General features: G+C 50.1%; 1 protein-coding gene and 1 pseudogene across 1 annotated transcript; both read left to right on the top strand.

Moving 5' to 3' along the window:
• The first annotated feature begins 9,255 nt into the window (after nt 1-9,255).
• Nucleotides 9,256-9,383, top strand: LOC116914200 (annotated as a pseudogene).
• A 15,303-nt stretch (nt 9,384-24,686) lies between these two features.
• Kcnk5 (potassium two pore domain channel subfamily K member 5) lies at nt 24,687-66,703 on the top strand. Its single transcript, XM_032917918.1, has 5 exons — nt 24,687-25,216; nt 59,973-60,084; nt 60,997-61,163; nt 61,310-61,478; nt 64,229-66,703. Exons 1-5 carry the CDS (start codon nt 25,031-25,033, stop codon nt 65,104-65,106), a joined length of 1,512 nt encoding a protein of 503 aa, XP_032773809.1. The 5' UTR covers nt 24,687-25,030; the 3' UTR covers nt 65,107-66,703.
• The last annotated feature ends 4,705 nt before the right edge of the window (nt 66,704-71,408 follow it).

The raw sequence follows: 71,408 nt of genomic DNA, 5'->3' as shown, positions 1-71,408 counted from the left end.
ATTGTGGAACAAGCTCACAGACACACACAGACACACAGACACACACAGACAGACACACAGGTACATACAAACACACAGACACACACACAGAGACCTATGGCCTCTATACACCTGTTGTAGAAACAAGCATACACACATGCACACACATATGCGCACACACACACACACACACACACAGGGTGGGGGGAGAGAGAGAGAGGGGGAGAGAGAGAGAGAGAGAGAGAGAGAGAGAGAGAGGGAGAAGAAGAAGAGGAGGAGGAGCAGGAGCAGGAGCAGGAGGAGGAGCAGGAGAAGAAGAAGAAGGAGGGGGAGGAGGAGGAAGAAAGAAAGAAAGAAAGAAAGAAAGAAAGAAAGAAAGAAAGAAAATGTAAAAATATAAAATAAAGATGTAAAAGCTGGGTGTGGCGATACGCACCTGTCATAGGCCAGGCTGGACTACATAGTGAGACCCTGTCTCAAAAAATAAAGAGGGGGGTTAGGGATTTAGCTCAGTGGTAGAGCGCTTGCCTAGCAAGCACAAGGCCCTGGGTTCGGTCCCCAGCTCCGGAAAAAAAAAATTAAAAAAATAAATAAATAAAGAGGGAGTGAACGAGTGGATGGATGAAGGGATGCATGAGATGTACTCAAGTGCTTTGTAGAATGTCTTGAGGTCTCACGGTAGTGAAGCAGTGACTGCTCCAGCCTGGGCACTTGCACAGGGGTGGCTCTGTTGCCATGGCGCACACACGTGCTTATTCACGGTCCAACTCCCACGTTTAACCCCTTCTTCCCCAGGGCAACCACTGCTGCAATCTGTGCTGCAGCCAGGGAGGGGCCGCACCTGAGCAAACATCAGACACAGGCTCGGCTGGAATGAAGGCCGGCCAGGAGGCTTTATGGCTTGTGCCTTATCTTCTGTGGCAGTTACCAGAGCCCTACCCTGCTGTCTGTTTATACAGAGACTATCAAACAGCAGGGCCTCGTGCCCTGCTGCTCAGACCCTGGGAACCCCGCACAGGGCTTCTGACTGCAGTGATTTACTTCCTGCTTCCTGGATGAGTGTTCCCGGCGTCGCCTGGTGGGTTTCTGTTTTCCGTTTGGAAATGGGGACCCAGGGTTAGAAGACATGATCCTCAACTTACAGAGTCACAGCAAGTGTGGGGTCTCGACCGACCGCAATTCCATAATCCAGGTGCTTGTTCTGGGCCTAAATTGAGCAAGGCCTGACGATGAGAACGAACAGGCGACTTTGTCTGGAGAATGAGATAAAGACTGAAGGAAGGGGAGGGTGGGGTCCTATCCTCTCACAAGCTTAGCGTCTTTCGTTTGTTTTGGTTTCGGTTGGCTGAGATTGCAACAGACCCCCAGACCTTCATAGGCCCCTAGACCTTAGCACTACCAACTCCGTGATGGAGATACCATTCAGGCTGTGAAACTCAGCACAGCATAGACAGTACCACCTGCCGAAATGAACACAAAGACCTAACCCATCGAGGTCCACAGCTGTGGGAAGGTCTCCAAATGCACTGATCTCGCACCTTGGCTCCTGTAGTTCTGCTTCTGGCTGACTGTTCTTGTTAACTGAAGTGTGTCAAGCCAGGACGTTGTGTGTGTGTGAATGTGTGTGTATGAGTGTGAGAGAGAGAGAGAGAGAGTGTGTGTGTATGTGTGTGTGCGTGCTTAATAACTCATCCTGAGTAAGTTTGAGACTCACTGGGATCCTGAACACCCATTGTAGTCGGCAGTCAGATAATAAAGACTTTTTTTTTGGCTTAAACTCATGTCCAAGAGTGATATCCCACAACAGAGTCAGGAGCTCACGGAGTCCAGGCTAGCCTTGAACTTTATTTATAAGCAAGGCTGACCTGGGACTCTGATCCTCCTAGCTCTGCCTCTCAAGTGTTAGGATTACAGGCATCTCTCCTCCCCCTCCTCCCCCCCTCATCTATCCCCCTCCCCTCTCCCTTCTATCCTTCCTCCCCTCCCTCCTCCCTCCTCCCTCCTTCACCTCCCCACCCCCCCCCCCCCTCCCCCCTCCCTCCCTCTCCCTCTGTGTCCCTTCCACTTTTCCCTTCTGTGTGTGTGTAATGTAATGAATATTTGGCCTCAACTGTATGCCAGATGCAGTGCTAATGGCTGGGTATACTTTAGAGAGCAAAGCAAACAAGACGCTAAAACCAGGCAAGGTGGTGCCTGTCTGTGATCCTTGTTTGGGAAGACTGGGAAAGGAGAATCATTATTTTTGGGCCAGCCTGGATTACATAGAGAGATTTTATCAGAAAATAACAACAACCAGGAGCTGGAGACATGGCTATTCAAGCAAAAAGATCGTGTTGATCCCCAGAATACACACACACACACACACACACACACACACACACACACACACACACACACACACACACACACACACACACACACACACACACCACACCCACACCCACCCACCACCACACACACCCCCCCACACACACCCCCCACACACACACACCACACACACACACACACACAACACACACACACACACACACACACACACACACCACCCACACAACACACACACACACACCCACACACACACACACACACCACACACCACACACACACACACACACCCCACACACACACACACACACACACACACACACACACACACACACATACCACCCATACACCACACACACACACACACACACACACATACCACACACACCACACACACCACACACACACACACACACACACACACACACACACACACACACACACACACACACACACACACACACACACACACACCACACACACCACACACACCACACACACACACACACACACACACAACATACACACACACCACACACACACACACACACACACCACACACACACCACACACACCACACATACACACCATATACCATACACACCACACACACATCATACACACTCCACACACCACACACACACCACACACCACACACACCACACACACACACCACACCACCACACACACACACACCACACACACACCACACACACCACATATGAACATATGCATGTCAAAAATAATAAGTTAAACAATAAAATAAACTTTAATAAGCAACCGAAGAGAAAGGAGGCATGATCTTTGTTCTCATGGGAGAACACAGTCATGGATCCTGTAACCAGCAACCTCATGTGATAGAGGGAGGGAGCTGCCACAGACAGGGGACAGGGACTCACTTATGAATGCAACACTGAAGCAGTCTGGAGGAGGAGGAGAAGTAACAAAGTCAGAAAAAGGGAGCGGAGGTCAGAGCATTCCAGTAAGAGTGTTCCTGAGGTCCCTACTTGCCTCGGAAGTTGAAGATTGACTTAAAGTGAGACCTAGACTTCTGACTTGAAGGATATTCTTCTTTACATCTCAATCATATCTTCATCAGCTTCTTTGACCAAATCACAGCACCGCTAATGCCCTCCATCACCACGATCACCACAGGATTACCACCCATCACCACCAGTATATCACCAATACTACCCCATCACCACAGTCACACCCCATAACTACCATCACCATCACCATTCCTACCACTGCCATCACCACACCACTCTACCACCACTACCACCATTACTGTCACCACCATCACCATCATCACCGTCATCACAATCAAAACCATCGTCTTCACCACTATGATCATCAGTACCATTATCACCACACCGTCATTATTACCACTATCACTGTCATCATCACCACCGTCACCATCACCACTGTCACCTTAAACACCGTCACTATCACTACCATCACCACCACCACCATCACCATCACCACTGTCACTACCACCACCATCACCACCATCATCATTACCACCGTCACCATCACCACCATCATCATTACCACCGTCACCATCACCACCATTGTCACCACCACCACACTGTCACCATTACCACTATCACTATCATCATTGCCACCATCACCACTACTATTACTGTCACCATCTCTGTTACAGGCTGAGTCACGTCTCCTCAGATGATGTTAAAACCCTAACTCCTAGTACCTCAGAATATGACGTTGGAAACAAAGTCCTGTGTATAATCAAGTTGAGATGGGGTTACATGTATGAGCCTCAGTCCAACAAGGCCAGTGTCTTTATTTAAAAGGGGGAAGTTTACATATTGAGAAAGACATGTAAACACAAAAGCAGAGGTCTGTGATGAGTGTACAAGGCAAAGAATGCCAAAGGCTGTCAGGAGCAAGAGAGGACATGCCACAGAGTCCCTCTTATGGCTCTCAGAAGGAACGAGCCAACCCTGCTGACACCTTGGCCTTGGCCTTCAACACTGAGAGATGCTGAGTTTCTACCCAGTTTTCTGTGCTGTGTCCTGACATCTTTGACAAGGGAATTCAACCTTCATTATCACCATGGCCATCACCATATTCTCCACCATCATTGTAATTCTCACCAGTGACACTGTTATCATCTATCATCTCTCTGTCGTCTGTCTGTCTAGCTCTCTAGCTATCATCTAGCTATTATCTATCTAACATCTCTCTGTCAATCTATCATATATCAATCATCTATCTCTATCATCTCTTGATTACCTAACATTTATCTATCATCTTTTACCTAACATCTTTTATCTATCTACCTACCTATCTATCATCTATTGTCTATCTCTTTCTATTATATATATATATATATATATATATATATATCCTCTACTAACATCTATCCTCTGTCTGTCTGTCTATCTATCTATCTATCTATCTATCTATCTATCTATCTATCATCTATCATCTATCTATCATATATATATATATATATATATATATATATATATATATCCTCTACCTAACATCTATCTTCTGTCTGTCTGTCTGTCTATCATCTAACTGATGATTTGCTGTTCTTGTTTTTCTGCTGTGCTGGAGCAATGGCCTCAGTCACCCTCCCATTCTCAAGGACGCTCAGGAACCTGCAGGGATCGTGGGCCGGGTCCCTACATGTGTACAGTCCCATCCAGAATCTGAATCCACACATAATGTGCTTCTGTCCGTACAGAGAAGGCGTTCCCTGGCCCGGTGCCAGCCATCTTCAGCAGAAGTGTCAGTCACCTTTAGATGCGTTACTCGGGTAACTTATAAAGGATTTTATTGCTTAGAGCTAACTGAGGACATTAGTCAGGGACATAGTAATCATGACTCAGAGAATAAATCCGAGTTGTGTGCAGGTATTCAGAACGGCTGGCTGAAGAGGCTCAGGGCTGTTTGAATTTGTACAAACAATAAGGGGACATGGTTTTTACCTTTCCCATGGTGCCTGGCACCATGCTAACATGAAAACAGCCCCCTCCGTGTTTGCTCATCTAGATGAACTCTCTCCCACATAAGCAGAGTCCCTAACTCGTCTGTCAATGTGCAGACACAACCTTGTTCACGTTAGGGAAGTGCAGCTGCCACTGAGTTACACCCTTCGCGAATGCTTGTCCGATTGCCTCCCACCTCTTCCCGCCTTTACCCCAAGAGACCTATCTTTTGGAAAGAGTAAATAAATGGTAAACAGCTTCAAAACCCCTAACAATCGGGACCGGAACCTTCAACTGTATTCTTATTCTGATTATTGGTGTGTGGTACGTGTGTGTGTGTGTACATGTATGTTGTATGTACATGTTCGTGTGGGTGTGTGCACATGTGCACTCAGGTGTATACACACATGTGTGTACATGTGCATGTGGGTGTGTGCACATGTGCACTCAGGTGTATACACACATGTGTGTACATGTTCGTGTGGGTGTGTGCACATGTGCACTCAGGTATATACACACATGTGTGTACATGTGCATGTGGGTGTGTGCACATGTGCACTCAGGTGTATATACACATGTATGTACATGTGCACGTGGTGGTCACTGATCAACGTCCGGTGTCCTCTTCACTAAATCCCCACCTTATGCGTTGAGACAGGGTCTCTCATTGACCCAGTAGTGTGTTGAGCTTGTGAGCGTCCAGTCCTGAGGTGATGGATCCTGGCAGCTGCACCCAACTTTTCTGTTACCCAGCGCTGGAGAATCTGAACTCAGGCCTTCATGAGTGAAGAGCACCTCACCACCTGAGCCTTCCCCCTAGCCCCCCACAGTATTACAGTTTTACGGTTGAACTCTCTCAGCACACACAGCTGGCACACTAGAGAGGACTTTTGGAGTCTGCCGGGTTTGGGGTTTTTTTGTTTGTTTGTATTTTTTTTTTTTTGGTAAAAGCCCACAACCGTTCGAACTCCGTCGTCACGAGCAGAAGCTATTCAGTGTGCAGAACTTGGCGTTTATAATTCCGTCAAGATTTTGCGCTTACCTTTTGAAATAAAGATTGTTTAAAGCGTGCAGCGGCGGCGTGCAGAGCCTGTAGGTACCTGCAGAGACCACAGCTGTCGGCAGAGCTCTTTGAGGTTTGCGGATGCTGTTGTTGCTTGGAAAGGCTGTCGAAGCTGGCTGCTGTGCCTGTTAAATGATGGGCACTGGGTTCCAATGTGGTTTGTTGCCCAAACGTTCATACGTTAGAAGCTCAGTTGTCAGCATGAGGATCTGACAGGCAATGGGACCTTTAAAAGTCAGGGCCTGGTGGGAGGTGTTAGGTCTCTGTAGGTTCTGCTGCTGGATTAAAATATCCTGACGGTAAAGCAGAGTAGGGAAGACATGGTTTGTGAAAGCCAGTACTGTGGGGATGCCAGGGCAGGAACTTAAAACATGACATAAAATGATATCAAGAGCGGAAAGAGAATTCGTAGGTGGATCCTTGATTGCCTCCTTCCTCGATTTCTCTTAGATTTCTTTCCTCTTATAATGTTCAAGACAGCCCTGCCAAGGGAATGGTGCTACCCACCGTGGGCTGAGTCTTCTCACATCAATTAACCCATCAAGACAATCTCCCCTCAGGAGAGGCCAACCTACTGTAGATAATTTCTCAGTAAGACGCTCTTCCCAGATGACCGGTTCTAGGTTGTGTCAAACTGATGGTTAAAGCTGCCACCATTTGAAAGGGTTTAGTACTGTCTTACAGAATGAGTTAGTGTTCACGAGAAAGGGTTTCTATAGAAAAGCTAGCCTGACCCTCCCCCTCCTCAACACATGATATCCCTCTCCCCTTCCTTCCTCTTCCCCTCTCTTGCCCATCCTCCACTACCACAAACTCCACCATGCTGGGACCTAGCAGGGATGCTATGTGGTCTTAGACTTTGGCCCTTCAAAAGAGTGAGCTAAGCAAAACTGTTTCCAAACACCCTAGCTTTGCTTAGGGTGTTTCCTACCCTAAGAAATCACACTTGGCTTCTAGCTGGGTTTTTTTCCTCCCTGAGCTGACAATAGGTGTGTCTTTATGTCAGTGAAGTATATGTGGGAGTTGTACCCAAAGATCTGAAAGACACAGGAGTATAAAGAAAGGCTCTGAGCTGAGTGTGGCGGAACATGAGACCCTTTAATTCCAGCACTCGGGAGGCAGAGGCAGGCGGATCTCTCGGAGTTGAAGGCCAGCCTGTTTTACAGAGTGGCTCTTACACAGAGAAATCCTGTCTCAAACGAAACAAGGCATACCAAAGCAGAACGGAAAGACTCTGGCTGAGAAAAGTCTGGGACTCGGGCTGGGAAGTTGGTGCTCGAATACCTGGGCCACCCTGGGAACAGTCCTGGAGGGCATTTATGATGAGGGAGATGTTTAGCTTCTCAAAGAATCTGCTTGACAGGGTCCTCTCGCTAACACTGCACACATTTGAGTTAGGACAGCTCCCCTCTGTTCGACATATCTTGTCCCTGATCTCTGGCCACAGCTTTCAAGATAAACCCCAAATCAATCAATGAAGCAATCAATGGAGGGGTGCAACTTAGAACGAAATGTAATGACACACATATATGAAAGTCACAATGAAGCCCATTATTTTGTACGCTAAGAAAAAAATTTTATGTGTATGGGCATTTTTGGAAAGTGGAAGCAGGAGGATCAGACGTTCAAAGGTCATCCTCAGCTTCACGGTGAGTTTGAGGCCAACCTGGGCTACATTCATGAAACTCTGTAGGAAAAAGGAGGAAGGGAGGGAGGGAAGGATGGAGGGAGGAAAGGAGAGAGGGAGGAAAAGAAAAAGTTGGTACAACCCTGCCCCCTTCCCTAATCATCAGGTCTCAAATTAATTACAGCCCTGTGTGCTCTTCTCCCAGTGACTCTACTTTATCTCAGGAATCCCTTCCTAACCCTCAAGACGGAAAGGGATTTGAAGAGCTGGCTGCAAGTTTTAGCCAGCGAACAGCCTACAATGGAAGGGACATTTTGGGGAAATAGGACCCTCAAAACGTGACTGTGCGATCACCCAAAAGCACATCCCTGAATACGGAGATGCCGGCTGCAGTGTCCTGCTGCAGGGATGAACCCCAGCTGCTCTGCCTGGAAGGTCTGACTTTAGTCACACCCTGCTCTTTGGTCACAGCTGCAGTCCAACCCAGTCCCTGTAAATCAAATCCTCTTTTCCAGTAAATTGCATGCCCACGGTGGAGCAAAGACATGCCCAGAATGAGAAGTGGGTCTAACCTCCGCTTGGGTTGAAAGACAACTCAGTTAGTTCAAGCCAGTGACTCTTGCCTCACCAAAACGCCCTATTGCAAGCCGCCCGGCCTCTCTACGTGTTCCTGTTTGTTTTCTTAAACTTCGGCTTGGGCTGTGACTCAGTGCATGTAATTGACGGCTGCTGCCAGTCCACCGTCCAGAGAGCTCAGTCCTGCCCTCCCCAGTTCCTGTCTCACTCCTGGATCCATTTGCATCCTTCTCTGGGGGGGAAACTGTTTTATCCTCTCCGGGAGCCGTAAAGGAAAAGACCCCAGCATCCTGGTTTTTCTAGACCAAGAACAAGGCAAGGTGGTTCTCTTGAGAGAAAACACTTCCCACCTAGAGTGCCTGACCCTTCATCACCCGCCCACCCTGAATCCGTCGTTTTAGATTCCTGAGTTCTTGTTCTTTCTGTGCTTGTTCCTCCCAGGTGAGCTAAGAGTTAGTCACACTTAAAAAACAACCCAAAAAACCCTTTAATAGGGGAGATTGCTCAGCAGTTAAGAATCCTTACTGCTTCTGCACAGTACCCGAGATACTCCCAACACCCCGCATGGTGGTAGTGACACACAGCCATCTTTGACTCCCGTTCCAGGGGATCTGATTCCCTCTTCTGACCCCCGTGAGCACACACAGGCGCGTGCACACGCAGGCAAAGCACTCGCACACCTAAACTAAGCAAAACAACAGCCAATTGTTAGGCCTCTCCATCATCCACAGCCAATTAAACCACCAGATCCCTTCCTTCAGGGGCCTGGTAATGACTGTGGAGAGCGGACTCAGTGGTAGTGGATGTAGCCTGTTGCCTGTATGCGTTTCCCACAAAAGTCTTGGGTACGGTTTCCTGGTGAATTTTCATTTCCCAATGCCTGAACTCCAGACAGTGGCCAGGGTTCACAATGACAAGGTCATCCTGCCCATTTGCACCAAGTTGCAGAATAAGAAATGGGTGATTGAGACCCTGCCCTGAGTAAAGCCATGTCCAAGTTCCCTGGCCACCAGAACGTCCATATCTCAAAGAAGTGCAGCTTCCAAAACCCAAAGTTAATGCAGATGAATCTGAAGGGGTGGTAGTTGAGAGGTGGCTTGTCCCTGATGGCTGTTGAGTCAAATATGGCCCCGTTCAGTTCCCCTAGACAAGTGGAGGGCCTCGCCGAGGACACACTATGTTGGAGAGTTCCCACATTCTACCCAACATGTTCAGCAATAGCTCTCACATCAAGTCTGCAAGGATTAAACCCAACATTAAATCCAGGTGTGGCACACTCTGGCGGTCCCAGAACTTGAGAGGTAAGCTCGGAGAACCAGGAGTTCAAGACCATCCTCAGCTACACAGCAAGTTCTTTGAGGTCAAAGAAACCGTGTCTTCGAAGGGCAACACAGGAAGATCAAAGGTGCCTTAAGCCTCCAGGTTCCAGACTTGTCTTCTCAGCACTCAAGAGGCTAAGGCAGGAGGGTCGGGAGTTTGAAACCAGCCTGGATCTGTCTCCAGAAAAACAAAAGGCCGGACTGCAGCTCAGAGGTAGAGTGCTTGCCACAACCGTCTCGCCCACTCCCATTTCCCAGGTGAATCCCTTATCGCTGGCCTCCCATGGTAAACTTTCTTACACACCAAGTGCTGGGATCATATGCCATTTGTCTGGTGCTAGGGACCGAGCCCAAGGTTTCATGTATCCTAAGCAAGCTCTGTACTCCAGTCTTGCTTTAAACCTTTAAAAGATTATAAACATGTACACACACACAGCACAGCATGTGTTGAAAGACCAGGGGAATCTTTCAGGGGTGGGTCTGCTCACTGTGTCCACCATGTTGGTTCCAAGAATCATGCCTTCCAGCTTGGCGTCCGGTGCCTTGACTCCCTGATCCTCTCTCTGGCCCTTTAAGTCTCTTTTGACATGTAAGCCATAGCTACTCATTGAAAGATCACTAGTACTTAAGTACTGTATACCGGTAGCATGTTATTTCCTAATTTGTAACCTGCATACTTATCCAGCTGAGACAAATTCTGTCTCTTTCTTGGCTTCAAGACTGTCCTGACTCCAAAAGGATCCCAACTCTCACCTTCTGCTGACAGTGAAGCCCTATGATGGTTAGTTTTTTGTTTGTTTGTTTGTTTTGTTTTCAACTTAAAACAAGCTGGAATCATGTGGGAAGAAGGAACCTCAATTGTAAAAATGTTCCTATGAAGTTGGCCTGTAGGTAAGCTATGGGGAACTTTCTTGATCAATGATTGATGGGGAAGATCCATTGAGTGTGCACTGAGCCCAGCCCACTGTGGGCGGTGCCATCCCTGTCAGGGCGTCCTGAGGTGTGTAAGAAAGCAAACTGAGTGAGCCAAGAGTGCTACATACATAATCTATGTTGCTAAGCAGAGGCATATACTAGGCATATGGCTAGGTGTGAGGGATACAAGGAGCATAGTCGGAAAATGGGTGTGACAGTGCACACCTGTGAGCACTCGGCAGGCAGAGGCGGGCAGATCTCTGGGAGTTCAGGCCAGCGTGATCGACAGCATGAGTTCCAAGACAGCCAGGGCTACACAGAGAAACCCTGTCTCAAGAAAACAAACAAACAAAACAAAGAGCACAGTCTGATCCAGTCTGATGGTGAAGACAGAGCACAGTCTGATGGTGAAGACAGAGCACAGTCTGATGGTGAAGACAGAGCACAGTCTGATGGTGAAGACAGAACACAGTCTGATGGTGAAGACAGGGAAGACAGAGCTGTGATAGTTCACTGGGGTAAATGATGGGACTATAAGACTCGGGGGAAGCCTGGGAAAGGTTTCTCTGGGGACATGGATGATATACCATAGGAAGGAACTGGGGGACATTGTAAGATAGAGGTTGGTCTTGGGCGGGGAGGGGAAGCTGTGGGATTGTAACCACTCATTAACTTCAGCAGCTGTGTCCCGAGTCCGCCATACTTAAAAGAGCCTGTGAAAAGATTCGCTATTTTCAAGGGGAGAAGAACCTTTAGGTAGAAGAAAAATGTTTCAGTGTATAAGTTTCCAGTGCAGATCTTTTTTTTTTTTAAAAAAGATTTATTTATTTATTATTTATATGAGTACACTGTAGCTTTCTTCAGACACACCAGAAGAGGGCATCAGATCTCATTACAGATGGTTGTGAGCCACCATGTGGTTGTTGGGATTTGAACTCAGGACCTCTGGGAAGAGCAGTCAGTCCTCTTAACCACTGAGCCATCTCTCCAGCCCCCTCCAGTGCAGATCTTGTTACTGAACCAGACTCCTTTTTATCTACCCACCCTACAGCAAGCTGACCCCTAAAACCAGCAGTGCAGGAAAAGAGAGTTTGCAAACTATTTATAGAGGACCAAGCATAAGGAGGGGAGCCCCAGACTAAATTCTATCGCCCCAGGATAGGGGTCCAGGATGCCTAGGTACCTAGGGGATGAAAAACAAGGGTCAGAAGCATGCTCAGAAACAAGGGAGGGGAGGGTGCCCTCTGCCTGCACTTGTATCAAAAGACTTCCTGGTTTCCCACTAAACCTGTCTTAGCCAAAGGCAGCTTTAGTGAGACCTGTGAGTATAGTTGGGCCCCATGACATCAAAAGCTTATCTGTTGGATTCTTACGGAAGTGTTGGTTCACTTGAAGGCATTGGTGGCTTCCAGAAGTTTGAGCCATAGATTTCCAATCCATTCCGACCCCACTCCCACCCCAACTCCCCACCCCACAAAGGAAAAACTACTTAGAACACCTAGATGGTTGGACCTCAGAGATACTGTCTGTAGTACAACAGGCCTGGCTCTACTCAGCCTTCTTCCACTTCAGCCATGTGGTCATTGGTCTTGACACTCTGTGTGGAGGCCAGACATCAACTTCAGGGGCCATTCACTCCTCAGGTGCCTTGTTTTTTAGAGAGGTCGTTCACTGGTCTGCCGCATGCCAGTTGAGCTAAGCTGACTGGTCACTGAGCCTCAGAGGATTCACCTCTCTCTGCCTCCTTAGTGCTGGGATTACAAGCCCACGTCACCAAGTCTGCCTGGCTTTTTTATGTGGGTTTTGGGGATTAACCTCACATCTTGATGCTTGCATGGTACTCTACTGGTGGAGTTCAGACCTTTGCATTGTAATAACTAGGAAGGCAGAATAGCTGAAGTGTCTGAAGAGGGCGAAGTTGATTTCCTTATGGGGACATGCTATCATATTTTAAAAAGCATCCTTACTGTAGAAGGGACTAATTTAGGTAAAGGTATATGGGGCCTATCAAAATCTGTGGGGGGTGGGAGGCACGCCAGGCAGTAGAGATGGCTTAGGGAGTAAAGGCACTTGCCACACAAGACTGATGTCCTGAGTTCGACCTCTAGAACCTACATAAGGGAGGAAGGAGAGAACAAAGTCTGTGAGGCTATCTTCTGACCTCTGCATATCACACACAGGCACACACAGGCACACACACGCACACACACGCACACACACACACACACACACACACACACATACACACACACACAAAAACACAAAGTAAAATAAAATCAAGACACTGGTCTTCTGTTCATCCATGGAGAACTTGCTGACCTCCCAAGTGGTCCTCTGTTGTGATCTCAAGGCTGATCTTTTTCTCCTGTAGTAGGGGACTCCTTGTAAGTTCTGGCAATGGAAGTCACCTCCACTCAAAGGCTTTCACGTGTCCTGGGACTCCAGGGACAAAGTCCTGTGCATGCCAAGTTCTGTTTATTGCCTGGCTTCTTCATGGATGTTGGCGGAGGAGGCAGAAATTCCAGGAATATCAATTCCTCCTTCCTCTTGGCACCCCTTCCTCCTCCTCCTCTCCCACCCTCTCCTCAAACAGTCCTCAGGCCTTCGCCTATGGGGAAACAAGAGGCCAATTGTCTCTGGGATCATCATATCTCTAGGGAAAGGCTGCACTAGGGCCAGATGAAGCTGCCGTAGGTTTTGAATGTGGGATTCCACGAAGCTTGCTGGGTAAAGCCAGGGGACCAGCAGGGTAGGGGAAGGCAGGCTGAGGGAGAAGACAAAGATATGAGCAGAGGGTTCCCTAGAGAGGGAGAGGCTCGTGGCCATTGTCACTGAACTCCAGAAGGCAATAGGTTCTGCACCACTGCACAAAGGAATGGGGCATAGAAAACAAGAAGGTCCCAAATCACAAAACTGTAGTCTTCCTAGGAGCCGCCTCTCATTCCTCTGGTCTCCTTCCTCTTGCTAATGAACTGTTATCACCCATTCCAAAGGACTGTCACTCCCTGAGTGAATACCCAAAAAGCTACACCGAACCTCTCCGGGCAGAATATTTAAACTTGGTTTTCCTACGTGCTCCCCATCTGGTGAATCCTAAAGGTTTCCGCCTGGTATCATGGCTTTAAAGATGCAAAATAAAACACCAGTGTTATAAAGACAACCAATTACATTAAGACACTGCTGTCACAGATCTCCAGGCTGGACCTAGGACTGTGGCAGAGTGCTTGCCTAGTACACAGGAGACACTGGACTGGTTCCTCAGCACTGCATAAACCAGGAGCGCCTGCCTGTTGGTGCATCCCTGTGATGTCGGCACTCACGCGGAGGCTGCAACATTGGAAGCTCAAAGTTATCCTCAGCAACTCGGTGAGCCGAGGCCAGCCTGGGATACATGAAACCCTGTCTCAGAACGTGTTTTATGTATGTCGCTGAGTTGGTGAAGCACCTGTCTAGCACACGAGAGGCTCGGGGGTAAATCGTTAGTCCTAACAAACGAAAACATTATTCTACATACTTTAATCCTTTTAAATAGATGTGTTTGTTTTTATATTATGTGTATGAACGTTTGCCTAAATGTATTTATGCGTGCACCACATGTCTGATGCCCTGGAGCTGGAGTAACAACAGGCTGTGGTAAGCTGCCTTATGTGTGTGCACCAGAAATCCGACTCAGGGCATCTGTCTACCAGAGCAGCCAGTTCTTAACCACTGAGCTATCTCTCCAGACCCATCATTTCATGGTTTCCGAGACAGGGCGTTGGTCACAAGTGGGCTGGCTTAGAGGACGCAGTGCAGCAACAGAGACAAGGGAAAACGGGCCTCAGACAAGGTGCAATGTGAAAACCGGTTCTCAAAAGTTGTCTGTTCCTCGGTGTGGCGGTGAACGCCTTTCATCCCGGCATCAGAAAGGTAGGGGAAGTGGATCTCTGTGAGTTCGAGGCCAGCCTGGTCTACATGTGAGACCCAATTTCAATAAAAATTAAAAAAAAAATTTCTGACTTCCACACCTGCTCCGTGGTTTGTGTGCATCACACATATACAAAACAAATAGAAAATTTGAAATATAGGAGGCATCGTGTTGTAAACAGTTGCTCCCAGAGCAGTTGTCCCTACCTACAGTCACGTTCTTGTTCTCAGCACACTTATTCTCACTGATGGCTGCCAGGAAAGAGACTGAGGTGACAGGGGCTCACAAGGACACGCCGTCTTCAAAAGACATGGTTCGAGTTACATGCTCACCACAGGGCTGAAAGCCAAGAGACATGTTCCCAAGAGTTGCCATCTCACCTGGCATTGAGTTGGGGAGGGGCCAGGCCGGTGGGTTGAGGAGGGAAACAGGAAGCTTCGGGGAGTAGAGAGACCACAGTGGAAGGCAGTAGGGGCTGTGGTCAGATAACCTTGAGAAAACTATTTCCTCCCTCTAAACTTCAGTTTCCTTATCTGGAAAAAGAGGCTAACACTCCCTCCTGGTGTCACCGTTGTCATTAAGTGAGTTAATATTAGTGATGAGTAAATGTTTTATCTGTCTGATCTTGTGTCCTGTTTATTAAATATCTAACTAGAGTGAACCTTTTAGAAACATCTTATTGGAGCCGGAGGGGTTGTTCCATGGTTAAGAATTCTCCTGAAGAGGACTGGAGTTTGGTTTCTGGCACTCGTAAAAAAAAAATAAACAAATAAAACAAATCTAAATAAATAAAATACCTTACGATTGGAACAGACAAGTTTGTGCTCGTTTAAATTTAACCCAGCATTCACCCTTGTCTCGGTTTTCCTTTTCTCCCATCCTGGAGACAGCACCCTCCTCCCTGTCCAAGGTCTCTATAGAATCTCCCGATCAGAACCAATCTTTCAAGGGTTCAAAGGGGGGGGGGAGAGCATAGGAACCTTGTGGACTTCAGAATGGTGTAAAATCCGAATGTGTGCTCTCACAGGTACACTCCCCAACCCCAGAAGTGGCCATAGAGTCATAAAGTACTCACGGAGACAAATGACGCTCAGGCACAAAACTTAACTGCCTTACTTGTTACTGTAACCTCTTTTAGTGTTGAAAAGAGGACTTAGGTGGAAAGCAATGTTTAATGCAGAGAACTGACTCTTAAACCGGGGGATTCCGGAATTGGTGATCTCTGGGGAGTAAAGGTTGCCTTTGAGACGCTGCAGGGACGTCTCCAGGTGGCTTCTGAATTAGTCAGTTTGGGGTGGGGGTGGGTGGGCTTATGACTGAGCTGCCTCTTCTTGTCAGTGGAGATCGTAGGTGAAATTCTGATACTTTTTCTTTAAGGGAAAGACTTTAAAGGACTGAGAGATGGCTTAGTGCATAAAGCTAATGCTGTGCAGGGTTTGAGGATCAGGGGTCAAATCCCTAGACCTCCCATAAAAGCTAGTGACTTACAGGGAGGCAGAGATGGGATCCTCCCAGCAAGCTGGTTAGGAGGAGTAGCCACACTGCCAAGCTCTGGGCTCAGGGACAGGCCTTGCCTCAGTAATCCAAACGAAGAGCGGTTTTCAAAGACAACCAATGACAATCTCTGACCTCCACACCCACCTGCACACACATAGACCAACACATATGTGAATGTACTTGTACATGGGCATGCAGACCATACACACACACACACACACACACACACACACACACACACAAGTTTAAAAGGAGGGTGGTTGGACCCTTTGAAATGACAGTAAAGACCTATCATAAATCTTCGAACACAAATCTCCTGGATAGGAGCTTGGCTCTTGCTTAGCCTGTAATAGCTTGACTGGCCCTCAGAGCAAAGGGCACATAGTTTTACTGCTAAGGGTAGCGGAAACCCTGCCAAGGCAACGTTTACTTCATGTAATCATTGCCCCTTAGCTCCATTGTTCTTCTCAGGGCACTGCCGATCCTTGCAGCTCCCAGTGTCTTACATTGAACTTTTAACGTCTATTCTTCCTGGCACTTGAAAAGCTGTGGTCATTGGACAGGAATGTAGAAAGTGGACATCCTTGTCTTGCTCCCCATTTTATTGGAAATGCTTGGAGGTTTTCTCCTTATAGCAGGATGCTGGCTGTGGACTTGTTGCATATTGTCTTTTTTATGTTGATAAATATCTCCCTCCGCTTTCCTTAGATTCTTTAGGACTTTATCACAAAGGGATGCTGGATTTTGTCAAAGGCTTTTTCTGTGTGAGGCATGAGAGGCATAACAAGAGGATCATGTAGTTCCTGTCTTTGAGTCTATTTATGCGGTGGGTCACATTTATTACCTACATTAAGAAGCCATCTCTGGGTCTCTCGGAGGAAGCCAGCTTCATCGTAGTAGAAATCTTGATGTGTTCTTGAATTCATGCTGTAGGTACTTTATTGAGATATTTTGCGGGCTGAAGAGATGGCTCAGCAGTTAAGAGCACTGACTGCTCTTGCAGAAGTCCTGAGTTCAATTCCCAGCAACCACATGACTCACAACCATCTGCAATGGAATCTGATGCCCTCTTCTGGTGTGTCTGAAGACAGCAATCGTGTACTCAAATAAATAAAATAAATCTTTTTAAAAAAGGGTTTAAAGAGAGAGAGAGAGAGAGAGAGAGAGAGAGATTGATTTTGCTTCTATGTTCATTGAAGAGATTGGCCAATAATTTTCTTTCCACTTTTTTATTTTTGGTTGAATCTTTGTCTGGTTTTTGGTGTCAGAGTAATAGTGGTTTCATAAAAAGAGTTTGAAGTATTCCTTTCTTTCCTGTTTTATGAAATAGTTTGAGGAGGATTAGTGTTAGTTCTTCAAACATATTTTTTTAAAATTTACGTGCACATGGGTGTTCTGTATGGATTTGGGTGTGTGTCTGTGCAGCATGTGCACACGTGTCCTCAGGAGTCAGAAGAGGTCATTGGATCCCTTGGAATTGGAATTAGAGAGGGTTGTGAGTCATATGGGTGCTGGGATTCAAACCTGGGTCCTTTGGAAGAGTGGTCAGTGTTCTTAACCACTGAGCCAGCTCTCTAGCTCCCACATCTTTGAAGGTTTTCAGATTATGACACATATAACATGGGACTGGGAGACGGCTCCGTGGGTAAAAGCACTTTGCAGCTCAAACATGAAGACCTTCATTCGGATCACCAGCATCTACGTAAAACCCTGGGCATGGGGGCACGTGGCTGTAAGCACGGGACAGGGTGGGAAGAGGGTGCATGAAGGTCCTCAGGAGCTTGCTGATCCATCTGGTCTAGTTGAAATGGGGGGGACACACACACACACACACACACGCACACACACACACACACACACACACACACACACACACACACACACACACACACACACCACCACCACCACCACCATCACCACTAACAGAACAGCTTGTCTATGCTTTGTGCTGCACAAGATCTTTAGAATTTTGTCATCTTGGAAAAGAAACCTTAACCTCACTTATAATGATCTTGTGTCAGTTTCTGCCTTCTTTCTTCCCAGCCCCAGGCAACTACTGTTCATTTCACTTTCAAAGAGCTTGGCTACTTTGAAAACAAACAACAAAACAAAACAAAAAAACCTGAATGGGATCCTGCAGTGTTTCCTTTTGGGTTTGCTTATTTCACTTGATACAGAGTTATCAAAGTTCAAATACATTGTAGTACATGCCAGGATCTCCTTGGTTTTGTTTTTTAAAGAATTATTTATCGTATGTACACTGTAGCTTTCTTCAGACACCAGAAGAGCACATCGGATGCCACTGTAGATGGTTAGGAGCCACTATGTGGTTGCTGGAAATTGAACTCAGGACCTCTGGAAAAACAGTCAGTGCTCTTAACCACTGAGTCATCTCTCCAGCCCCAATCTCCTTGTTTTCAAAGCTGAGTAATATTTCATTATGTGTGCATACATAGCATTTTTGCTACTATGTTGTTTGGTGTTGTTACTGTTGGAGACAAGATTTCCCTTCAGAGCCAAGCTGGCCTCAAACTTGCCGCCCTCCTGCCTCAACCTTCCCAGGAGTGAGATTATAGGAGTGCATCCCATATGTGGTGGCTATTTTTTTGTTTGTTTGTTTGTGTTTGATGCAGGATCCCTATACCTCAGTTAAGCTGGGAACTCCTAGAGACAAGGGTGACCTCATCCTTGTGGTCATTTTCCTGCTCTGCTGGAAAGTGCCAGGTTGCAAGTATGTGCCTATGTAACCTTTTCTTTGTTTCTTCCCTTCCCTCATCCCCCAAGGTTTTCTAGTCATCTATGAGAAATAGAGAAAGTTCATAAAATAACTGATAATTTCACACTGTAAGTGATTTTATAAGACATTAAATATTGTCCCACTACAACAAGAGTGAAAATGGAATAAACATATTGAGTATTGGCCTTCTGAGGTGAGAGCAATAGGACCGCTGTTTTCCTGTCTGACACATTGTCTTTTGCTAGCCAGACTGGCCTGGAACTCACTATATAGACCAGGCTAGCTTCAACTCTTCAACTCTCCTGCCTCAGTTGAGCACTTGTCCTAGTTTGTTTTCTCGTTCTATGATAACACACTGATCAAAACCAACTTGGGAAGGAAAGTGTTTATTTCATCTGAACGCTTATGATGCGCTGTGAAAGGTGGTCAGAAGAGGATTTGGAGGCAAAAATTGAAGCAGAGGCCATGGAAAGACACTGCTTACTACTGTGCTACTCATGGCATACTCAGCCTGCTTTCCACTACAGCCCTGGATCACCTACCCCCGGGATGGCATCACCCATAGTCAGGGTCCTCCCACATCGATTAGTAATCAAGAATGCGCTTCACAGACTTGCCTGCAGGCCAATCGGATGGAGGCATTTTCTCCTTAACCTTCCTTTCCCCAGATCCATCTAGCTTGTATCAAATTGACCAAAAGCAAGCAAACAAAAATAAAACAAAAGCACCTTTCCACCAAGGTATGGGCTTTTTTTTCTTTTCGAAGGAGGAACTTACTACATTTTATTTGTGAGGGTGTGTGTTTGTGTGTTCTGGTCCTCTCTTCTCACCACATGGGACTGGGGGGTTGAATTTAGGTAATCAGGCTTGGCAGCAACTTCATTCATCCACTAGGCCGTCTTTCTGGGTTTGTTTACTTTTTTTTTTTTAAGGAAATAAGTTTTTGGTGATTTTCTTCTCTTTTAAAAAGTGAATGTGTTACCCAACCATTTTGTGTTTTTTGTGACTTTTTTTTTTTAATCTCTTTTGACTAGACTTGACCTTCAGAGGGAAATTCATAGACTCGGCAGCGATATTCTTAAACAGAAATAGGTGATCAACTTGCTGGGTCTTTCACGTGACCACCGTGTAGAAGCGGCCAGTGTAATGTAAAATCTACATTTCCAGTTTAGATCCACAGTCCCTTTCCCAGTACTCACTTGCAGCTAGGCACAGCTCCCGGGAGACACTGAGTCCCCACAGGAAGCTGCAGATCCACCCCACTGTCCAGGACTGCAGTTCTCCGTCCTGGTGCTCCGCACAACAGCTAGGGGCTGTAAATACACTTTCAGACGTCTTCAGGCCATAGTGGGTTCACCCCAGTGGGTTGTGTAAGTATGTGTGTGGGGATCGGAAGGGCAGTAATGAAAGGATTATCTAGTGTTTGTTTTACCAAGAGGATAATCCAGTCGCCTATTTGCAACGAGGAAGAAACAAAACTGGGTGTGGATCCTTTGGTGGCCAGAGCCTGCCATGACCTTGGGCTGTACAACTGTTCACTCTGCCAAGCCCTCCAAGAGGGACTCAGGCACATCCCGGGGTAGAATTGCTGTCAACTCAACTCTAGTCTCAAAACCCCCAAACTGCCTTTTAGGAGACAGCGTTCCAAGATGACCATAGTATAGTAAGGGCCAGCAAGATGGCTCAGTGGATAAAAGTTCTTTTTATGAAGCCTGAAGACCTGAGTTCAACCTCTGGAAACCTCATGATGGAAAGAGAGAACCAAGTCATGAGAAAACTAACATGTGATGGCTAAAGGAACTCCATTTTGCGTTAGTCGTCCATCTTGGTACCTAACAGCCATTATCTCTGACTCAAGTTCCCTGAAGCTTTGATTCCTTGACGCTCTCCCAGAAATGTACAGTCTGCGACCATCTGCATGTTATGATGTGACTGACTCCTGATTTCGGCTTCTTCTCACCACACCCCCTCCCCAGGGTGTGTGTGTGTGTGTGTGTGTGTGTATGTATATGTGTGTGTGTGTGTGTGTATATATATATATATATATATATATATATATATATTTTTTTTTTATAGGAGTACACTGCAGCTGTCTTCAGACACACCAGAGGAGGGCATCAGATTCCATTATAGATGGTTGTGAGCCACCATGTGGTTGCTGGGAATTGAACTCAGGACCTCTGGAAGAGCAGCCAGTGCTCTTAACCCCTAAGCCATCTCTCCAGCCCTTGATTTTGGCTTCTGTACCTGCCTTTGTAGGTACTCGAGGTCTTCCTGAGGTTGTTGCCTTTAAAGACCTATCCCTTACCCCTTCTCATGGCACATCTCTGATTTGGCTTAGAGTCTGTGGCCCTGCAGGCAGTTTTAATAAGTTTGGCCAATTATAATCTAAATCGAATCTGGGGGACTTTTCCCGGTGGTCTTAAACTCTGTAACAAGCATCTCTGCATGCACATACGTACATGTATACCTATATACATACATAAACAAGTAAATAAAAGTAATAAAATTTACACAAAAACTTAAAATACATACTTTGTCATCCCCCCCTTCCCAGTACAGACTTTTCTTTTTTTTTTCTGTTTTCTGTTTTTAAGACATTTTATTTAGACATGTTGATACTGACAAAAGCCCCTACTGGGTGCCCTACCATTTAGAGGATAGACACAGTTCATGTAAGCAGTGTTCATGCAGCTGTGTCTGCTTCTGATCTCCTGGGGAAAGCTTGATCCAAATATGAGACTAGGGAGAGGAGAAATAGAGAAGGGACTCATTCCAGTTGGAAGGGGACAAATAAGAGAGGAGAGTCAGGGGGAGAGGGAGAGCTAAGAAAAGGAGTGCGGGGAGATACAGAAAGGTCAGGGTTGAAGCTACAGAAGAAGATGGACAGACAGCATGCTGGACACAGCACGGGGAACGCCAGAAAGAAGAAAGCAACAAGAGACAGAGGCACAGAAGGGAAGGACGGAGAGACTAAAAATAAAGACATTTTGAATAACGGAGCTGGGGAAATAGATTTCAGTTAGAGAAATGCTTGTGCACAAGTGTCAGGCCCTGAGCTCGACGCCCGGGTCCCAGGTCTAGACGAGGAGCAGGAGGTGGGAGGATATTGAATTCCAGTGCTGAGGAGTCCAGAGAGAATGATCTCTGGGGCCTGTTGGCCAGCCGGTCTAACCTAATCCTCCAGCTTCAGGTCAGTGAGAGTCTGTCTCAAAAAGTGAAGCTGGGGCCTAGGAAGATGCTTCAGAGGTGGACAGTGCTGGCTGCTCATACGGAGGAACTGAATTCACATGGAGGAGGCTTACAACTGCCTGTTCCAGGGGACCCAGTGCCCTTTCCGGCCTCTGTGGGCTCCAGCATGTACATGCTGCGCATAAATTCACAAAGGCCCTCACTGACGTGTAAATACAAATAAACAAATAAGATGTAGTACCTAAGGAATGACTCCTGAGGCTGACCTCTTACCTCCATGCATGTGTATGCTGAGAGAGAGAGAGAGAGAGAGAGAGAGAGAGAGAGAGCGCACACTTTGAATAAAGATCAATCCATCTGAGTGTATGCTGCAGTGTTTTTGTGAGGCAGTGAAGTGGAAATAAGAGGAGAGAGGCCCCCTTTCCTTCCCAGGAAGAGAGTTCAGCTGCTGCCAGGGAAGGGAAATGGTAGAGAAATTTGTTCAGGAGAATCAGGTGACCTCCCAACCGTGCTTTTTTTTTTTTTTTTTTTTTTTTTTTGATTGAGGTGTTCACACCCCATGCAGTCCCTGACTTTAGAACAAGGAAGGTGAGCCCCAGCCATGAAAAGATAGATGTCTGGACATACTTGGGACAGAAGTCTGGTCTCCACAGTCAGTGGGAGGCTGTGAGATTGGGGTCCACACCACATCGGGAATATTGGAGATAGGGTGCGTGAGAAAAGAAGAGAAAAGAAATCTGTTTAGGCAGGCAACACACGGTCCTGCTGGGGGGGAGTGGGGCCTCTGGGGAAGCAGCATCCCGAGGCGCTGCCCAAGGCAAGCCATGTCTGGAAGCACCAGGAGGAAGCTGGCACTGACGGTCATTGGGATGCAAAATTATGAAGCCTCAGTTATCTTCCTAAAAAATATTTGTTTATTCAGTGTGTGTGTGTGTGTGTGTGTGTGTGTGTGTGTGTGTGTGTGTACGCCTGCCTGCGTGCGCACGTGTGTCCATAGAGGTCATAAGACAGCATTGGATACCTGAGAGCGGGAGTTACAGGCTGTTGTGAACTGCCATGTAGGTGCTAGAAACTGAGACTCTGTCCTCCGAGTTATCGAGTTATCGTTCAGTCTCTTAACTCTCAAGTCACCTCTCCTGCCCTGGAAACCTGGGCTTTCTTGGTTTCCTGCTCAGACTTCTCCCTTGGAGCACGTTCACATCGTCAAACAAGATCTACCAACAACACTTGAGGGCCAGAGGTGGTAGCCTTGTCTTTAATTTCAACACTTGGGAAGCAGAGGTAAGTGGATCTCTGTGGGTTCAAGGCCAGCTTGGTCTGCATAGTGAGTTCCAGGGCAGCCAGGGCTACCTAGTGAGACCCTGTCTGAGTGACTGATTGGTCAGCAGTATAGATTCATCCTTAGCTCAGCAGCTGCAGCAAGATCTGGAGATCCACAGATAACCTTCTCGCAACTCTTGGCCTGCGAAGATTAATTACCACGAAAGGAAAAGGCCCCGGGGAGGGGGTAGTGCTGGTGACTCTGGCCTCAGCTGCACCTGTCTCCACAGAGGCCTGAGGTCAGAGGCAGTCTGGTTCCGGCACACAAGTCAGCACCCTTAACTCGAGCTAGTGGAGGCTGCCCAAATGACTTTGCCAGGGCTTCCATTTCTTTCCTGGGAACCGGATCTAACGACAAACCCTGATTATGATACAAAAAATGTAGTCTGCCCAGGGTTGATAAATGCTCAGAAAAGCAAGCAAAGTGAGAAATGGCCCAGACGTGTTTTGACAGATGGACTTACATCTACTTGTTATCAAGAATTTGTTTATTCATTTTTGAGAGAAGGTTTTACTACCGTAGCCTGGCCGGCCTCGAACTCTCTATGTAGACAAGGTTGACCTCCTATGTACAGAGAGATTCACCTGCCTCTCTGGCTGAGACTAAATGTGCACACTACCACCACACCTGGCCTGTTTATTGCTATTAACGGGCCTGTGGGTAGATGCATCACTGAGCAGAAAGCATTTCTAGTCTCTCCAGTTGATATTCCAGCTGGGGTGGGTAGCGGGGAAGTGGTGTTGTAATTTTAAGTAGGCTTGGGAGTAAGGAAGAGGTCGCTGCGTTGTAGGTGTGGCTGCCTGCCGCCTCTCTCAGATGTGGCTGAGAACACAGATGACTTGGGATGGGTTCTTCACCCATTTGTGGCTGGGATTAGTTTCCAGTAATCCTAACTCAGATCGAATCCCTTTACTCGGGGTAGATAGGCAAGTGCGTGAGCCCAGGAATGGTTGGGGAAACATCTGGATGGGCTAGTAACACTGGCAATGTATGTATGACCTCAGCAGTAAGGTGCAGGGCCGTTTTAGCTAATTATATCAATCTCTAATACGCAACCGGAGTCCCGCAGGCCTCAACAGTGCGGGTCGTGGAAGTCTGATCCGGCCACGACGCCTTGGTCTGGAGCGTGGAGAGCCCGGTGCTTGGTGTAATGACTTCAGGCGCTGTGGGCGGGGTCAGGGGCGGGGCTGGGGCGGGTTCTGAGCTGGACTCCACCCACTTCAGGGTCTGCGCGGGCGGGCTGAGCCCTGCTTAAAGAGCGGTGCGGAGGCGCGCTGGGCGTACTGTCGCGCGCAGAGAGGCGGCACACGTGTCTCCCGGTGTGGGTTCTGAGTTTCACCCTACCCTTCAGGATCGAGAGATTGGCGTGGCCCCCAGACCCCTTTTGGTGTACGCTCACCCTGGCCTGTGTGAACGTGATCCACGCAGTTCCCTGCGCTCAGGGAGCCAACTTGGTCAAGCAACTGTCCCGGGAGCGGCGCGCGGGGGGTACCGGGCACTGCGCATGCGGAGCTCCAAATTCAAACAGCTGTGTCCAGGGCTGCAGGACGGGTGAACCCGGAGCTGCTGGAATTAGGGGACTCTTTCTCCTGGAGGTGGCCATTCCAGAGCCATGGTGGACCGGGGTCCCTTACTCACCTCGGCCATCATATTCTACCTGGCCATCGGGGCGGCGATCTTCGAAGTGCTGGAGGAGCCACACTGGAAGGAGGCCAAGAAAAACTACTATACACAGAAACTGCATCTACTCAAGGAGTTTCCGTGCCTGAGTCAGGAGGGCCTGGACAAGATCCTACAGGTGAGCCGTCGGTCGCTGAACCCCCCACATGCACCTGAAGCTGTTGAGGCTATAGCGGTTTTGAAGGGGAGACTCCCTCTTACAGCTTCAGACAACCTCCTCACCCCAGCCCCAACCAGCGGTCCCGGGGTGGCGGGAGAAAACGTCCAATTAGGTGTCAGGTTGCAAAGATCTGTGTCTTTCGTCTAGGGGCAGGGAGATTCCCCCACGCGCTCAGACTTGGTCAGAACCTAGTAAGTTCTAAGAATTCGGGGTTGACTCCACCATGAACTGGGCCCCGCGGTGGCTCAGTGTGGGTGTGCGGGTGCCCCCCTCTTTGGAGGGAGGCTGTGGGGCGGATAAAGGAGTTTATCTTTCCTTGGAGACGCTCCCGGAGTCCGGGAGCAGAGCCGGGTGCCACCCCTAGCGTCTCCACCTCCCGCTCCAGGGCCGTTGCCGCGCCCGCTCGACCTTTCTTAACTTGAATACAGCAGAGGGCCCCCAGACCTGCTGTGAGCAAAACCATATCCGCCGGTCGCTGTACTTTGAGTGGGGCAGGGGGCTCGGACATGTCCTATGAACCACGGAGGAAGGCCTGTGGCTGGAATGCCCGGGACGCTCCCAGGCTTCCGTGAAGTCTTACCAAACTGATACATCCCTCAAGGAATCGGAATTGAGCTTTGTCAAAGCAGCAGGTTGCACAAATGAACACCCAAATCCAGGTAGTGCCCTTTTAGGGCGCGAGGATAGCGTGGGTGAGGGGAAGTTTCCCTGATGTTGGCTTATCTGAGAGTGCACACACCCAGTAGACCATTGACCTCACCATGGTAAACTTGGCTGACCATCTCAGCCGGAACCTTGAGCCAACTTGGGGTCAGAGGTTCCTCTCTGTTTCTTGAAGGCTCAGCCCCAACCATCCATCCATCCCTGTGTTCATGGTCTTCTATCAATAACAGGATTAAACTGGAAGCACGGAGTAGATTGTTCAAGTCATTACAGATCTGATCGGGTACACTTAGTGGACATCACCTCCCCATTTCTTTCTCGGTCCAGCCTCAGTTAACCTGTTTTGTAAAATGGGAACAAACCCATCTTTATCTTTGTCCGGCCCTGGACTACTGTAACGTTGAAAACCGAGAAAGCCTGAACACATCTTACTGGTACTACCTACCTCCTAATCGCAGATGGACACTCACAGAGACATTTTAGGTGCCTGGGGGATCCTGGGCTCTGCAGAGAATTGCCCTCGGGAGGCCTGTGGGACAGGTTTACACCGCCAGGTGTGTGGTTGCACCTGAGAAGATCTGTCCCCAATGTTTAGGATTTGGGGCCGGGGCAGGAGGTTTGCATGGTAATGAGGTGAGTTTCAAAAGATTCCTAGTTGGTCTAGCTGCTCTTCCAGGGGGTTCTGGAGAGATCCACACCCTCTGATGGATGTCTGCTGCAATCTGGGCTTGCTGAGGAGGAAGAAGGTACTCAGGGTGTGATTACCTTGACAATATCTCTGGAGGGGAGTTTTTGTGTGGTTTGCCCTGGGGGGCTTTGTTTTGGGGAGGGGAGGACGGTAAGGCTCCAGCTACCCTCGAAGTCTCCCCTCCCTGCTGCTCCTCCCGCCAGGGCAGGGGAAGGAAGGAAAGTATTCAAGGCTAAATGTGGGAAAATAAACTTCAAAACACAGGGAGAAGGGAAGGGGGGCGGTGTTCAGGGGGTTACGCAGCCTGGTGCCTCTGGTGGGGTGGCTTTACTGGCCAGGCGGTTTCCGTAGGGTGTTTGAAACGACAAAATGCCCATTATTTTAAGGTCTCGTCTGTCAGGAGTCCCTCCACCCCCAAAGTGGATAGGTAACTTAGAAAAAAAGTTGGAGCAACATCAGGTCAATGTGATTTGGAGAAGATTCTAAGATGCTTGCTTGAATGGACAAGGACAGTCTGTCACACACACACACACACACACACACACACACACACACACACACCCTCCCCAGTAAAAAATGAACAACCTTGTCAACTGGGCAAATTCCCTCTTTTCAAAGGAAAAAACCCAAGAAATGAAAATGGACCAATGAAAGCATTTGCCAGCCTCAGCTTAATCTGCAAAAATCTGCCTCTCTCGGCTTTCTGATCTGTGTCTTGGGGCGCTGCCTCAGGCCTCAGGAAATTGGTTTAAGGAAAAAATGAAAACTCCAAAATCTTCCTTCTCGTTTGGCTGCCTGGGTATTTTCCACCTGAGGTTCTGGGTTTTAGCCCTGGTCATCCAAAGCCCCTTAGTTGAAAATTCCTGGGGTGGGAGTGGGAGGTAGCTATGCCTGGGCGGGGGTTGGGTTTACTGCTGCAAACCGTGGGCTGTATAGTCAAAAGCACAGGAAAAAAGGACATAGTCTAGTCCTCCCTCCCCTGCTTATGCTGTGGTTGAGCCGTGCCACACACAGGCTGCCCTGGATCCACCAACCCGGGACCCCACAGCTGCCCTCCTTGCCTCCAAAACGATCCAAACGCCCACCCAAGTAATAGACTGCACTGAATTATTACAGTTGTTGTTTTAAGTCAGGGTCTCAGGTAGCTCGGGCTGGCCTGGAACTCTCTTTGTAGCAGAGGGTGACCTTGAGTCCTTCAACCTTCACCTCTTACTGTGAATGCAGTGCTGACCTAGAACCCTGGGCATTTGTATGTGCTAGGCAAACGCTCGACCCCACCGAGACATCCCCAGCTCTTATTTTAGTTGTTTTAAACGAATCTTTATTTGTTGTGTTTATTTATTGATGGAAGCAGAGTCTCATTCTGTAGCTCTGTCTGTCCCGGATTTGGACCAGACTGGCTTTGAACTCACACAGATCCATCTGCTTCTGCCTCCCAAGTCCTGCGGTTAAAGATGCATATGCTTAGCTGATTTTGGTGATCTAGACAGGGTTCCGGTACGGAGTGCAGCATGCCTTTGAACTCATAACATGCTGCCTTGGCCCCCTGAGATTATAGGCATGTGCCTCCGTGTTTGGGATCACCGGATTTTTGGTGGCTGGTTATCCTAACTGTTTAAGTATTTTCCTTTAAAAAAAAAACAAAACTCGGCAAGTCAAGTTAGCATTTGTAGTGCATCTACTGTATTGGGCACTGTGGTTAAAATTATCCTTATTCTGTGGGGAGACATAAGCTGTTATTGCTCTCTGGCGAGGGCATTTCCTCATCAAACCAGTTAACTTACTTTAGCCTCAATGTCCTCATCTGCAAAATGAGCAGTTTGGTAGGGCTCCAGGAAGGGGCACAAACAGAAGAAGCAGGAAGGTTCTTGCTGCTAGCATTTACTGAGTTTTATGGCGTGCTCTCTGAGGAAGGCATCTGGCCAAGAACCTTACCTGCTTGCTTCAGGTGCTTTGGGGTGACCTCATGCATTAAGATAAGGTAACTGACACCTGGGGAAGTTAAAGTGGCCACAAGGACAACAGCTTCAGGCTTGGGGGTGTCCCCCACGCTGTATCCACCTTTGCCAGCCCACTGCAGGAGGACTGCTGTCTCTAAGTGAGCTGAGTTAATTGGTTCAGCTTGCCTTGACTGCTGGGAAATTCTATTTCTTTGTTTGCCCTGGAACAGGCACAGAGTCTTCTCCGGTGTGGCTGCCTGGCTGACTTGGCGCTGTCTCGGTCACTGACACCCTTCAGCCCTGCATGGCTGTTTTTGGAAGTCCCTCTTTCTTCTCCTTCCCCCAAAGCTGAGGACTGAGTTGAATGGACGGGCTGACAGCTCATCTAAGTCTTTTAGGGAGAGAAGGTTAAACAAACGGTGTTAAGGCATTCATACAGAGGCGTCTTAATATGGGATCAAGTCTAGCTAGGTAGGAAGAGCTCTCAGGAGGTCAAGTCAGTGGAGAATGGACTCGGGGGGCGGCGGCGGGGGCGGGGGAGCCAACAGGCTTCTAGACAGGATCCCATGTCCCACTGTCTTCTGGGTCTGGGACAGGGTGGCAAATCTTGTTTTCTGCTCTGGTACCCAGAGTGAGCCCTGGGTTTCCCTGGACAGCTGGTATGGCTGACCCATTCTGAAAAACCCCTTGGATCCTGATGACCACTTTCCCACCCAAACTCTAAAATCCGATTCTTGTTTTTTGTTTGTTCTGGCACGTGAACTGGAATGGAGGCCTCCCGTGAGTTAGACCAGTGCTCTCCCACCGAGCTACAGGGCCCATTCTCTCCACACTTCCTACCACATCCTAGGGGTGTTCAGGTATACCTCCTTTCATGGCTTAACCCTTAAATACACCCCAGTTTTGAAATTCTAACACCTGTTCTAACACCAATCCTCCCCCAAAGTTATGAAAAACAAAACTGTGGAGTGTTTAATGACTTCAGACCAAAATGTTTAAAACGAGGAATATTGAAAGGTTTAGAGAAAAACTGGTCTGAGCCCTGTTTAGGGGAACAGAGGGGTTAATTCCAGTACTCACTTTGTTTCAAGCCACAGTAGACACTGTAAGGCCCACTGATCTCCTTGCCTACCTTTGATATAGGAGTCAGTAAGTCTTTGAAGCATTGATCTAACCTGGCTTGAATTCTCACGGTCTAGAACTGCAGAGCTGGAAAGTGGGTAAATTTGTTTTCTAAGAAGAAATAGAAAGACAACCCCTCCCTTTTCCTCCCTCCCCCTCCCTCCTCCCCTCCCCTCCCTCCTCCCTCCTCCCTCCCTCCCTCCTCCTTCTCCTCCCTCCCTCCTTCCTTCCTTCCTTCCTTCCTTCCTTCCTTCCTTCCTTCCTTCCTTGTTCTTTGAAACAGGGTTTCTCCGTGTAGCTCTGGCGCTGGAACTCACTCTGTAGACCAGGCTGACCTGAAGTGAGATATCTCTGCCTGCCTCGTCCCCTAAGTGCTGAGACCACCACACCCCTGGGCCAAGCCATTAGAAAGGACAACCATTTCTAATGGCTCAGCTTTTCTTAAGTTGAAGGGAAAAAAAAAAAAGCAAACAAACAAACAAACAAACAAAAAAACCGAAGCAAACAAGAAAATCCCCACAACACTACTTCAAAAAGTCTGCCTTAGTTAACTTGTACCAGTTAGAGTTTCACCAGCTAAAGTGAATTTTTATTAAGCTCTCTTGGGAGTTTTAATGGAGCCATTAGCAGGGTTAGATGACACAGTCATGGAGAACCATCCCGAGGGAGAAATTTGCATGCACTGGAAAGTTGAAAGTTTCCTGGAGGTGGCCTGCAGGAGGTGGTGATTGTCACCTCTAAGTATTTTCCTGGGGTTTTGCCCCATTTATAGGCTGGTGTTTAAAAGAAACTCAGCTCCTTGGGTTTTGAGCATTGTGTTTGGCTGGCCCTGACCTGCAGCCAAAGGCTTTCATCTTGAACTTGGCAGTTTGCTGTCAAATTGGTCTCAGCCTCTTTACTCTGTGTGAGTTTGTGTTTGGGGGGGCAGAAGAGCTAGGCTTCTGAGAAAGAACCCCTGGGAGAGTCTTGATATGGGGTGATGTAAAGCCAGAACTGGGGATGCTCCAGAGAGAAGTGAGGTGGATAAACCATCAGGAAGCATGGGAAGAGATCCCATGTCTTCCGTTGTTTGCTGAGCCCCTGGGACTTGTCTGTGTCCATTGCTCTCCCTGCTCAGCCCTGCGTGGGGTCTGAAGTGACTTGGGTTTTTACACATTTGGGAGTGTCTGCAGCCACGTGACCAGCGGGAGGACGGGGCCCTAGTCACACCATGGAACTCTTGTTTCGTGTACACCGTGTACACACAGCCTGTGAGTGGTTTTACGGATTGTAGTACGCCCACGCCGTGGTTCAACGCGTGAGGTCAAGTATAGAATTTTCCACTTGGGGTATCTCTTTAGTACTTATTCAGAAAGGTTTGACTTTTGGAATGTTTTAGGATTTTAGAGAAAGGATGGCCATCCTGTTCAGGACTGTATGGGGTGTTCCATGCGCAGACATAGTGAACTTCTCAACGGTTATTGTAAAGAATCAGAAAGACTTGTAAGAGTGGTGGGCCTTCAATCCCAGCACTTGGGAAGCAGAGGCAGGAGGATCTCTGAGTTTGAGGCCAGCCTGGGGTACAGAGTGAGTTCCAGGGCTTGCGTAGCCAGGGCTACACAGAGAAACTCTGTCTCAAAAACAAACAAACAAACAAAGCCAAGCAAGAAACCTTGCACATTATTTTGTGTGTGTGGACGGCCCTAAAGCACACACACTATGGCCATGCCGTTGAGGTCAGAGGACACAAGTTGACTGTTCTTCCACCATGTGAGTCGGGCTGGTCAGCAAATGTCTTACCCACTAGCTTAGTGCACAAGGCCTTAGTGCATGCTAGACACATAGACCATACCAGTGAGCTGCTTTCTCAGCTCTGAATTTCTTATTCATTCATTTATTTGTTTGTTTTTAGTTCTTTTTTTAAAAGGCAGGGTCTAGACTCCAAGACTACCTACCCTTGTGTGATGTGCACCTGACTACAGACACAGACACAGACAGACACACACACACACTTTCACACACAGACAGACACACACACACACTTTCACACACAGTCACACACACACACAGTCACATAAAGACACACACACAGTGTCACCCAGACAGACAGATGACAGACAGACACACACACACAACACAGACAGACAGACAGACACACAGTTTCACACACAGACACACACACAACACACACACAGTTTCACACACAGTCACAAAGACACACACACACAGTGTCACACAGACAGACAGACGACAGACAGACACACACACATAATTAAAACATGTCAAATGTTCTCTCTTCAGCAGTTTTGTGTATCCCTGAGTGATAGCTAGGTTCTCAGTGCTGTGACTCAGATCTGTGTTAATGACCCTTTCTTTTTGTAGAACTGAAACTTCCCACTAATCTGCATCTCCACCTCACCTTTTCCACCCAGCCACTAGTAAACCGCCATTATGCTTTCTGTTTATGAATTTACTGCCCTCAGACATGTTGGCTAGATTAAATCATGCAGTGTTTGTCTTTTGATGTATAACATGGCCCGGCCATTGGGAAACAGTATGGAGGTCCTGTCAACAGTTAAAAATAGTCCTGCCACACAATGTGCTCATGGAGCTTCTGGGTCTATATCAACCCAATTTGTTTGCATTCTATTTTTACCGTGATGAGAACGGAACCCCAAGCCTGGCATATGCTAAGCAAATGGCACTCTCGCCAAGCCACATCCCAACTGTCAACTGAGTATTGGATTTTATTGTCATTCTTTTATGTGTATGGGCGCTTTAACTCCATGTATGTCTGTGCATCATGAGGAAGGCAGCAGAGGGCCTCAGGTTCCCTTAACTGGAGTTACAGATGCTCACAGGGTGCTGTGTGGCTGCTGGGACTTAAACCCTTGTCCTTCTGGAAGAGCAGCCAGTCTATTCTGCTGCTATTCTGAATTCAACCATTGAGCCGACTCTCCAACCCCTCAATGGAATATTGGAACTACACGAAGGGGCTGGGAGAGGAGAGAGTGGAATCTTCCTCTTCCCAAGTCCCCAGAGAGGTATAATTTAATTTAGCACGATGGTACTTGAGGTGTAGCACAGGCCAGGGAGGTGAGGGTCAGATGGCAGAGCCTTGTGAATGTAGCCAAGGAATTTGAACTCCATCAAATGTTTGCCATTTTCAAGAAGGGGTGAGGGGGAATGGATAACATTACAGAAAGTTCCCTCCTTCTTCACAGCCATTTACAACTTGCAAACGGTGGAATATTCTGACTGAAATTAAATTTCCGTAGGCTGAGCCACTCACTTTGTGAGCGTTCTGATAAGGACTCCTCCTCCTTCCTTTTAGCTTCTGGTGAAATGGAGTGTGGCTTTCCCCCAGAACACCCATAGAGTCTTCAGCTCACCCCAGACCTCTGTTAAGGTGCCTCTTTCCCTGTGCAGGTCCGTGTGTGGGATCGATCGTCTACCTAGACACTCCACTCCAGGCTACCTTTCCCGTTTGTCCTTCGTGTCCTTTTGTGGAAAAGGATGGATTACTGAAGCTCTTGTTTTGAAGCCTTTTATAGGCTTACACCCCAATCTCCGAGTAACCAGAAACCCTAATGGGGCAGAGAGGGGGCCTTCTCTTGCTGTGTAGAAAACCCTCAAAAAAAACAAAAACAAAAACAAAAACAAAAAAAAAACCCAAAACCAAAAAACCCAGAGGGTCTTGAGCCCTTGAGCGTAATGTCGCTGGGGAGAGGAAATTGCACCGGGGTGGTGGAGTGAGGGGAAATGCGGGCTGACGTGCTGAGTGATAGGCCACACATGGTGGAGGCTGAAGGGGAGGACACGGTACAGGGCCTTGGAGGTTTCAGTTGCCATTTCCGGAAGTCTGTAGAAGAACCCTCTCTCTGGGGGAATCAGGCTCTGCACGAAGCTCTCAGCCTCTGCCCTCAGGGGAACCCTGGTCTGCAGGAGAAAGAATGGGAAGGTCGGTGTTAGTGAGTGTACCTGGAATATCCAGCCGTCCATCATGGACACATGGGTTTTTCTTCTCTGACTTAGAAGAAAGGGTGGTGAGCCAGTGTGGCTAGCAGGCCGGTGAGCATCCTGTGGGCTCCTGCTTGCTGTGCCAGGCAAGGGACTGACTGGCACATTTTCTGTATCCCCAGAACTATGGGCCAGGACTCACTGCTGTCCTCCTTGCCTGAATCTACCCAGCAAAGTCAAGGGCTGAGGCTCGCTCTCCAGTCAACCAAGCCTTGGTCTTGCCCATGAGTAGTCAGTAGAGCTAGTGACTGGAGAACAGGTGTGGGCAAGGAGGAGAGGAGACTATTACTAAGAGTTTCCTTGGCCGTGAGCTGGGAGAACCACCGACACGTACTGTCTTTCCGTAACAGGCACCACCATCGCCTCACAGGAAAGCAGCCGCAGGACAGAATAGACCATAGACCACTGCGGTGGTCTTCACTGTCAAGTTGGCTGGCTTTAGAACTGCGGTGGAAACACACCTCTGGGTGTATCTAAGTGTTTCCGGAAAGGTTCATCTGATCTGGGAAGACACCCCTGAATACAGGCAACCCCTTTAAAAATTATTTGTATCTTTTATAGGTATACAAAGTTTTGTACGTATGAATGTTTTGCCTGCATGGATGTGTGTGCACCATGTGCGTGTCTGGTGCTCTGCCCACAGAAGTCAGGAGAACGCTTCAGGTCTAGAACTGTGCTTATGTGCTGTGAGCCACCATGTCAGTTCTTGGGATTGAACCTGGGGTCTCTGCAAAAGCAACAAGTGCTCTTCACCACCAAGCCATTCCCTCTGGCCCCGAAGACCCTCCCTGTCTTAAGTTTTTGTTAGGTATTTTGTAACATTGGTGAGAAAGGTACAATGGTATCAGAAATTGGGGGTGGGGGGTTGCATTTTTCTGTGATAAACCAGGCCACATGACCTGTAGGTCTTCAGAACTGGTATGCATGAAGAATGTAGAAAGAGTTCTGAGCTACAGGCTAGAGAAGCCCCAGGATGCTTGCTGTAAGCCGGAGTTACGTGGGCCATCTTGGTAGAGTTTGGAAGACCAAATGCCAATGTCTTCTATGCCGTGATAGGCTATATGCTCTTGACCTGTGAAAGCCAATGTCTTCTATGCCGTCTTGGGCCATATACTCTTGACCTGTGAAAGCCACGAAGCCCTTCTTCCTAAAGTTGTTGTTAGGTATTTGGTTGCAGCAACAAGAAAAGTAACCAAGACAGCCACAGTCTCCCTTGCAACTAGGAGAATGATGAAGACCCAGTCTTCATGCTTGGAACCACTTTGCTGTGCGTTCTGTTTGTGTTGATGGTCAAAGAAGCAAGGGGAGGCTGAGAAATGGAAATGGAAATACGCCGCACAGCCCTGGTGTCTCAGAACCTTTTGGTGCACAGGCCTAAGCATTCAGAGTGGTGATGGGTGTGGCCATGAACAGTCTGTCTCCTCCTTTCGATGCGACAGTGGTAATCTGCTGTATCAGGGCTTACAACATGCAACAGAGGACCTAAGTATCAGCTGCTCTCCGTACCCCCTTTCTCTGGGCATCTTGTCCCTGACTGACCCACAGGCCTCTCCTTGCATTGCGTTCTTAATCTAGAGACTGGTGACAAGGAGGATGATGAAATCCAGCAAGCCCTTCTTCATGCCGCCCACCATTTTCTTCTCCTTCCAAATCAACTCAATTCACTCCCTGATGGTTATAATCAATGCTTAAAAAATAGGTCTTCTCCCTTCTAGTCTCAAGTTTTGCTTAAATCTTTCCTCCCAAAGAAACCTGGCTCCAGGTAGCTTCAAGACCATCTTCCTTAGGTGGTGGCGATGCAGGGTTGGCGGCCACATTGGACCTTCCCTAGAGGCAAGACAGTACCAGCACTCTTGGCTCTCTTGGTGGCCAGGGCTCTTTGGTTAGCTTTGCAATATGCATTCTTTTTTTCTCTTACCCATCTAAATATTTAGGCTTCATGCTGAAATATTTAGGTAGGACTGTGTACTTCTGGCTGTTGTCACCCACTCCCCCGTGCCCTACTGTAATCTGACTGCAGCTGTTTAACCAAGTCCTTCTTCCTACCAAGGAGGACACTTGTCCTAAGCCTGTGAGAAGCTATGCAGGACAGTTGGCGGAAGGACTAGCTTGGCTCTACTGTGTAACTTGGAGACTGACCCTGTAGGCTACCAGGAATCTTACCAGCCTCATCTGGGGGGCTGCACATCTCAGGGCTCCTGTACTTGTCTGAATTGACCTATACTTGGGGAAGGGGAAAGGAAATCTTCGTTTGTGCTGTGTGACCCTGGCCAGATTTATTACATCATCCATTTATGAAGAAGGATTGGAGTGCCTTTAAGTTAGACCATAAGGACCCGACACGGTCCATCTCCCTGTCCCCAGACTTGTGTGATAAGGCTCAGTTCTCAAGATGTCCAGTGCAAAGGTAAGCACTTGCTTCATGTTCTGTCAGGCCCAGGTTCTAGGTGGCCTGCACCTTCTCAGGACAGTCTGATGAGGAAGAGGCCAGGGCTCTCGCAAGATTAAAGTGAGGTGACCTTAGCCAGGTAGAGCTGCCTTGGTCTCTCACAGGCTTTGTGGTCTGTGTTTAGGATAGTGAGATGGCCCGGCAGGTTAAGGCGCTCACTCCCAAGTCTGATAAAGGCCTGCGAGAGAACCGACTCCTGAAAGTTGTTCTCTGACCTCGCACACTTGTGCCATGACGCGAACACGCCCATACGACAATAAAAAAATGTAAACGCAATAAAAAGGGTTTATTCCCATGCTAGATAGTTTTATGTTAACTTGACATAAGCTAGGGTCATTTGGGAAGAGGGAACCTCAACTGAAAAATATGCCTCCACTAGATGACCCCGGAGCATGCCTTTGGTGCCTTGCTTTGATTGATGGTTGATGTGGGAGGGCCTAGCTCACTGTGGGTGATGTCATCCTGTGTGCTATAAGAAATCAAGATGAGCAAGCTAGTAAGTGGCATTCCTCCATGGCCTCTGCCTCAGTCCTCGCCTCCAGGTTCCTGCCCTGACTTCCTTCAACGGTAGACAGTGATAGAGAAATATAAGCCAAATAGCCTACCCTTCCCAAATGGCTTTTGGTTGTGGTATCTTATCACAGCAATATAAACCCTAGGACGATTGCCAACACCACCCCACCTTGCCCCTTCCAACCTGCCCAGCCCCACCTCGCCATATCCCTGCCATCCTGGGTTTTGTCGATGTTTCCCCAAGCTCTTCCTAGGGTGCTGAACGCCCACCTTGTGGTCGCCAAGTCCTGGCCTTCAGGTCTCGGCTGGGTGCTGGGGTTGGAGCGAGAAGCTGTGGTTTCTGCTTTCAAGAACTCGAAAGCACACACGTCCAGGTCCTCTTGCAGCAGATAAGAAGCACGTGCTGCATGTGCAGACTCACTAAGCACGAGCGCACATCAGGTGCACGTCTCCATGCCCACGGATGTTGTGCCTACTCCTGGTCCTTCCTGCCGTTTCGGGAATGCCTTTGGGCCATGTCCTGGGGAAACGAGGAAGGTAAATGTAGTGCGGATGGGCTGTGGTGGGCCACCTGTATGTGTGCGTGCCCCTGCCCTTGTTTAATCTTCAGAGCCTTGCAAGGAGGAGCTCTGAGGCCAGGACTGTTTGCAGGAGAGGAGGTGCCTCTCTGGCTGATAGGGCCTGTGGTGTGACAGATCTAGACCACAGCCACATTGCGCCTTTCCACCCCTTGGCCTACCATGCAGGGAGGGAGCAGAAGTGTTTGCAGGGTGTTTCCTATAACACCTTGGTGACCCCGCCCAGTCTCCTAAAAAGCTTGCAGATGCGGGCTTTGTGCCCACCCTACCCTCCCATCCCTCCACCTTGCCTTTTCCAAGGGCTCTGTAGAACCATTCATTTGACACCTTTATCCTGTCTCTTCCATGTGTCAGACGCAGGAAAGGACCCTCTCCATCCTCCTACCCCATGGACAAGTGCATGCCATGCCCTTCGTTGGATTGGAAACCAGGGCCAGCTAAGGGGGTGACTAAGCTGGTGGCAGAACTGTCTTGCAGGGGGTGTCTAATGAATTCCATGACGCAATATTGTGAATATATTGGGTTAAATGTGTGGCTCTCCTGGGATGCACGTGACCTGTGGGCTGCAGGTTGGGTGTTTCTGGCAGAGAGGCCAAGTCAGGTTAATGGAACAGAACTGCTCACAGGTCTGGCTGTGGGCCTTTCTTCACAGAGATACTTCTAGCCCATTTCTAAACACGCACATGTGTGTTTGACATCCTTGTGTGTCCGCCTGCGTTGGTGTGTGTGAGTGTGCATGTGCCCTGGTGCAGCAGGGGGGTTAATCCTTTCCTTTCACCTCGTTTGAGAGGAGTCTTGTTCACTCCCTCTCTCGTACAGCAGGCCAGCTGGAATTCTCCAAGGGGCGCAAAGTCTCCCGCCTCACTACCTCCTCAGGTGACCCTGTGAGGTGTGACTTGGCTTCTGGATTTGGAACTCTGTAGCCCTCCATGTCCTCATAACATTGCTTTTAAGCCATAAGGGTAGCGAGTGTGTTTGGGGGTGTTTCACTTCTTATCCTATCCTGCCCAACATGGCCCTCCCTGAGATCTGGGGGGCTAGCTTCCCTGCTGACGAGCATTGGTGGAAGAAAAGGTAAATGTTTCTAGAGTGGAAGCTCCTAGTGGCACAGAAGGGTGTTTTTCTGGGCCAGGCTAGAGCCTGGGGCAGAAGGGCTCTGGGTGAGACCCACTCCCGCCCTCCACCCCACTCCCCAGGGACTTTCTCCAGCACCGGACCAGAGAGCTATTGGTCAGCTGGTGTCTCCCACCCGTCTTGGAGGTTGCAGGAGGGGGTTTGCATAGAGGGCACCTCTCCTGGCTACAAAGCTTGCAAACAATGCAAGGCTGGAAGAGCTTAGTTGGTTATTCAGGCCACCTCCCAGAGCCAAGGCCCAGCCCTTCAGAGAAAGTTACACAACTTCGTCTAAGACATCTGTGCTTACCAGGGGTGGGGAAGTGTAATGAGAGCAATTACGGCTGGGGGGCAAGCAATTAAGGCAGGGAAGGCTTTGGGGGAAAGTGGCCTCAGAGGGCAGGTCAGTCAGTCAAAGGTGTTACCACATCTGTCAGTGGCTCTCCTGGTCACCACCCAAGGCCTCTGGCGACACATCCTCCCTTACAGTGGCCTGGCGGGGTGGGAATAGGGAGGGGAACTGTTGATCCTGAGTTCTGCTGATCCTGGTGGGCCTTGCAGACCGGGTACTCGAGGTCAACCTTCCGTGAGAGAAGGGGTATTCTGCAGCCCCGTGTGCCCGTAGCATTTGACAAAGTCCTTTGAGGTTTATGTTGTCCTGATTCCTTTTTGCGACAGGGTCTCTCGCTCTGGTAGCCTTGACTGGCCTCGAACTCACTGTGAAGATCTGACTAGCTGGAACTCATTGATCCTTTTGCTTCTGCCTCTGGAGTGTTGAATTAAAGGCATGTGCCACCATGCTGGTGACTTTGAGATCCACTGTTCTAGGTGACTTGGCAAGGGTGGCAAAGAGAGGCACACAGCAGCAATGAGTGGTATGAGGTAAGGATTCTTGAATAACGTAACCAGGATTACCCAGCTGAGTATCTGCCTGCACCCAGGCAAGTCCGGAGCCAGAGAGCTGCAAAGCTAGCAAAGCTAGAGACTTTATTTGTTCTGTTTGAAATAGAGTCTCGCGTAGCCCAGGCTGGCTTTGAACTTGCCACATAACTAAGGGTGACCTTGAACCTCTACCCACCCCCCCCAGAGTAGAGCTGGAATTTGGAAGCGTGTGCGCACCACCATGGCCTCTTTCCTTTGGTGCTGGTCATGGAACCCAGAGCTTCATGTATGCTAGGCAAGCATTCTAACTGAGCTACCCAGTCCTCTTCAGAGCCCGGTCTTCTCCACCCTCCGCTGCTCCTAGCTTCAGGGGCTGCCCTGAGCAATGCTCTTTGGAATTCTGATACTTAGGGTACCTTGCTTGTCCTGCCTGAATAGGCCGTATATGTGTGTGTGTGTGTGTGTGTGTGTGTGTGTGTGTGTGTGTGTGTGTGTGTGTGTTTGTTTACTGAGTTAGGCATAAGAACTTTTAAATGAGGAAAACCTTGGTCATGGAGATCTCAGCAGTGCTGTATTTTCAGCTCATTCCTGACCCCATTTACAACACCCCCAAGGGCCTTAGCCTCTATCCACCTGGTCAGAAGGGGACCCCATGAGAATGAATTGAGGAACTGGAGGGGAGTGTGATCACTGTCCATTTGTGAGGTCTTGCCTGTCACTTCTCACACTTAGACCCACACTTGCGACGGGCGCCTCTACTTGGCCTCCCCAGGGTTAGTGAGTCCTGCCCTGTAGGACACACAGGTTAGCACTCCAGAGAGAATCTCAAGTCTTTCTTTCCTCCAGTGGTTCACATGCCACCCAGACACAGCCCTGCCAGGGACAGCTAGGTTGCCGAGGGCTGAGTGGGAGGAGAGAACTTTATGGATGTTGGTTTTGGCCAGGGTGGCCTTTGTGTCTGCTATAGGGTTCTTGGCTGCTCCTGGGCCCCATCCCCCAGGCAGGATGGACGTAGGCACCTGCCCACAGACCCTGGAGTAGAACGAAGGACAGACCCATTCCTCCCTATCACTGCTGTTCAAACAAAGCTCATGTCCCCTGGGCTGTGGAATGCATCCTGCCAGTGTTGGCTTTGGAAGGATGCCCTTCCCCTCCCACCGTCCCTGCCCCCTTCACAGTTGCCAAGGGGTAAGTGCTGAGCAGGCTAAGTGGGGCAGGCGGTTATGAGAGTGTCTTGTCAGCACCCCCAAGGTAGATAGCAGGAAGAGGTTGTCCTGATTAATAGCTTTTCTACACCCCTCCCCAGTCCCCTCTCCTAGACTCTGAACTTAGCCCTGCATCTATTGGAATGGCCCAATGAGTGGGGAGCCTCGTGTGCTGTGTGACTGGGCCAGGCCATTGTACCTCTCTGAGCCAAAGACTTGCTCACCAAGGCCAATTAAATGGGGAGTGCCAGTTGTATGCTCAGTACTATGGAAAGGGCTGTGGGAATGAAGAGGGTACTGGGTGCCAAGTACCTTCCTTTGAAGTCAGATGGGCTTAGGGGGTGTTGGGGTTACCGTACAGTGCTCAGAAACAGGAGGGAACATAGCAAACTGTAGCCACCGCAGGCCTTCCCAGATAGAAAATGAATGTGGGATGGGACATTATCCCCTGCATGGTGGTATCCCCTGATGCTGGGTCTGGGGGTTACCTTCCTTGGAGCCCCATTTCTCAGTACACTGCTCTGGAGTTTGTCATGTCCATTTTCTTCCCCACGCTCTCCATGGGGGCTCTTGATTTGTGCCCTGTTGCATCTGAAACCCAGGACCCTGTAAGCAGGGTAATCATTAATGAACAACCATTAATGAACGGCTGGAGCTGAGGTAATTCGTTTTCCTTTCCACCTCTTTGACTGCCAGCATCCCTCCAAGGCTAGATGCAGTGCTGTCCCAGGCCACCCCCCGGGTAAATGTCACTGTGCCCACCTTCAATCCAGAAGATGGTCCAGGCACGTTATCCCCATCCAGCAAGCACCCTGCAGCTGATGACACTCCGCCCCTTCATCTGTGCAGCTCCGGGACACTTTGTCTGTCAGGCAGGTCCATAGGGTGCTGGCAAAGCTATGTCAGCAACTCCCTAGGATTTTGCCTGGCATTGCCCTCCCACCCCAAGCACAGGAGATGCAACTTTAGCATCATGGAGGACACTTTGGGGTACAGTTCTAGAAGGTCCGTGTTGCCGCCTACTGCACTGGAGATGAGCAGAGGTGTGTTTTGACATTCTCGGGATGCTCCCGCGTCATCATTTCCCCTGCTTGGTCTGTTAGGGTCCTTGTGTATCGTCACACTTGTTTGCTTTGCAAGCACTGTCCCCAGACCTTATTCATAGCTTAAATGTCATGGGACACTAAGCTTCCTGAAGCCAGTTTCCCATCTGTCCTCATACTCTTGCACACTGCCCCATGGCTCTGCTCCCCCCCAACAGTTTTAACCTGTGTTTATTGATCATCAAGTTGGCATGCTTCAGCCTGAGGCACGGCATTCCCTGTCCAGACAGTATGGAAGCCCAGAAGCCTGAATTGCCCGGGGCACGGTGGTTTCCATTGAGTGATTTTTTAAAAAGCAGGTTTGAGGTTCAAACCACACTTCAGGTTTACAAAAACAAGCCGGGGGATGGATGTAAGTTTAGCACTGAGTCACAGAAACTCAATTTAAAAACAGAAGCTAGGCAGGGCCAAGCTTCGGGGACTGGATTATTGATGGTTTTTTTCCCTTTCTGCCTGCACATTTTCTGTAATGCAGTTGCATTGTGTTTACAACAAAGAACTTGATTTTCTTTTATGGCACAGAATGCACGTTCACCCGTTACACACTGGCTGCTTCTAAGGTGTGGGGGAACACAAGGCTGGTTTTAACAGAATGTCCTCTAAAGCTGGTACCCTCTTCAGTAGTGAGCGGCGGGAAGAGAGGTCTTTCAGTTCAGTTACTAAAGCGTGACCTGCTGGGAAGCCAGTGCTCAGAATGACAAGAACTGTGTAAAAACCGTGTAACCTGCTGAGGAATAATGCCATCAGCCTGTAGAGACTCAGGGCCTGGAGGAAACCGGTTTAGAGGTTTGAGACCAGACTGGGGAGGGGGTTCCATTGTCTTAACCGAGTTCAGATTTCCACACCCATTTGAAAAGCTAGCCACAGCAGCGCGTGCCTACGATTCCAAGGCTGAGAGAGCAGGCAGGAGGGTTCCTGGGGCTTGTCCATCAGCCCTGCTAGCCAATCAGTGAGCTCTAGGTTCAACGAGAGACCCTATCTGAAAAATAAGGTAAAGTGATTGAGGAAGGCACACGAATTCGAGTGTTCGCGCGCGCACACACACACACACACACACACACACACACACACGAGGTTTAAGACTGATCACCTGGCCTCATACGTGGACAAAGACGTAGCTTCACTGTCCGGCCAGTGGCCTCTTCCCTGTGGTGGTTGGTGTCTTGCTCAGGGGAGGACACTTCTGGAGCTCTGTGAAGAAGTGGGATCCTGACCCCTCTATGCCTCCAGCCCTGCCACATCCCTTGGGGGCCCAAGAAATCTCACCCTGTGTTTGAGATGACCAGGAAACAGGGCTCAGGCAAGAGGTGAAGTAGGTTATTGTGGACTGTGACCCGAGGCTTCGGTCAGTCTGATGGTCCAGAGAAGGCACTTGTATCCTAGGAGGAGATGCAGATAAGGTATGCTTGCTAGAGATTCTCCTAGTGGGATGTGCTGAGATGTGTGCCTTCATTTTTTTTTTTTTTTGTTGTTTGTTTTTTTTGTTTTGTTTTTTTTTTTTTTTACTGTGATATCTCTCATCGGAGCTGGTTATAAAAGAATAAGTGAAGGAAGCTCAGATCGCATTGCTCAGTCACTGGCCGAGTTTCAAGTACTCAGTAGCCACATGGGACCGCACATAGTTGAGCCTATCTCTTAGTGCAAAGTTCTGCTGGACTGCACGCTGGCCTGTTTTCTCTTGCTGGTAACGCAACACCACAGATGACTTTGTACGTTGTGGAGAGGTTTATTTTGGCTCAGTTCCGGCCCATGGTCAAGGGGCTGTGTCTGACGATGGGCTTCTTGCTGGCAGTGTCCTGAGGTGGCGGATTATAGCACATGGAGAAAAAACAAGTATCAGAATATGAGACTGATGTGTGTGTGTGTGTGTGTGTGTGTGTGTGTGTGTGTGTATCTGCTCTCTTATAAAGCTACTAGGATTCAGTCATAGGGGCCCCACCCTAATGACTGTATCCAATCCTGATCCCCTCCCTAAGACACTGCTCAGAAAGCCATAGTTGGATTAAATTTCCGCCCTCTTAGCATCTCACCATGGGGATTAAGTCTCAGCCCATGAACTCTTGTGGGGGCGGGCACTTACATCATATCTCAGCCACAGGCATATAACACGAGGGTGCTGGTAATGCCACATACTTGAGCGTGCCTAGCCATCCTGTATTCCTGATCTAGGGAGGGCTGATATCATAGCCAAGACATCTTAAAAGACCCTAGGATGGGGAGAAGGGAGGTGACGTAGGCTTCTTCTTTTTCTTAAGTGGATGGAATCTATGCCTGAGAGATTGCCTCAGTCCTAGCTTATTCCTGTCTGGTTTGCTTTATTTTTGAGACATATTCTTGCCATGTAGCCCAGGCTAGCTTTGGACTCGTGATTCTCCTGCTTCGGCCGCAGAGTATTAGGATAGCGGGCGTATGCCACTGTGCCTCCATTGGATTGCTATCCTTGTGCCTTTGTTTTCCTGCTTCCAGCCTTTGCTTTCCCTTGAAGGGGCCAGTGTGGCCCCAGGGACTGGCCTCTCTTGCTCTCTTGTTCTTTGTCCTCTCTCATGGTATCTTTTTTGCCTAGCCTCTACCTTTCCCTGGCTGCAGATCCTCCTGGGCAGGCAGTGGCTTGTCCTGCCTTTGTTTTGCCCCTTTCTGGGCACATGGCCGTGGCTCAGCAAAGACTTCAATGAATCAGTTGTCTCTGTTCCAAGCTGCATGGGACAGGGATCAGCCGTGGCTCTGGTCCCACCTTCTTTGGGTTCCACGGGTTGAGTGCATATGGGTGGGGCGCTGGTCTTTGGCTGGACAAGGCATTTACAGCAGCCAGACACAGCTGCCCCCTTTGTCCCTCTGTAGAGAGGAATAGCTCAGAGGGCCCTGGGGAGGATGGAGGTGAAAAAGCCTCCTGTTCTCCCATTTCTCCCCTTGGTCTCAGCCTGTTTTCCCTGGGATTGACCAGAAGCCTCATGTTAGAATGGGGAGGGCCAAGGGCCCTGGAGAGGGCTGGATGTGTCATGATGCTGATGCTGGGTTGTTTATAATTACTGATGCTTTGTGTGTATGGTGTTTTGCCTGCATGTATGTCTGTGCACCGCCTGTGTGTCTGGTCCCCCAGAAAACCTAGGAGGGAGTTGGGTTCCCTGAAACTGGAGTTAAAAAAAAATGCTTGCGAGCTGCCACATGGGTGCTGGGAATCAAGCCTCGGTCTTTTGGAAGACAGCAAATGCTCTTAACCTCCAGGGCCATCTCTCCAGCCTCTGGGGTAGTTTCTAACTGACTCCTGTCCCCGCTGGGGGACTTGGCTTAAGCAGATGTGAGGATAGGTGGCCCCTCTGGCAATTCCAAGAAAGTCCGTCCCTCCTGCTGCTCTGTCGGAAAATAGCTCCCAGGGGGACATCTGCCTCGCTGACTGACCCGCAGGTGATTTGGGAATACCCTGGCATTTGTTCCTCCTTCTTTTGGTAACCCATGACAACACCCAGCCCATCTTTTCCCACAATCTCTAACATCTATCAACTGCAAGTTTGTGGGACATCTGCCTGGCTTCATGCTTGCTGGGGACCCTTTTGTTATAATGCTGTGAGGACTCTGTCCTGTGAGCTGGTGTGGAGGTGTTAGTATTTGTATTCTCTCTCTCTCTCTCTCTCTCTCTCTCTCTCTCTCTCTCTCTCTCTCTCTCTCTCTCTGGCTTTTCATGACAGTTTTCTTTTCCTATGCAACCCTGACTGTCGTAGAACTCACTCTGTAGACCAGGCTGGCCTCGAACTTAGAGATCTGCCTCCTGATTACTGGGATTAAAGGCATCTATTTTATAAAGGAAACAGAAGCCATGATTTGGGATGAGGCAGTAGCTAGCACGGACAGACCTGTCTGCTTGAAGTTCATCACTCAGTAGGTAGCAGGAGGGGTTGCTGGGTTCTGGGAAGGGGTTAAGGACTTAAATAAACAATCTAAGGGTTTGTTTGCTTATGACAGTTGCTTGAAGAAACATATCTTATGTACCTTGGTCTGTCCTTGAACTTGGGGCCCTCCTGCCTCATTCTCCTGAGTGCTGGGATGACACGCGTGTGGCCCATGCTCTGTATGGAGGAACGAACATTCTTGTTTAAAACACAGCATTCGCTTAGAAGGCCGAGGCAAGAAAACCACAGGATCTGGGCCAGTGAATTGTGGGCCAGTCTGCACTACATAGTGAGACCTTGTTAAGAAGGAGAGAGGCCAGGGCAGGAGCTGGGCTGGGTCCTGCTTACTTCTGCCCCCACCCCCATGTTGACAGTGGACCTCTCTGTCTCTGGTAAGATTTGTGTGCTAAGCCAGCAGAAGTTTCCATTTCCGGTTGCCTAGCTTCCCCCTGGTCCTTGGTCCCAGGTTAGGGAGGGAGGGAGGTTTCTTCAGCTCCTACCGCAACCCTTACCTCAGCCTAGCCCTTCTGTCCTGGAAGAGCCCTGGCTGTGTTTTTCCATCACCTCAGTACAAAATGGCACTGTGCTTAACCTGGTCACATCCTACACTATATTTGGCCTGTGATGATCGGTGGACGGGAGACCATTCGTGCAGAATAGAAAAGCAGAGCTAGCTATTCTGGGTGACCTCTGCTGTCCCACATGCCTGAGGGGTGGGGCCGCTTTCCCTCCACGCTGTTCAGGGTTCCTCTACATGTCATCCCTGTGGTCAGAACCCCTGGGGTAATATTTGAGAGGGAGAGCCTATTTGGGGTCATAGTCCCTTGTATCTTATCCAATGGGTTTGGGCTTGTGAGGTATCATGGTCTCAAGCTTTGACTCGAGTCTTCTGGTGGGTTGACTCTGGGTCGCAGAAGCCATTGAGGCAGAGAAAGTACTGCCCCTCCTCCTGACCCACAGAGTGCTGTCCATGCCAAGATGCTTGTGCCCAGTTCCTGGCAGTTTCTTGTACAATTTATTCCAGAGGGGATGGAGGCCAGCTGTTGTCTGTCTCCAGCCAGAGACTAAAGTAGAGGAAATGGGCTTGGACCACAGCCGGGGTGAGGTGGGGGTGGGGATGGGGTCAGGTTAGAGTCAGGCAATAAGGAAAGGCTTTCGTGACAGGTGGTTGGCTCTCCGAAGGAGCCGGCAGGCAGCCTTGTGAAGACATTGGGGCAAGATCATGCTCGGAGCATAGATGAATTACAGCCTCTCAGATGGATCCTGGAGGCCAGATTTGGGTGAGAAGGGGACAAGCAATCAGGTAGAGTGTTTCCTGGAGTTAATATGGCCACCTAGCACCCCGGCAGGCTTTTCTTGTTTTAATTAGTGAAGAAGTTTACATTTTAACCACTGGTCATCTTCAACAAATTATAATCAACGGGCTACTTCATAACCCCTTATCATCAGAAAGCCAGCCTTTAAGGATGGCTACTTAGTTACTCATTATACAGGCTGACAGCTACAGGTGGAAGCAGGGAAGTGCAGGCCGGGTGGGGAAGCTTGCTACATTGTGACATGGTGAGAGACCCAGTGGGATAGAGTCAACCATACTCTTCCAAGAGTGCGGATATAACCTGGAAGTAGCACGTGACAGGGGCCAGGAGTCAGCATCCTACTGGGGAGGCAGGAGCTTGGAGACCCTTCTAGTCAGACATGCTCAGAACAGGACTGGTTGCCACTAGACCTGGGATGCTACAGGGATCTGAGAGCACTACCTTCTCCCTTTCCAGGAGAGCCTGAGGTAATGCTATGCACCAAGACCTGTGGCCCGTCAACCACCTGGTCTATCCCTCCCTCAGCCCCGCCCTCCCCTCTCCACCCAGTGTTTCCTTTGGAATCTAGTTCCTAAGTCCACAAGGAATTGGCTCAATGGGCCAGGACCTCTGGGTAGGAGGAAAGTCATTGGGGCTTTGAAGCAGGTACCACTGTCTGCACTAGTGGTGCACCCCACCCACCTGAGCCCTGAGGGCAGGCAGATGTCCCCAAAACCCCATTATTCGTTGGTTAATATGGAATGCTCGCTGATGGGTTTTGCTTTGGGTTTAATAGTGTGACATCTGCCATCTCAGCTCTGACCCATAGGCAGTATCCAGAGTGAGCCAGATGAACGGATGCCCGACAGCATGATGAAGTGTGAAGGACTGACCGGAGGGAGGACTGGAGGAGGGAATGGCAGGGATGAAACCTGACTGAAGGAAGAGCATGAGTCATAGGCAGGTGACTACAGGAACGAAGGAGTAGGAAATCACCAAGCTTGAGCCACTGTCTCCATCTCTGAGCATCAGGGTGGTGATGGTCAGAGACAGTGTCTCACACAGCTGTCCCAGGCCCTCAGAACAGAGGCCTCTCAGCCCCTTTGATCTGTGTGTCAAGCAGCCATGGCCACGTTGGCTTTTCTTCCCAGTACCCACTTTCAGAACATGCTGTGTACCCAGCACCGTGATCCCCACATTAGCCCAAGTGGACCATGGTCCTCCTATTTTACAGATATGGAACCTCTGTGTGATGTCAGGGCATGCCCCAAGTGACCGGCTTAGGGGGTGAGGGTCTGGGATGTCTGCTCCAAAGTCAGGATTTTTGCCCCTGAGTTGTTCCCAAGGGAGGGTCCCAAACTGGACACTTGGGGGCTTTGAAATGAGCGAGTTTGGCCATCTACACACACACGTGTTCAGCACAGACCTGGACTACAGAGGTCAGGAAGCAAGCAAGCATGTAGCGGGGCAGCAGAGCTCAAGGTGAGCCAGCTCTTTTCCTATGCTGTCTGCCGTGGCTGGGGAGATGGCTAGTCAGCGGTTCCCACGGTGACCTCCTTTGTAGCAGCTCAATGCACCGTTTTTAGAAACTTTGAGCAATGGCGTCTTGTGGTCACTCCTCCCATCTCAAGGTCAGACTGAATTGAAGAAAGTAGGGGGCCTAAGTGTACAAGCACCCTAAAGATGTAGTCAGGGTGAGATAAGGGTACGCGTCTCCCTGGAGACTGTTTTAAAGCACATCCTTAGCCTGGTGGGCCTGTGAGGCCTTGCTGAAGCCACTCCCTGCCCTCCCTCTTACACTGGAGGGTACCCTCGTGGCATTGGTCAGAGCACAGAGATGCCGGGCACTTTGGGTTGTGGATTCTGGTGGTGGAAAAAGGTGAAGTCACAAACCCAAGGCCCATCATCTCAGATAGGGCACCTGCTAGCACAGAGCAGGGACTTGATTCACTTTGGGGAGGGCAGTGGTGGTTAATTGGGGCTCAGAGGTGCTTCAGGGAGATGAAAGGTGCCCCTCTTTTCTTGTCTTGTTGGCCATAGGTAAATTCTAAGAGCTGGGTCCAGAGGAGCCGACTGGATTCGTGTTTGGGAGGGAAGGGCCCTTTTCTGTTCCCCAAGGCCAGTTCTTAGGCAAGCAGCTGTGTCCTGTGACCACATCCACACACAGGGATTCCCAGCCCTCCAGTTGCTACAGCATCCTTGTTGACATTCCATGCTGAGCTCAGACCCCTCCAGCCTTTCACCGTGCTCCTGGCTCAGCCAGTCCTGCTGCCAAACTCTTGCTCTGTGTTCATGGGAGGACCACCTCCCAGGCTGAGAACAATGGGGACAGGGCCACCTGCCTTGTTTTCTTTGTCCCTTCCAAGTGAGGACAGGGTTCCCAGGCCTGTGAAAGTCGGAAACCCAGAAGGAACTGTTAAAACCCTGCTGCTCCCTTTTGGCACCAGTGTGTTCCCGGGGAGTTCGAGAGAGCGTGAGACCTGGGCTGTACCTCTGAGTGCCCCAGAGGCTGCTGAGAGACAGCCTCAGAGGGGAATCCCAAAGGTGAGTGAGAGGACATTCACATACAAAGTGCTGACTGGGAGGGTATGTGGCAGGCGGGACCGGCGGACGGGAGGGGTAGACCTTAATCCCTTGGGTTCATGGCAACTGTTTGGAAAATTGCTTGAAAGGATGGGGAAGATGATTTAGTTAGTAGATGTGGAGAACCTGGGTTCACATCCAGTACTGGAGTAGAAATCTAGGTACAGAGATGTGTGTCTCTAATCTCAGCCCCGAAATGTACAGACAGGTGAATTCTTGGCGCTCTGTAGCCACCGAGCTTAACTGAATCTGTGAGTTCAGGTTCAGTGAGAGACCTTGACTAAAAAAATCGAGGTGGAAAGGAGCTAAGGGATACTGCAGAGGATGGTCTCTGGTCTCCACATGCATACACGCGTGTGCATATACATGTTTACACAAGCACTCCACTTGCACGTGAAAACTAGCTGTATAGTTGTTTGCAATTCTTTTTTTCCCCCCGGAGCTGGGTACCGAACGCAGGGCCTTGCGCTTGCTAGGCAAGCGCTCTACCACTGAGCTAAATCCCCAACTCCTATATAGTTGTTAACATCCCCTGGGAAATAGTTTAAATGTTTCCCAATCGGGATCCTGACTTTCTCTAGGGGCTAAGACGAAGTTTCACTCTCCCTTATGTTAAGTTAAGGTATTGTCCAGATCAAGAAGCCACAGAATAGTAATCTTCCTTTGCGGTTTCACTTTCTACAATTTCTGATTACCTATGGTCAGCCGCGGTCCAAAAGTATTCAACAGAAAATTCCAGAAGTAATTCATGAACTCGAACTAACTAACACTGAGTCACATGGTGAAAATTCATGCTCTTGGCCACTTCCTGCTGGGACATGAATCATCTCTTCTCGTCCAGTATATCCACTCCGTGTCCGCCACCTAACCATAACTCAGTCAACTGTGTTGTGTTACCATAGTACTGGTCTTATGGGTCCAAGAAGTACACAGCTCCCTGTTTTCTGGCATCTACTAATGCTGTCTTGGAAAACACCTGCACGGATAAGGAGGGTAATTCTACAGTGCAAAGAATAAAGGTGTCATTTTCCACCCTGCTCCTCACGAGCTGCTACAGTCTCTGGGTCTGTGGGTTTCACTGCATAGCTGCTGTGGCAGTGCGTGCATGCGTGCGTGCGTGCGTGCTTGTGTGCGTGTGTGGCAGCTTCCCTCATCTGTGCTCTGGCTGGTTGCTCCTGCAGTGGGTAGAGGGACAGCAGGCTTGGTTGGCACTGGACACACTCCTTCAAGGACAAAATATGAGTCTAGACAGGAAAGGGGTCTCCCCTCCAGTATGAGCTGGGTTGGGGAACACAGAAGGCATCTAGTCCTGACAATGGAGCTACTAAGACGGGAGCGTCTAGGGCTCAATTTTCGATGTTGAAAACTACACACACACACAAATATATATAATATATATATATATATATATATACACACATACACACACACATATATATACACACTCACACACACACGCACGCGCACACACACACACATATATATATATATGCTAAAAAAGGGAAGGCGTAGGTGAGGAAGGGTACTTGTCTGAGCAGTAGAAAACTGGTATTTTTGGAGGTTGCGGTTAGATCTTGTTTTGTAGAGAAGGCGTGGGCAGAAAGGCTAATGGCTCCCGGAGACACTCAGTTCTTGGTATACTCCAACATCCAAGCATCCTGATGAGGGAACAAGTGTGGCCCTCCCTCGGGCCATCCATCATCTGTCCCAAAGGGGATGCTATTCATCATCTGCCTTCTCCCTGGGTAAGGCAAGGCGGCTGTGAGCTTCCAGCTGGCACAAGGAGGGAGTTGGTACTAATGGACTCTTTCGTATACCTTGCTCTGAACTATGGCTGCCCTCTGAGCCGCACCCCGGTCACCCTGAGCTGGGGAGAAGGCAGTGAAGAAATAGCAGGAATTCCTTATCCCTGCCCTATGCTCTCTGCTCAGGCAGGAGGAGAGAAAGTTGGAGCCCCACAGCCCCCACTCCATGCCGCCCCGAACTAAAGCAGCTGCTAACATTTTTGGTTTTGTTCTGGTTTTCATTTTGCTTTGAGAGAAATTGTTTTCTTCTTGGTTTGTTTTGGTGTGTGTTTTTGAAATAGTGTCTTGATGGATAGATAGCCCAGGTTGGCCTTGAACTTGTGATTCTCCTCATGCCTCTCCTGGACTGTTAGGAGTCCAGGCGTGTATCACCATGGGGATTTATTGTTTGTTTGTTTGTTTGTGGAGACAGGGTTTCACTGTGTAGCCCTGGCTGTTCTGGGGTTCTTCTGTACAGACTGCTGACCTCAAACTCATGAAAATCTGCCTGTCTGCCTCCTGAGCTCTGGGATTAAAGGTGTGCTCTATCACTACACAACACCTTTTGGGCAGTTTTTAAAAATCTGTGAACGTGTACGTGCATGGCTTGGTATTTTAAACTTAAAGATGGTTCCTTGGGCAGTCTAGCCTGGGCTTGAGAATCCCTGCACAGTGGCTCCATATTGTCAAAGTCTTCGTTTCATTTTCTATAAGCACGACTAGCATTTCTTCCCCAACTCCTAATTAACGCTGAGAAAATAGTTTAAGAGGCTGGCCTGGCCTGGAATGTAGAGGCTGGTGTGTGTGTGTGTGTGTGTGTGTGTGTGTGTGTGTGTGTGTGTGTGTGTGTGTACGCGTGTGTGCGTATGTGTTGGGGTGCTCATGTACTTGTGTCTGTCAGCCAAAATTCAGACTCAGAAGATGCCCACCTCACTGTTTGAGACTGGTCTTACTGGTGCCCTCAGGCTCACTGATTAACTAGGCTGACTCGCCAGTAAGCCCCTGGACGCTCCTGACTCCACCTCCCCGTGCTGAGATCACAAGCTTGTGTCATGTGGTTGTGCAGGACGTTTTACGTGGATGGCGAAGATGGAATGAGTCCAGGTCCTGTTCTGTGCTTGCGTCCCAAGCCCTTCACTGACCGAGCTCACTCTGGCCCTTCCAGGATATTTCCCTATGTCCATCGGTCCCAGTGGGGATTATGGGATTGAGTGGGGGCCAGCTGATAAGCTGGGCACACTAGCGTTCCCCATGCCCCCGTTTCCCACCCGGTCCTGAATTGCCTTGGTGCATGAGGGATGGTTTGTGGTCTCCCTCTTTTCACCTATGCCTGTCTGTAGCTTTAAGAAAGTTGACAGTTGCTGTACTTAGTCGACCCAAACTACAAATGTTTGCCCGACATGTAGCTAGCGGTTAACTTTAGTGCAACGATTCCCTCCATTTTTCCTGTGGTCTTCATCCACCCTTGGCCTCCCACCTGGGAGGGGACCATACGACGACAGCACGACATGGACAGCAAGTGAGTGTGAGGCCAGTGTCAGGCAGACTCTTGTTGACTGGGAAGCTTGAGGCAGCAGGGGGCGGGAGGAATTAGGAATTAAGTTCAGAGAAGGTGCCGTCTGTCCCCTCCTGGCCTCCACTTCTCCTGGGGAGTGCAGCACTGACACCTACGCCCCAGACACCGTGCTCCATTGCTCAGTTGGATGGCAAACTGTTAGGGGAGGCTCAGAAGCGGAGGCAGGGTGAGATAAGGTTTCCTCCTGAAGGGTGGGTAAGGGCACTTTATACGTGCCTGAGTCTCTTCACAACACTAACTGTGGAGACAGTGGTTTCTCCACGTGGTCTGAGGAAGCCAAGTGATAAGAGGCTATTGGAAGAGAGGGAGACAGTTGTCACCTCTCGCTGGTCCCCCTTTCTAGGCCTGGGCATCCACTTGTGGGCGAGTGGACCTTTCCTTGGATCTCGTGTCTACGCTACCCGTGCTCTCGGTTTAGACAAAGACAGATGAGCTAGCATGCTGATAACATGGCTGATAACACTTGGCCAGCCTTCACTGGGCCTTGGATGTTCCCCTTGTGTTCAGAAGATGCAGGCCAAGCGCACCCAGGTACTTTACTCAAGCCTCGTTGCTAGCCTTCGGAAGACCCTGTCCAGCTCAGTCCCAGGTGGGTCCAACTGGCTCGGTTTGTCCTCATGGCAGCGGGCTGTCTGTGGCTAGGGCTGAGTGTATTTGGAGAGCAGGGCTTGGCAAAGAGTCAGTGAGGTGCCCATCAGTCAGCATGCACTTCTATACTCCTTTTCCGGTTCTCACTATATATCCACTGCCTTTGTGAGGGTTTCCGGAGGTGACAGGTGTCCTTCCTGCAGGAAGGACAATCTGGTCACCCCATGGGTATTCCCCTAGCACAGCCATTGCGTGCTCTGTTGTCTTGCGGCCTTTTTCCCTGCCTCTTTTAGCCCCACCCCCGACCCCTCATCCCCTCTCTAGTCTGACTCCTTCCCTTCCCTTGGGTGGGGAGCACTGTCCTTCAGCTGGAGGTCATCAGTCTTCCCCAACCCAGTTCTCAGCCTTATCCTGGATACCCACTATTTCTGGGGTCTGCATCCCCTTACCCCCTTTTCCACTGGACAAAAGGCTCTACTCCGTCCATTGCAGATAAAACTGTTTAAAACCCAACTATAGTTAGTGGTGATGGAGCAAGCCTTTAGTCCCAGCACTGAGATGCAGGGGCAGGTGGATCTCTGTATAACTTCAAGGCCAGCTTGGTCCATATAGGAAGTTCCAGGCCAGCCAGGGCCACACAATGAGTGTCGTAAAAGAATATAACAACTTTAGAATGTCACCCAGCGATGTTGGGGTGTGAGCTGAGGCCGAGGGCCCTAACAGGCATTCGCATTCACCTAACAGGTAATTGTGCAGCAGCCGCTCCACGAGACAGAGGAGGCCAAGCGGCCTGAGCTGCAGGAATACAAAGTCTCTCTCGGAGTTTGTACTACAGGGATCTCTTCTTTCCATTCCTTTGTGGTTGCCCGAGGCGATGTGTTATAGACCCGACTTTGTACTAAACAGCCTAACCAGTCAGTGTTCTGCCTTCTCCCTCTGTACCCAGTGGTCCTGCCAGAGTTCACATCCCAGCTCTGCCACTTGCCTTGGACTGGAGCCTGCTTTCTCATCTTTACAGTAGGCTTTACAGTACTTGCTTTTCAGGGCCTAGCCATTCAGGGAGAGAAGCGTTGTGAGCACTTTGGTCAGTACCTGTCCCCGTAGGTGCCCAGACACCACCTCAGCAGCTATACAGTTAGGAGGTGGTGTCTTGTCTGGAAGAGCCACGGAAAGGATCGATAATGGTTTCAGTATCCGTGGTCCCAAGCACCGTGGACAGGTGAGGTGACTTTCCAGAGCAGAGGGACCGTGGGAGCACCGAGGACTGAGGACAGGATCCAGAGGCAGCCAGCGAGAGCATGGAGATTCTGGTTCTTGGAGCACCCTAGGTCTGCAGTTCTGCAGGGACAGGAGTAGAAGCATGGAAGAGAGGCTGTGTTCGGGAAGCCACGGGAGTCGTGAGAAAGACGGAACCCTGCTTGGTGCTTGTTAGCTGGGACCCCTGCGACAGGCTCATGCCCAGGCCACAGTTTCCCCCACCCAAGCAAAGCAGAGTCCTACCTGACTGTGATGGTGCGGATGGCTGGTGTCTATAGGTTAGAGTGGGGGTGTGGGTGTCGGCTCACTGGAGGACTGGGTGGGAATGGCTGGACTGGTTTTCGGTCACTGTTTTCTCAGCTGGTGGGAAGGGGTGGAAGTGTGTGCATAGGTCTCCTTCCTGTGGCCTCTGTGGGGGTTAAGGGGACAGGATCACCACGGTTAGGACCCAGGTGGCCCCGGGTTCTAGTCCCAGCCATGCAGCCTTTAGAACCGTGACCTCTGGCGACTCCCCTGCTATCTCAACCTCAGCCCCATTCGCAGTGTGGAAAAAATGATGGTGTCTTCCCAGCAGAATCCTGTCCTCATTAAATGAGCTAAAAGGCACGTAAAGTGCTGAGTACAACCCTTGGCACGTAGGAAGACCTCAATAAATCACGCCGGCTTTATGATGAAGGTGACAAGCGGGGAACTCGATTCCGTCCCCAAACAGGAGCCTGGCCTGGATCGTGCAGGCTTCGGCTCCCTCTCTCCGTCACCCTCCAAGCTTAGTGGGGAAAATGAAAATATTGTCTCTCGTGAGTGTAGGAGCCAAGTTAAAGAATCCTGCAAACGAACAGGGGCCACCTCCTCCCGGGAAAGCTGTTTCTCTAACCCTGAGAACAGGACGCCTTGTCTAACAGGGTTTGCCTGCCTCCCCCACAGCCCTCCCTTGACCCAGGGATGGCCCCCATCCTGGGTCAGCTCTTTTGTTCTGGGAGACTAATTCAGGCCTCTTCCTCGTGCTGTGGGATCCCAACCATGGCCAGCCATGCGTCTCTACCGTGCCTCCACAGTGGGGAAAAAAAAGAGTTGCTGGCCCGCTCCAAGTTCACATTCAGACCTCAGCTTCGTGCCAAGTGATACCTGGCAGAATCAGGAAGAGACAGGCAGGTACTGGACGTGTCAGAGTCCAAGCAAGGGGGTGTCTGGCTGCAGCGGTGCTCTTGTGTCTCATCCTGTGGTCATCTCTCCCCCTCCTCACCCCCGTTCTAGCTTTGTCACGGAGCCATGCAGATTCCCAACCAGCCATATTTAGGGATGGTGGGCGGGGGAAGAAACAGAGGCCCCAGGGAGCTGTGAATGTCTGCTGCCTCTCTTGCTTTTAGGATACTGCACCTTTCTACCACTGTAGTACTTCCTGGTTATTTCATGGGGTCAGGGGCTTTTGGGGAGTGAACGCCTTCCATAGTTATCTGTCCTTGATGGATGACTCAGAAGAACTCACGAAAGTCACGGGGAAAGCAGGTGAGCAGCGGCTCCTGATAAGCCAGGGAGAGGCTGAGGCTGTGAGCCTCGGAGGACACCACCACCAGTGGGGCGAGGGCTGGAAGGCCAGCATTGCTGTCCGCTATGTCCTCACTTTTCGAAAGGCTCTTGTGTCAAGGGGACGTTTAGTCCTTTCTGACCGATTTCCGAATCACAGGTGGTCTCCGAGTCAGTGTGTCTCCAGTGGAGCAGTGAAGCATTATGGGTAGGGCTGTCCTGTGAATGCTATGGCATTTAGCGCCTTTGGCCCACCACCCACTTCATGCCACTTGATAACCGTGAGAGCAAACCTGTGAGAAGACAGATTCTGTTTGTTCACAACCGTATTCCCTGTCTGACATACAATTGCTCCCTGTGACCACCTCCTCCTAACCTTCCAGAAAGTAAACTGGTCCCGAGTAAGGCCTCCTATCCTGTGTGCACATCTATAATCTCCTCACGGGCGTGTTCGCCCCCGTCCTAACCGATTCTCTCAGTACAAGAATCTGCAGAGGCAGATCGTTACCCTCAAACTCATCCCTGACGGCTCTTCTTGGCCTTCAGCTCATTGATTAACATGACCTGTCTAGTCTGACACAGCGGAACAGCGTGTGACGTGTGGCCTGACCTTGAAGCACAATGGACTTGGTATCTCCAGCTCTGGACAGATAACTAACACACCCTGGGGTTTACCTTTTACCCTTGTGTTTGCTTTGTCCTATTCTGACTCTTTTCCCTTTCCTCCCTTGCCAGTGCGTGAGAGCGGGGTGTGTGTGTGTTTGTGTGCGCTCTGTGTGTGTGTGTGTGTTTGTGTGTACTGTGTGTGTGTGTGTGTGTGTGTGTCTGTGTGTGCATGCGTGCGCGCGCGCCATGGGTAGGCGTGTGTGTGTCTGTGTGTGTGTGTGGCAGGTGTGTGTGTGTGTGTGTGGTGTGTGTGTGTGTGTGTGTGTTTGTGTGACAGGTGGGTGTATGAATGAACCTGTATGTAGAAGCCAGAGGTCCACACTGAGTGTCTTCCTCTGTTGTTTGAGGCAGGCTCAGTCAAGGGAGGTTGCTGTTTCGGCTAGATTGGAACAAGCCCACAGGTCCGCCTGTCTGTCTCCTTGCTCTTCGTCCAGCCCTGTGGATGTAGAGACACACTGCCCTACTCAGCTTTTATGGGGGTGCTGGAAACATGAACTCAGGTCCTGGACAGCACTGGGCTCGATGGACCATCTCTCTCTCTCTCTCACCAGCCCCCTCCGCTTTTCTGATTCGAAGTGTGAAGACTTGAAGATTGGAAAGATTGATTTTGTGTTGATTCCCACCCTGTTTCCCCATTGTGGTGGTGTAGTCATACTTCTTCCGCACTGAGTCTGAATTTTGCATCTTCTGTCCACGCAAGTGGTGAGCTCTTGATCTGTCTACCACTGAGTAAATGAAAGAAGCCATTGTAGAGACCAGGCCTCGGGCATGACCGTGAAGACCTCTGTCTGGATTGAATACTGTTTAGGGAGGTTTTAGCTGCCTTTGAATGGACCCAGACACGTTTCTGTCTTGTCCATAAGAGTGTGTTGAAGGCTCCTGCAGCCGCCTTGCTGACTCTGGGATTGAGTGCCTTCAACATACATGAAGCTCTGTGGCCCTTCAATGAAGGAAATGCACCCAACTCGTTCCAAATGTTCAGGTCTCCCCACATGGAGGGTTTCGAGAGTCAGACTTGGTGGTGCACAACTGTAAGTCCAGATCTCAGGAGACCAAAAAGGGACTTTGAGACCAGCCTGGTTCCTTATTTCAAAACAAAATATCTACAGTTTTACCCTTTTTCTTTCTGAAAACACACAGGCAGCTTCTTGCTTGTTCCTCAGGATTTCAATGAAAAAGATCAGAGGTGGCAAACCAATTTATTTGTATAACACACACACACACACACACACACACACACACACGAGTGCGCACGCCTCTGCATTTGGGTATGTGCATATGCATGAAGATGCCCCTGGAAACCAGAAGCATTGGCTCTCCCTGAAGCTGGTATTACAGTTGTGAGCATCTTGGAGCCTCAAAGAGTAACATAACACACTCTGTTAACCTCTGAGCTGTCTCTCCAGTTCCTTATTTATTTTTGAGACAAAGCCTCTACACAGGCTGGCCTTAAACTCTTAATCCTCCTGCTTCCACCTTCCAAGTTCTGGGGTTGCAAGCGTGCCACGGGGGGGCCTCACGAGTGCTGGGTGTGCGCTGGGTGTGTGCTCTACAATTGAGTCACACCGCCATGCTTGCATACCCTGTCTCATTTTAGATTGTCGGGTTTAAGATTTCTATCCGATCACAGGTAGGGACCGAAATGGTTCTGCTTTTTCTCCCTCCCATCTGTTTAATGTCAACACCCTTTCCTCATTCTCCTGCAGGCTCCAGGCAGATTTTTAAAGGCTAAATAGGGGCTGAGGTATGGCTTGGTACCAGAGCCATTTCCTAGCAAGTAGGTTCAGTCTCCCAGAGTTGAAGGGAGAACCTGTCGGATGCTCCTACTGTCTGTAGCACCTGAGATGCTCTTACACACAGAATATGTAAGAGATCCTGCCTCCCGTGTCTCTTAGGCTTGGGAACGGCGGTGGGAGGTAGGGCAGCAGGCGGCCTGTGGTCTGACGGGGTGTCCGGCAGGCAATGTCATCATGGAAAATTCTTCGCCAAAGTATGCGGATCCATTTACACAGCCTCTGCTGCTTCTGCAAACTGTGCATTCCTTCGGAGCCATCCATGCGTTCCCTCCTTCCCTCCAAACCTCAGTCATGCTTCGAGTGGCTTCTCCACCTCGCCTTTGTTTCCACCCTCGCTCTCCCGTTCCCCGCCGTCCTTGGCTTGGATTTTATAGGAAATTTGGCTGGGTCCCTGGTCTCTAGTCTGATGGGTCATCCCGGGGCTGACCTTGAATGACAGAACTTGAACCCCAGATGTAGAGCCCCTAATGGGCCCGTTGGGTACAGTCTCCGTGGCTCTTGGTACAGCTCCGACACAGCTCCAATGGTCGGATGAGTTGACAGGTAGCTGGTGTTTATAGTGAGGCGGGTGGAGGTATGTAGACCCGGGTGTGGTACTTCTGGGAAATTCCTGGAGTAGATGTTGCCTGCCTTGGGGCCTCCAACCGGTTGGAACTGTGGAGACCGGTAACAGTTTTGATCACCCTGAAGTATACTTGATCTGTCTCTGTCCTGACCGTTGCTCAGCCCAGGGCAGAGAGGAGAAGGAACTCAGGGAACGGGGAGCCTGTCAGGATGAGGGCACACGAGGGACGGAAGGTTTAGATGTTTTACATATCCTGATACGTATCCTTGGCCTCAAGAGGATGCTGAGCTGATCTCCGTGGTCATCCCACAATGAAATGGATGGTTGAAGGCTCCTTCCCAGGCCACGGAGGGCTAAGGTGTAGGGGACATCCGAGGAATCTGCTTTCTCAGCTCTGGGTGATTTGGGAACACGTTGCTGTCACATTTTCAAACCAGGTTCCTGATTCATCTGTCTGCCTAGCTGTGCGAACCTGAGGTCCTCTCTGTAAAATGTTTCAACTATAAAAGTAAAGACCCTACTAGCCACCTTGGTGTTGGGGTGGTTAAATGAGGACACTTTGGATGTGTTGTTGCTGCTGGTGGTGTTAGTTTGGGGCAGGGTTTTGGTTTGGTTTGATTTTTGAGATAACGGCTTCTCTATGTAGCCCTGGATGTCTTAGGACTTGCACGGTAGACCAGTGTGGCCTGGAACTCAGATTTACCTGCCCCTCCCTCCCTAGCGCTGGGATTAAAGACATGGGCCACCACATGGGATCCTTCCTGCTTCCTCTCAAGTGTCCGCTTTATAGGTTTGTGCCACTATGCCACGTTTATGCCACACTGGGAATGGAGCTTAGAGTAAGTATACATGCTAGGCAAGGAGGACTCCATCTCCGAGCTACCTCTCTGTCACCGACAAATCATCTCATCTCTGACCTTCCCTTTGCTTCTCTGTTTTAGGTGGTGTCTGATGCTGCGGATCAGGGTGTGGCCATCACCGGGAACCAGACTTTTAACAACTGGAACTGGCCCAATGCGATGATTTTCGCAGCCACAGTCATCACCACCATCGGTAGGTCCCCTTACACCTTCAGTACACCCAGATCCACATCCTCACCCCTGAACCTTACGGGAATGGCCCCGATGGGGAGAGCCGTACAGGTGAGACAGATGCTTACTGCACAAAGCTCTAGGATGCTCTGGCTACGTGGCTTAAGTATCTTCACCCTCTCAGGGTTGGCTGGGTTCAGCTAATAGTTCTTATGTGGGCTCTCTGGCTGCCCTACTAGCCTGGAGGCCAGCCTGGCTTCTCCCACCTACTGCTTGAGTCTTGGTGTTGACCGTTGGCTGAGGCTGAATGCTCAGGGCCTCTGCTTGTGGCTCTGCCGCCGGGCACTAAGGAGACGTCTTCGAAAGTGAGCGATTCAATGTATGAAGACAGGGAGCAGCAGCGGGCTTTCCCAGGTTCTCCCTGTCTGTATCACTTCTGGCCAGCCGAGCCCCTGGTACTCAGATTCATAGACTATGCCTCCACGTGAGCATCTGGGTAAGGGCAGAGGGATTCAGAATGGCCATCTTTGGACTCTACCCTCCACACGGCTGGGTATCTACCCAGTGAGGGCAAGCATCTTGGCTTCATGTGCATAGCAGTGCCCAATCAGCAGCAGAGTACCTGTGGGCTTTGTCCTGCCCACAAGGAACTCCCGATATAATGGAAGGGACAAAGCCCCTACTGTAGACATAATTGTATAAATGACCAGGGTCAGAGCATGACCAAGGGATCATACATCGACGTTACTAGAACCGGATCAGTTCATCTTAAAGAGTGTGTCCCTTTCAGGCTGGGGTGTGTGTGTGTGTGTGTGTGTGTGTGTGTGTGTGTGTGTGTGTGTGTGTGTGTGTTGTTGTTGTTGTTGTTGTTGTTGGAGGGGGTGTCTCCATCATCTTTGCTATGACCCTGACCTCACTCCATCCTCCCTCCCAGGTTATGGTAATGTGGCTCCCAAGACCCCAGCTGGGCGCCTCTTCTGTGTCTTCTATGGTCTGTTCGGGGTGCCACTGTGCCTGACATGGATCAGTGCCCTGGGCAAGTTCTTCGGGGGACGAGCCAAGAGGCTGGGCCAGTTTCTTACAAGGAGAGGAGTGAGCCTGGTATGTTCCTAACCCTACACACAGAGTTAAGGGGCGGGAGGGACCATGACAGAGGAGGGGAGGTGTTGGGACAGGTGACACGTGTCCCGCTGGGATCTTGGAGTCTCTTGCCCACCGCTGACTTGCTTTCCCACCAACCCTGCTAGAGGAAGGCTCAGATCACATGTACGGCCATCTTCATCGTGTGGGGCGTCCTGGTCCACCTGGTGATCCCGCCCTTTGTGTTCATGGTGACGGAAGAGTGGAACTACATTGAGGGCCTCTACTATTCCTTCATCACCATCTCCACCATTGGCTTTGGGGACTTTGTGGCCGGTGAGTCCCTGACTCCTTCCTCTGACCTCTGCCACATCTCATTCTCTCTCTCTCTCTCTCTCTCTCTCCCTCTCTCTCTCTCCCTCTCTTCTTTCCTTTCTCTCTCTCTCTCTCTCTCTCTCTCTCTCTCTCTCTCACACACACACACACACACACACACACACACACACACACACACACACACACAGACACTGAGCCAGGATGGCTGCCAGACAAGGGAGGCCTTCTCCTCATTGCCCTGCCCCCTCAGCCCAGCTCTCTTCCTCCTCCTCTGCTTAATCCCCACAGGCAATGAAGAGGTTCTTTGTCCCCTTTGTGTGAAGGCCTGTGCCTGTCCCAGCCGCCCATGCTCAGTGTCTGGTGCCTGTGGCCTGCACAGCCTCCTGGTTCCTAATCTTGAAACCATCCTGGACCAGCGTCAGCCTGTGCCCTCCTTTCTGACCTGCACCCCGGCTCCCAGAGGTCACTGCGCCAGCTGCTTTGCCTAGAGGGCAGGTGGAGGTCAGGCCTCTGCCCCTTCTGTGTGGAATGCTGTGAGGGGGCAGCTGAGTGGGTGGAGGGAACAGGACGCTTGCTTCAGTGAACACTCCTGACCCTAGCTTCATGGGGCCTGCCCGCTGTCTGGACATAAATTTAGAGGCATAACCCTATCATTGTTTAGTCTCAGGGGCCCAGCGCCTGCTGAGGGGAGGCCTGTGGTATGAAGAAGTGCAGTGGTAGGTATCTTTAGGCATACTTCGGTGTTCCAGCGAGATACCAGATCCATCCTCCTATCTTGTCTGTAACAATAGCCACCACACAGAATACTGACTGCACACGGAATCCCTCCAGCTCCCGGGTGCTGAGGATAGAAACCAGGCCTGTGAGCCTGTGACATCATTGTTGCCGTTCTCAGACTTCACTTGTGATCAGGAGTCCAGGGCAGTATTGCCTTCAGAGCAGGGCACCGCCTAAGTCAGGGCGTCTGGCGTCTGGCTCCTGGGAAGGTTATAATGAGGGCTGGAGGTTTCCCCCTCCAAGCCTTTCCCTTCCCTCACTTGCCACCGTGGAAGGCAGGATACAAATGAAGAAGCTACAGAGGACAGTTTTTACAGTTACTTTTGCTTATCTGTTTTATTTATTTGTACGTTGGGGTTTAGCGCATGCGGAGGTCAGGGGACAGTTTTCAGGAGTTGGTTCTCTCTCCTTTTACCCCGTGTGTGTGTGTGTGTGTGTGTGTGTGTGTGTGTGTGTGTGTGTGTGTGTGTGTCCGTGTCCTGGGGAGAAAACTCAGGTCCTCGGGCCTGGCAGCAAGCCCCTTCAGCCCATTGAGCCATGTCGCCTGACCGTGAAGGGACTCTTACCTAATTCTAGAAAAGAAAGGGACCTCAGGAGTTGTGAGGCGAGGGCGGGAAAGACTTCTGGAGCATGTAGTCACAGAGGGGCATACAGAGAGTGGGGCCACTGAGGACACCCAGAGAGAGGGCTATGCTGAAGACGGCTGACACAGGGAGGCGGGTTCCACCTTGGAGGAGGGTAAAGACAGTTTAGAGTGGTTCTTGCCAGGTCAGTGCTTCTTGGGTCATCTCGACCCAACCACGGCATCATTCACAGTAAATCTGTTAGTCCCTCCCCGGGCCTGAGGCTGCCAGCACCCCCAATGTTAGTCCCTCCCTGGGGCCGAGGCCGTCAGCACCCCCAATGTCGAGTTTCCATTCCGTTTTTAACTCTGCCATGATGTACTCACTCTCTGGGAGGAACAGAAAACGGAGCAGAAAGATGCACGCTCGCAAGCTGGTCATTCAATAAACAGTCGCCCCAAAGAGCCCCTTTAACTCCCCTCACCCCTTAAGTAACCTCGGTTCTGACTTTGTGCAGTTGGAGAAACTGCGGCTCAAAGGTAGGTTAGAGCCACAGTCCTTTAGGATGGAGATAGGTGAAGACGTTCTAGGCCTCGAGTACGTGCGTGCGTGCGTGCGTGCGTGCGTGCGTGCGTGCCCTGCGTGCCTGCTCAGATATATAAAGTCAACACCAGGTGTCATTGTTTAAAAGCCTTCTAACCTTGGGGTTTTTGGTTTTTTGTTTTGTTTGTTTGTTTGTTTTGAGACAGAGTCTTGTTAGCTGGGAGCTCACCTGTTAGACTAGGCGATTGGGCAGTAAGCACCCCCTCTTCAACACCCCAGCACCGGAATTAAACCTCATTCTATTATGTTGGGTCTTTTATGTGGATTCTTTAGAAAAAAAAAGTGTATGCATGTTTTACCTGCATGTGTATCTGTGTGCCACATGTGTGCCCCGTGTCACAAAGAGGCCAGAAAGAGGGTGTCAGAGCTCTTGGAACTAGAGTTACCGATGCTTGTAAGTAGCCATATGGTGCTGGGAGTCAAACCGGGGTCCATCTGGGAGAACAACCAGTGCTCTTAGCCGTTAAGGCAACTGCAGCCCTTAGGTGGGTTCTGAAGGTGAAACTCAAGTCCTTGTCTTACAAGCACTTCTACCTCCTGAGCAGTCGATTTCCCAGGTCCTTCCTTCCCTGAGGCAGGGTTTCTCTGTGTTCACAGCCCTGGCTATCCTAGACTCACTTTGTAGACCAGGCTGGCCTCAAAAGTCACAGATAGCTACCTGCCCCTGCCTCCCGAATGTTGGGATTAAAGGTATACACCACCGTGCCTGGCTCCTAGGCCCTCTTTTGAACCTGGGCGCTGCATGGTGTTATACCAGACAGCACGGCTTCGGCCATTGCTGACCCTCTGGGCTTCTTGTCTTTACAGGTGTGAACCCCAGCGCCAACTACCACGCCCTCTACCGCTACTTTGTAGAGCTTTGGATCTACCTGGGGCTGGCTTGGCTGTCCCTCTTTGTCAACTGGAAGGTGAGCATGTTTGTGGAAGTACACAAAGCCATCAAGAAGAGGAGGAGGCGGAGGAAGGAATCCTTCGAGAGCTCCCCACACTCCCGGAAGGCCCTGCAGATGGCCGGAAGTACGGCCTCCAAGGACGTCAACATCTTCAGCTTCCTATCCAAAAAGGAGGAGACCTATAATGACCTCATCAAACAGATTGGGAAGAAGGCGATGAAGACAAGTGGGGGTGGGGAGAGGGTCCCAGGACCTGGACACGGGCTGGGACCTCAAGGCGGGGATGGCTTACCCAGCATCCCTGCATCCCTGGCACCTTTGGTGGTCTATTCCAAGAATCGAGTGCCCAGTTTGGAAGAGGTATCTCAGACTCTAAGAAACAAAGGACACGTGTCAAGGCCACTTGGTGAGGACGCTGCGGCACAGACCCCCAAGGAAGGTTACCCAACCTCCGAAGTGTTTATTAACCAACTGGACCGTATCAGCGAGGAGGGTGAGCCGTGGGAAGCCCTGGACTACCACCCGCTCATTTTCCAAAATGCCAACATTACCTTTGAGAACGAAGAAACCGGCCTCTCTGATGAGGAGACCTCTAAGTCTTCCGTGGAGGACAACCTGACCTCAAAGGAGCAGCCTCAGCCGGGGCCCATGACTGAGGTGCCCTCGAGCAGCACGGGTGAATTCCCTTCATCGGATGAGTCCACCTTCACCAGCACTGAGTCAGAGCTCTCTGTGCCTTATGAGAAGCTGATGAACGAGTACAACAAGGCAGACAGCCCCAGGGGCACGTGAGGTGGGCCTGGCTCCCAGCTGCTTTCCAGTGGCTTCCTCTCACAAGGGATGTCCTACGATGGCCAGACCCTGGGGAGAAGGCTCTGGAAATGAGATGAGGAGCCAGGGACCTGCCTTTCCTTCTGTCCTCTCCACTTGGTTGCTTCCATGGGATGCAGTGTTGGCCCAGGACAGGCCTCCATTCTGTGGCCCAGTGGGGAGGCTGCTGTCCTGGGCCTTCCCGGCTGGAGTATCTGCTGACTCAGAGGCCTACATGTAGACCTCAACACTCACCCTGGAGGTCCTGTGTTTGCTGCTGAAGCCTTCCCCATCGTTCGGTTGACTGTCTTACGGTTCTCTGAGGCCAAGAGCCTCAGCTGAGTTCACCAGTGTTAATGGGCAAAGCCCTTGTGCCCGGCACTAAACTAGACATCTGGAAGGAGGAGGAGGAGCTTTTAAGACCCAAGGGGTTAGCATGCGGTTCTCGGGGGTTCTGGGAAGGCACAGACATGATGGGGTTTGGGGCACCTCAGTACCCCAGCAGTAGCAGGGCCTACTTGCCCACCTGTTCATCAACCTCCCAGCAAGCCCCTTACTGCAAACCTCAGGACAGGGGCCGTGGGAGAGGGGACATGTGTATCTCGTATGTGGAGCCACGCTCACCTCAGATCCCCTCTGAAGAGCAACAGCAGATCAAAGGTCTCCTAGGCCCTGAAAGTGCAGGAGAAAGGTGGAAGCTCCGGGTGTGGTCAGAGAGCTCAGTAATGAGGTGCAGGCCCCTCCGCCCCAGCCTAGGCGCCCACACTCCCAGCCCACCGTCTCATTTTGTAGAGATCCCTCACCGCTTCCCCCCCACCCCCCCTTAGCGGGGCCTGAAGAGTGAGGCCAAACTGCTCTTGGCTCACGGAACTGTGAATTGAGCCCCCCCCGCCTCCAGCCACTGTGTGGTGTGAGCATGCGCAGGTGCCAGTGGGCATGTGTGCGCGCGCATCCTGGCTGGGGAGAAAGGAAAATGTGAATCTTACTGGTCCAGCTCCTAGCGGCGTCTGGGAACTAGCTGCCGTATAATTGCTTGATGCTCAGCCTTCAACCAGCCCACTCTGGCCTAAATGCTTTTTTTGTTATTAATATTTTTTTAACGAACTGTCATTTTTTTTTTTTTTATACCCAGAGCCAGTAAAGAACAGGGTCCCTGCCGTTGGGATGGAGGTCTGTCTGTCAGGCACTCTGTTGTCTTCCCAACTCAGCTTGTCCTTTGTCTAGCCAGGGAGGGGCAGCCGCAGGTCTCAGGTGTGGGGCAGGAGATATGGAGTTCCCAGCTCAGCTGATTACCTGCCTCAGCCCCTCCCCTTGCCCTGTTCGTTTGCCAAGGGGCGTAATAGGGCCAGAGCCCCCACGTTATGACAGTGAGAGGTGTGTGTCCATACGTCCGCCATCCTCAAAGCGGTTGCAGAGGCCACACCGGCCTCGGGGTGGGAGAAAGCCTGGCTCCTGTGAGATGTCCTAAGCTGAATGTCCCGGAGCCATAGTAACCACACTGTATGCATGTACTGGTGGTGAAGGCAGGTGTAATTTATTTTAACATTTTTTTTACAATAAAACACATGAACAAGCCCGACTGGTGCGTGGTATGTTTGGGGTGGAAGCAAGGTGGGGGTGAGGGGTGGGCAAGGAAGACTCAGGACAGACTGATGTCAGTAGGTCAGAAGGATCAGTATAGAGCTGAAGTGGAGATTAAGGAAGAAAAAGCAAAGAACATCTAGGAGCAGGGCAAAGGAGATGTTCTTCTCACTTACCTGATGCTGTGACAATATTCTGCCCCAAAGCAACCTGAGGGAAAGCTATTTGGCTTATATTTCCATCATCAAGCCAGGGCAAGAACCTGGAGGCAGGAACTATAAAGACCATCATTGGCTGACTTGGTTTATGACTCATTCCAGCCTCATGCTTAGCTGAGTTTTTTGCACAGCCCAGGACCACTGCCTAGGGATGGTGCTGCCCACAGTGGGCTGAACTCTTCATGAACTGTAATCAAAACAGTCTTCCACAGCTATGCCCACAGGCCAATCTGATCTAGGCCAATCATTCCTCAGTGGAGACTCTCCCATCAGAAGTGTCAATTCGACAATTAAGGCTAGTCAGGTCAGGTAGGATGGCAGTGGCACAGATTTTACACTCAATAAAACACACAAAGTAACACTTTTGCCTTGCAACACGGAGCAGGAGGCAGACAGGTGTCTGAGGCACAGAGTTGTGTAGACAGTAAAAATGGAGACGCAGGCTTTGAACCCGGATAGCACGGTTCCCAGCCAGTAACACAGCCAACATGCTGCGATGAGAAAATGGCTAGTGGGTTTTTTGATTGTTCTGACATCACTGGAAGGACCTCACATCTCCAGCTGGGTGAATCAGAACTTTTCCCAACTCGAGGGGTTCGGAAGCAGAAAACAGAGCCAGGGCGTAAAGCACCCTGTTTTAAAACCTGTGAGCGGAAAGATGACTCACGGGTAACATTTGGAAGTGGCCCTGACTGCAGTGTCCCCAGTGCACACTCAAAAAGCCACATGAGGTGTCTAGAGACCCAGCAAGCAGTCCTAGAGTAAGTTTGGAGTTGGAAGCAGGAGAATCTGATGGAAACTTTATGCACAGTGGCAAGAATAGTGAGATCCTGCCTTAAAAGCAAGGGAGGAAAGAGAACTACTCTGGAAAAGTCCTGACCTACCTCGGCATACATGCTTGCTTTCATGGGAGAGCAAGCAGGCATGCGCGTGGGCACACACAGACCAGTCTTAAATGTCCCTGGTTGGGCCGTTCACACCTGTGATCGCAGTACTCAGGGGGCCGAAGCAGCGGCATCCGGGAATGAACGTCTTTCATGAGGGCATGGTCCATAGACAGACGGAGAGTAGAACACTTTTAACCCACTGAGCCATCTTCTCAGACACTGTGCCATTTCTACTAGGAACCCTGAGATTTGGGTGTTCCCTCAGAGGCCCTGCAAACAACGTCCAGTGGAACTGGAGATCTTTCCTGACTGCCTGTCCGTGTCTTCTCTCCCTCCCCTCCCTCATGCCCTTCCCACACAAGTGCACTCACGCATAGCTCTGTGGCTTCCCAGTTTGACCTTAAGATAACAGCATCCCAACGCCCACACCCTTCATTTAGCATCAGGTTGCTTCACACACTCTGCCGGTTGCTGTTTAAAACAGCACAGCCCCAACCACACCAGTTGCTGGGCAGCAGCGGAGATGGGAGTTGGGGGGTGGCTTTCAGGGGCAGAGCTGAAGGGGGCACTGGCAGATTATTACACATTGAAGAAGCTTAGTCTTAAAGACTGAGCTTAATCTGGAGCTTTCTGAGGTAGGAGAGGCTGCATAACAGTTACAGCAGAGCCCTGGCCAGGCTTCCCAACTCCCTGAGAGGTCTTGGACTGAGAAAGGGGATGCTGCAGGGGTGAGGAGGAGGAAGCAGTGAGCTGGGCCTTGGCTTGGAAATCCCTGGGCATTCTGGCTGGCATAACCCACCACTGAAGCCACAGAATTAGCCATAGCCTGGGGCAGCGTTCCAGAGGGGAGAGATCAATAGACTCAGTGGAAGTCCATGGTGCTGCTCCTTTAGGTTCTGCTGCCTCCAGACGCCTTCCAGCCTAGCCTGAGATAGCTCCCCTCTCTCCATCAGTGTCATTGCACGGACTGCTCTGCAGCCACCGTTAACTGGTCACCTGCTCTGTGCTCAGTTCTGGTGCAGCGAGGTGTGGGACTGACAAATGGCCCTGCATCCAGGGAGTGAGAATGGTGTCTGTCTGTCCTTCACAGGGCACCTTCCCGTGGGTGAATCCATACCTTTCCTTGTTTGTTTTTCTCTCTAAGACTTCTAATTTTAGATTACGCGTAGGACTGTGTATGGGCGCACATGTGCGCAGGCACCTGAGAAGCGCAGAAGAGGGTATCACGTCTCTTGCAGCTGGAGTTACAGGTGGCTTGGAGCTGCGTGGTATACGTGCCAGGATCTGAACTCAGGTCCTCTACAAGAGCAGTATAACTGCCGAGGCTTCTCCCTAGCTCCTAGAACTTAAAAGCAAAAACGGAACAAAGCAAAAATAGGATTTTATTCTTTGAGAACCCCAGGCATGCACTTAACAATTTTAATTATATTGACCCCCTATTCCTCCCCACCTCTCCCAAGTTCACATCCTCATTTTCTTTAATAACCTATTAAGTCCAATTTGTACAAATGGGTGGGTGGGTGGGGGAGCAGGGGAGGTCCTACCAGGGGCCACACCTGTAAAGAAAACTGACTGCTTCCTTTTTAGTCATCAGATTTTTTTGTCAACAGTTCCTTAGTTGGGGCCGGGGGCTGGTGGGTCCATCCCCAACCCATGCTGGAAGGTTGGCCCAATTGATCTTGCACTGTTGTTGTGTCCCTGTCGTGTCCATCCAGAAGATGCCGCTTGTCCCAGTTCCCCCCGGACCTCCGGCTCTTACAATCTCTCTGCCCCCTCTTCCGTGATGTTTCCTGAGCCTTGGGGGAGGGGTTATGCTGTAGATGTCTCCTCTGTGGCTGAGTACTACATGGTACTTGTTCTCTGCTCTGTAGAGCTGTGAGTTCTTGCATTAACCAGCATGCACCGTGTTAAAAAGCCTCAAGATCCCTTTTATCTGTGCCTTTTAATCCTAACATGTTATTAACTCCGTTTTACAAATGAAGAAGCAGAAGAGAGTAATTTTCCCCAAGTTCAAACAACTATGAGGTGGCAGAAAACACCTGCCCAGGCTTGCATTCCTGTCCCTCGTACTGCCCTCTGGCAGTTCTGAATCTGATATGGGGAGACACCCTCAAAATCTGTTGGAGGTGGCTGAAGCTCTGACCTTCAAGGAGTCTGCAATCTGAGGGGGAAGGGAGGCCAGAAATGGAGAGACCAACTATCCCGGCTGCCTCTCTACCTTCCTGTGAGACCCCAGAAGAGTTGCCATGCCATTGTTCAGGAAGACTATAAAAAACCTGCTTGGGTGTCACCTCATCCTAGAATGGGTCTGGCAAGGGTAGGGTTGCTTGGGACATTTCTGAAGCCAAGGCTACCATCTGGGAAGACAGTGGGCAGGTTTGGCAGATGGCCCTGGGAGAGGTCTCCAGCAAAGACAGCCTCTCTATGGGGGCACCAGAAGTTTGGTCTCTGCTCTGCCCATCTTCTCTCCATATTGGAATAACAAGTTGTCCCTGCTTCAAAACAGACAAACAAACCCACTTATTTGGTAAGGAGGGCAACCCTACTGTACTTGAAGTCAGAGGACAACTGAGTGGACACAGACATCTTTTCGTTATGTGTGTTCTGGTGATCAAACTCAGGGAATCACTCTTGACAGCAAGTGTCTTTACCTACTGCCCAGATTTCCAATTTTGAAACCCAGGTCCCAGGTGCTAGTCTGAGTCTCCACTGCGTTCATGTTATTCACGACCCACTTCTTCACCTGCCTTTATTTTCTCAGGGGCCACCTGCTATCACCTTTCTTTCTTTCTTTCTTTCTTTTTTTTTTTTTTTTTTTTTCTTTTTTTTTTTTCGGGGCTGGGGACCGAACCCAGGGCCTTGTGCTTCCTAGGCAAGCCCTACCACTGAGCTAAATTCCCAACCCCTGCTATCACCTTCCTACACCAACCAGTCAGCCCTGCCTGAGTCTGGATGGGTGCCTTTCCCGTGTGGCACTGTCCCCTCAGGAAACCACCTCTGTTCAAACTGCTATGACCTGTTCAAGTTCCCTGTCTCCGGCTCTTATGCCTTCTCCCCAGCAAAGAACCACCCGCTGGTGGTAATCAAAGACTGGGTTACTCATGTGTGTATTCCCACCAAGGTCTGGACATGGAGATGGGCTCTGCTCCCTGGTATTGAAAAATGCAGGGTGAAGGTCTCCCCTTCCCCCCAAGTCCCATGTGTCTCATTGGCAATTCTGTCCCTCTATTCCTGAAGCAGAGGCCAAAGCAGGGGCAAATCTTGCTCCACGAGGGCGAGTCCCAACAAAGCCAAGTGGATGAACTTGAGGGACCTGGTGGCAGACTGAGGTGGCCCGATGAATCACCTCATCTTATGCCAAGTCACCTGAGTCTAGAGGGCAGGACCAGGACACACAGCACACCCAACTCCTGCCCAAGAGCTCTGCTGCTGCTAACTCCACATCTTTACCTCTCTGTGTTCCCAGGTGATTAGGAACACAGACCATGCCCCCCCAATGCTTCCTTTCCTGCCATCCTTCCAGCCTGGACTATCTCCTCCTTGTTAGCCCAGCAGAGCTGTCTCCTGGTTTACAGAGCCCTTTCACACCTATGTGGGA

The sequence above is a fragment of the Rattus rattus genome, chromosome 12 (assembly GCF_011064425.1).
Source record: "Rattus rattus isolate New Zealand chromosome 12, Rrattus_CSIRO_v1, whole genome shotgun sequence".
Taxonomy (NCBI): Eukaryota; Metazoa; Chordata; class Mammalia; order Rodentia; family Muridae; genus Rattus; species Rattus rattus.
Note: the sequence above shows the minus strand (reverse complement) of the source record. Positions and strands in the feature narration are given on the sequence as shown.

Bases quoted from the DNA above. Each gene is read 5' to 3' on its own strand.
- Kcnk5 (XM_032917918.1), top strand. From the start codon at position 25,031: ATGGTGGACCGGGGTCCCTTACTCACCTCGGCCATCATATTCTACCTG. The intron at 25,217-59,972 runs GTGAGCCGTCGG...TCTCTGTTTTAG, and splicing joins GCCTGGACAAGATCCTACAG to GTGGTGTCTGATGCTGCGGA. The intron at 60,085-60,996 runs GTAGGTCCCCTT...CCTCCCTCCCAG, and splicing joins CACAGTCATCACCACCATCG to GTTATGGTAATGTGGCTCCC.